Genomic DNA, 72,089 nt, shown 5'->3' with positions numbered 1-72,089 from the left:
ATCTGGGGCTGTTTCTAGTCTTCAGATAAATGCTGCAGAACCTCATCAGAAGACCTTGGAGGAAGAGTTAGCTGAAAGTCCTCCAGTACACAAAAATACAATATCTCCAAAAACTGACCATTCATCTCCTGGATGGCGGTTTTTAGGCAACAAATGGCACTGGAAGCAGGACTGGTCTAAATTTGACGCAAAACAACGGACTCGCAGGTTGCAGGAAAAAGCTGCTGAAAAATCCAAACGCAGCAGAAAACGACGAAAACAACAACAAATCCACACCAGCAGTACCAAAAACATCATCCAAGGAAATGAATACAGCCGCGCCAAGGGATCGGACAAGCAACTACTGGTCACAGCGAAAGTACAATTTGCTGGTCCGCCATTGACCACCGACCACCCAATTGCAGCCCTCTCGGTCCCAAAATTCATCAACTTCAGGAAGGGTGAAACCATCAACCAATACCGGACAGAAAAGCAGGTACAACACAACAACAAGACTGAAACGCCGTCATCATTGCAATCAAATACAAATACATCAAATCAAACATCTGGATGGTCACTCGACCCTATGCGCCCACCCATCGTAAGCTTGACGCAGCAATCAGCTGATGGGGACGGGCGTTTCCTGAAAGCACGACTACGGGACACAAAAATAATGTACATCGTTCGCCTTTATTTGGCATATATGCATGACAAGGAGCCATCGTTTTGCCATGAAGGAATGACCACTACTAGCATCAAAATTAATTTGGCATCCGAAGGACTACCGACTTCAGCGGAGGAACTTCGGAAAATCTTTTTCGAGGTGCATGAAGAACATGGTGTACCAAAACAGGCGGCATCTGACGATTTGGAATCCTATCGGCGTCATCTTAACAACCAGAGGATCCAACACCTGCAGCGTATAAGGGAAAGCGCCGACAAATTTCACAACCCGAATTTTCGGAAGCAATGACTCCTTTCGACGAGAAAGAGGTAAATAATAATACCAATGAAAATATTTTATCAACCGACGTACTTCCAAAAATCTCTTCACATAAACAGAATGCGACTGAAATTTTGATTTACTGTCAAAATTTCAATCGCATGAAAAGCCCAGCTAAAATGAAGGAAATCTATCAAAATTTATTATGCTCATCCTTCTCGGTCATTCTGGCAACTGAAACAAGCTGGGACGAAAGCGTGAAAAGTGAAGAAATCTTTGGAAATGCTTTTAATGTATTCAGAGACGACAGAAATTTTCATGCAACTCAGAAGAAGTCAGGCGGTGGAGTCCTTATAGCTCTTTCGGCCAATTTTAACTCAGAAATTATCTTTACACCAAAATTTACAGAATTTGAGCATATTTGGGTGAAATCACACATTGTTCGCAATGACGCACGTGTTCGCCTCAGTGTATTTTCCACCAGACCATGCTCATAAAAGCACTTATGAAGCCTTCTTCCAAAGTGCTGAACAAATTCTATCTGAGCTTCCTCCTGAGGTTAAAGTTCACATCTATGGAGACTTTAATCAACGCCATGCTGACTTCATTCTGGACTCTGAAAATGAATGTATCTTACTCCCAGTCGTTGGGGATAATGAAACATTGCAGTTCATTTTTGACAAAACTGCTAATTTAGGACTGAACCAAATTAACCACATCAAAAATCAACAAAATTGCTATTTGGACTTTTTACTAACGAATATTTATGAAGATTTCTGTGTGACCAAATCATTAAACCCATTGTGGAAAAACGAAGCGTTTCACACAGCAATTGAATATTCTTTATTTGTACACGAATACCAAAGACCCAACGACTGCGAATACGAGGAAGTCTTTGAATACAAATTAGCAGACTACGAAAAAATCAAACATAAATTAAACAGCGTCAATTGGCAAATAATTCTAAGGAATGAAGGAAATGTCGAAACTGCTGTAGACATCTTCTACCAAATTTTATCAGGAATAATTTTGGAAGAAATACCTTTGAAGAAAAAAAGACGCTACAGAAGCACAAAAAATCCAGTCTGGTATAACAGACAAATAAAAAACTTAAAAAATCGAAAACAGAAAGCACATAAACATTACAAAAAACACAATAATAGTGAAAATTTGGCTATCTATTTGGACTTATGCGATCAACTAGATTTAGCCATCAGTAATGCATTTGAAGAATTTAATTCAAAAACTGAACTTGAAATAAAGTCCTGCCCAAAGAACTTCTTTAATTACGTAAAAACCAAATTAAAATCTGACAATTTTCCATCGATAATGCATCTTGACGAACGTGTCGGGGATAGCTCGGAAAAAAATTGTAAGCTTTTTGCAATTTTTTTTCAAGAAATCTATACGACATTTCCCGATGAAGATCGCGACCGCGATTATTTTGCATTTCATCCAGAATTTTCAAGGGACATTGGCGTCAATCAACTTCAAGTGCAGGATATTTTGCAGGCTTTAAAGAATTTAGACGCCTCAAAAGGTCCTGGACCTGACGGAATTCCTCCAGTATTTTTAAAAAGTCTAGCAATGGAACTCACTGCTCCATTGTTTTGGCTTTTTAATATGTCACTGGAATCCGGAACCTTCCCAAAAATATGGAAAAGCTCATTTTTAGTACCTATTTTTAAATCTGGCCGAAAATCTGACGTACGTAATTATCGTGGAATAGCCATTATCTCTTGCATTCCAAAGCTTTTCGAGGCAATTGTAAATGAAAAATTATTTCTTCAAACCAAAAATAGAATTACTGACATGCAACACGGCTTCTTTAAAGGACGTTCGACCTCGACAAATTTACTTGAATTTATAGACTATTCATTAAATGCAATGGATAATGGAAACCACGTAGAAGCTCTCTATACAGACTTTAGCAAGGCATTTGACCGAATTGACATACCAATGCTTCTTTTCAAATTGAAAAAAATTGGAATTGAGCCAGGACTCCTGAAATGGCTTGAATCATATTTAACTAACCGCCAACAAATAATTAAATTCAACGGAAAGAAATCGACCCCAATTCAAGTCACCTCAGGAGTCCCGCAAGGCTCTCATCTGGGACCTCTTCTTTTTATTCTGTACGTAAACGACAATTCCTTCATTCTCAAAAAAATAAAATTGCTAATCTATGCCGACGACATGAAGCTCTTTTTGGAAATAAAAAATGATGAAGACATCAATATATTCCAGAGTGAAATACACATATTCTACACATGGTGTAAAAAAAGCCTATTAGAACTGAATGTAAAAAAATGCAACTTAATATCATTTAGCAGAAAAAGAACACCATCAAACATTTCAATTGCATTAGGAAATCAGAATGTAGAAAAATGTGAAAGAGTCAGGGATTTAGGGATTATCTTAGACTCCAAACTAACTTTCATAGACCATTACAATACAATTATTCACAGGGCAAATAACATGCTAGGCTTTATCAAGCGCTTTTGCTATAACTTACAGGACCCATACACAATTAAAACACTATATATTGCCTATGTGAGGTCAATACTGGAATATTGCAGCATTGTATGGTCTCCATTTTCAATCACGCACGAAGAAAGATTAGAATCAGTACAAAAGCAATTTCTATTATATGCCCTTCGTAAATTAGGTTGGACATCATTTCCTCTTCCATCATTTGAAGCACGCTGCATGCTTATAAACATACAAACATTAAAAGAGCGTCGTGAATATGCAATGGTTTCGTTTGGAAACGATATCGTTTCGCAGCGCATTAACTCAGCAGAACTTTTATCAAAATTAAATTTTTATGTACCTACTCGACAACTCAGAAATCGAAATTTATTTGCCGTAACCCATCATCGCACAAATTATGCAAAATTTGGGCCATTAAATCGCATGATGGCGTCTTACAATCAATACTGCGAAACCATTGACTTTTCAATGTCTCGGCATAAACTAAAACAATATTTTAACTCCATACGGAATCATAACTCGTAGGAAGTAAAAATATAATAGCTGACAATATATTTTTTAATATTCTTAAGAAAAACAAATTTGTATATGTATTTGTACTAGTCTACATCGGTTGATGAAATAAATAAATAAATAAATACTTTTGGTGGTAACCGTTCACCAAGACGTACCCATCAATAGTACCTGTGGCATCAAAGCAAAAATGTTAACCGGAATCCATCTGGTAACATTCCGGAATTGCTCACTCTACATAAAAAATGAGCTGTTTGAAAACTACGAAATTCATTTCGAACACCCAACCATTCTACCTCTCCAACTATCAAAAATAAGGACATTGCATATTGAAAAACACGTTAACCTTTCGGCTTTACACAAGCTCCATTTGGAAAGCAGACATCAGCTAGAAACAGTGGACTTCAATCACAAGCTCGGACTTGCATCGCTTGGCATCAACATCACCTTCATGTCAGCAATATTGGTTTTCGGTTTCATCAAGTACTGGAAATTCGCGAAGGCAGGAAATTGCTCGGGACGAGCAATACTTACGGGGGGACTAGTTAAGCACGGAACCACCCCAGCACCAGCTGTCGAGTCACCAGCACCGAGACAGCCCAGTCAGCAACATCGAAGCGATGCACCATCAGGAACGTGGAGGCATCGGATGTCGACATCAACGAGACCCATGCGACCGGACGAACGTCGTTGCTAGGTGCACGCTCAGGAGTTTTAGGGACAAGGCAAAGGTAGTAGGTTCCGATGCATATGACAATAAATCATTATTAGTTTAACCACGAACGTGGACGGTAGTCAATTAGTTTCTTTTTAAAAACGTATCGAAATCCCATGAGGATTTAAGTTATATATATAAAGAGCGCGAAGCCTTTAGGGCCGGAAGAAAAAGTATGTCAACATGGGAACTGAAGAATCCAAATCATAGGTTGAACACAACGGTGATCAGCATGTGGACATTATAAACTTACAAAACGTGCATACCGGAAAGTTCGAAGAGAATAAATGTATCCTTTGGATCAGTCTCGGAATAGTGGCAGTGAATCTAATCATCACTCTTTTAAATGAACTCAATAAAATCTTGAACAAATAGTGAAGGCGTTAGAAGATAAGGAAATAATAAAAATATTATCCGTGGAACAAAATCGTTACATAGTGAAAGTGAACATTTCAGTAAATTGTGCTGTGCCTACATCATTACCTAAAACGGACTACCCTTGTTTTCCAACAGTTCCTAAAACTGCAACTCAAAAACATGTACTGAAATCTGAAACCACTCGAGGTGACAGACCCGAACCATACTCAGGTCAATTTACATTTCACAACCCAACATGTGGCGTGAGAACACAAATGCGAACGAACGACAAGGTAACAGTCGGCATTATGCATTGTACTTTACTGAACCCATCTGGTTCCTATTAACTTGCAAGTGTGTAAGTAAGGATCGATATGTATTCGATCGATATCAAGAACCATGTAACTTAGCTAGTAATTTTTGATGCAATAAAACAGACATTCAAGATCGAACCATTGAGTTATTCACACTACCATTGGACGAGTATCGTTTGTTTACCGAACTAATCTACAAAAGCGCATTAGAAGCTCAGAAACGACGTGTTCCAAGTGCATCCTTCAAAAGAAGACCCGCCACCCCTGGATGGGATGACGAGTGCACGAAGTTGTATCTTGAGAAATCCGATGCCTTTAAAGATTATCGTAGGTAGACATGAAAGATCTGAGCTTTTTGAAAAGTATCTAAAGCTTGGAAAAAAGCTTAAGTAGAGGGACTTCCACGATCCACAAGCGCAAGTAGCAGACGAAACATATGTCTTTGCTTCGGTATACTTTCCTTCGAACAATGCTCATGAGGACACGTATGATAAGTTTTTTTTGCAAAAGCAGAATAAATTTTGTCTAGTTTACCCCCTGAAGTAAAAGTTCATATATAAGTTAACAACGGAGTCACCCCAGCGTCAACACTTAAGAAGTCACCGGCACCGGCAGCACCAACGGGCACCTGCACCGAGACAGCAAAGTCAGCATTATCACCACGCGGCAACAGCCACATGGACGGATCGAGTATCGGCACCACGACGGACTACGTGACTGGAAGACCATCGTCGTTGCTAGGAGCTAGGTCAGCTGTTTTAGGGAACAGGCAAAGGTAGCTAGGTGTTCGACATTATTTAATAAAGACATTATTGTTAGAACCATCGACGTGTGTAGTTCGTAGTTTAGTTTTTAAAAACCCCGAAATTCCGTAGTACGGTTTTAAGTTATATGGGCACTTTAACCAACGCAATGTTGACTTTATTTCTGATATGGACAATGAAAGCATCTTACCTTCAGTCGTTGGGGAAAATGAAACACTCCATTTCATTTTTGACAACATTGCAAATTTAGGGCTCAATCAAATTAACCATGTGAAAAATCAACAAAATTGTTATTTAGACCCTTTTATTAACAAATACTTATGAAGATTTCTGTGTGACTGAATCGTTAAGTCCCATGTGGAGAAATGAAATGTTTCACACAGCAATAGAATATTCTTTATTCGTTCACATAAATGAAAGAACCAACGCACAAATTTTATAAAAAATATAATAGTGAAGAAACTTTGGCATACTATTTAGACATTTGCGATCAGTTAAATTTGGCCCAAATCCTTGGCTTGCCTTTCTTGAAAGCCCAACCGATCATAAATGGGATCAACGGAGCTATTACTACACGGCGAAAAATTACAACTCGAATCGCATCTAGGAGTGGCGATTTCACAATGACAGTGGATATGATGGTAGGCCCGCGCCTGGTGGAGGACCAACCCAGTATCACACTACGCGCAGGGGAAATAAGGGTACCATCGGGCATTGAATTGGCTGACCCGTCCTTCTATCAAAAGCAACCAGTCGAAATATTGCTTGGATCGCGAATATTCTTCCAAATTATAGGACCCAGATCCATCAATCTGGCCAGCGGACCAATCTTCCAAGAGTCCGCGTTTGGGTGGCTTGTCGGCGGACTAGCATCGTTGCAAGCGCTACGACGAGCTACCACGGCTGTTATCGCAGCTGAGCCTGAAGCATTACGAGAGTCAGATTGCGCACCGGCCCCAGATCATAGCGACAAGGATCAAGGACTAGATAATCTGTTCAAGAGCTTTTGGGCGCTTGAGGAGGTGACTTCTGCGGAAGCGAAGCCCTGTCACAGCGCGAATGCATGCGAGGAGCATTTCCAGAAATACAAGACGATAGGAGCGGATGGGAAATATGTAGTCCGCATTCCTTTTAAAAATGAGCCACAGTTATTAGGCCATTCTTTTGAGCAGGCAAAACGGCGATTACTATCCTTGGAAAAACGCCTTGCTCACCATCCGGAAGTATACAAGCAGTACAGAGAATTTCTGGCTGAATACCTCGCGATGAATCACATGGAGATAGTCCACCCCAAGGACAAGTCAAAGATTAGGTACTACATACCACACTCTTGTGTAATCAAACCGGATTCCACTTCAACAAAATTGCGAGTAGTATTTGACGCCAGCGCTAAAACGTCAAGTAACATATCGCTCAACGACATTCCAACACAGTGGTCCTGTAATACAGCGGGAATTATTCGACCTGCTGTTGGATTTCAGATGCCACGATAAGGTGGCTACAGCCGACGTCGCGAAGATGTATCGACAAGCAAATCTCCACGAAGAGGATTCGTGGTTCCAATGCATCCTCTGGAGGAACGATCCCTCCGAGGAAATACAAGTGTACCGATTGAAAACGGTAACCTACGGCGAAGCGGCATCGTCCTTCCTGGCTTGCCGAGCGCTTCATGAGGTCGGAGAGGAAATTCGACCCGAACAACCTGAAGTTGCTGAGACTATTCAACAATGCTTCTACGTGGACAACTTCATGATGGGGGGAGATTCCGCCGAAAAACTTTTGGAGAAGCGGAAAGCAGTGGAATCAGCCCTGATGAAGAGGGGTTTTCCTCTACGCAAGTGGGCGTCCAACGACGTCAACATTCTGGCCGGAGTATCAGACGAGGACTTGGAGAAAGAAATCCGAATCGGGGACCATGACATCATAAAAACATTAGGTGTAGCGTGGTCGCCTAAGGCCGATACGTTCCGATGCATCGCGGATGACCAGGTAAATTCACATGAAAAAATGACTAAACGGCAGCTCGCCTCAGAGATATTGAGGCTGTACGATCCACTGGGCATCATGCAGCCAATAATCATCACAGCCAAAATCCTTCTTCAAGGACTTTGGAAAATTAAGCTAAAATGGGATGACGAAATCCCCACTGATTCACAACATGAATGGCAACAATTGAAGAAAACACTGCCAAAACTCGCTAGCTCGGCAATTCCCCGCCAGGCGATCCCAAGCAATCCTGTGCACTTGGAACTGAATGAATTCTCAGATGCATCAAACCTGGCTCAATCTGTTCATCAACCGACAGAGACAATACAAGTAATGAGGTGGAGGACTTAATATCAAGTTACCCGCACCATAACTCGTTCCAGAAAACGCGAAGGCATTTCGCCATCATCAATCGGGCTATGAACAACTTCATGGCTAAATCGGTGGCCATCAAGAGCCGCGGGGTTGACCGAGAGCCACGTTTCGGGTCCTTAACCGTCAATGAACTGGAGGCTGGTGAGCAACTAATCGTCAAGCATTTACAGCGAATCAGCTATCCAAAGGAATTCGCTCACTTAGAAGAGCAAGGAACCCCTACAAAGCAGGGTCCTCTTCAACATCTCAGTCCAATCATCGAAGATGGACTCATCCGCATCGTGGGTAGGCTTAGTCTGGCCGACCTGCCCCAGAATCAACGACGTCCAGTTGTAATACCCCGAGAACATTTCTTTGGAAAGGTTATACTGGACCACATTCATCGAAGAAATCTCCACGCCGGTATGGAGACAATCGTCGCGGACTTCCAGCAACACTATTGGATGCGGAACCTCCGAAAAATGGCTAAAACGGTCGTCAATCAATGTATCTTGTGCGCACGAGCAAGGCCGCGCAAGCTCCAACAGCAAATGGGTCAGTTGCCAAGGCCCAGGGTGAATCGATCCCCAGCATTCACTCACACCGGAGTAGACCTATGCGGTCCGTTCCAGATTTTACCGAGCCCAGTAACGAAACGAAACCAGTAAGCTTGAATACTAATGTAACCGGAGATTTTTTTCTTAGAAGACGATTTGCCAATCGATTCCCATGCATTTATCCATTCTGGCTTGTACAGAGCTAAAAATGGTTATGTTGAAGTATATTTGACAAATTATTCACCAGACCCTCACAGAATTCATTTAACCCCGGACATTCTAAAACCAGAAATCAACAACTTTGAGTGCGGCCTTCCAGATAATCATTCTTCAATTTTAAAACCCGAACTACTCCAACAACTTAGGCTTGATCATCTCAATGCAGAGGAAAAGCAGAAACTTATTCGCATCATAGAACGTCATAGCAACGTATTTTTTTATTAAAGGGCAGAAGCTTTCGTTTCCGAATGCGATAAAACATACCATTCGAACGAAAGATGACATACCGATTCACACAAAGTCGTATCGTTACCCCTTTTGTCATCGCGAAGAGGTCAAACGGCAAATTTCTGAACTTCTAGACCAAGGGATTATTCGGCATTCGATCAGTCCCTGGACGTCACCTGTATGGATCGTCCCAAAAAAATTGGACACCTCAGGTAAAAGGAAGTGGCGGCTAGTCATCGACTACCGCAAGTTAAACGAGAAAACCATTGATGACAGGTATCCAATACCGAATATTACAGACATCCTAGATAAGTTAGGACGCTGTATGTATTTCACTACATTGGATCTCGCATCTGGTTTTTACCAGGTAGAAGTAGACGAGAAAGACATTCCTAAAACTGCATTCAGTGTCGAAAATGGGCACTATGAGTTTTTAAGAATGCCTTTCGACAAATTTTATCTGGTAGTGACATACTTCAATATCCAGATTTTTCCAAACCTTTTATTTTAACTACGGACGCTTCAAATTTTGCTATTGGAGCAGTCCTGTCACAAGGCTCAATTGGAAGCGACAAACCAATTGCGTTTGCTTCCAGAACTTTGAATAAGTCGGAGGAAAAATACTCCGCAATAGAAAAAGAATTGTTAGCGGTCGTATGGGCTTGCAAATATTTTAGGCCTTATCTGTATGGCCGTAAATTTATTTTGTACACAGACCATAAACCGTTGACTTACGGTCTGAATTTAAAAGACACCAATAATAGACTTGTCCATTGGCGTCTTTCGCTCAGCGAATTTGAATACGAGATCAAGTATCGGCCCGGCAAACAGAACACAGTTGCCGACAGTTTATCTCGAATTCGTAATGAAATAAATATTAATGAAGAAGTCTCATCTGATAACATGAGTGCACACTCAGCAGACACAGATGACTCTGAATTCATTAAATGCACGGAATTACCTCTGAATTATTATAGCAACCAGATAATTCTGAAAATAGGACCTGACGAACAAGACACATACGAGCAAATTTTTCCCAGAGTATTTCGTAGGACTATAATCAAACTAGTATTTGGCGTTCCCACGATCATACGAATATTCAAAGAATACATGGATTTGAATAGGACAAACTGCATCTTTTGCCCCGAGAGTTTGATGAATACTATACAAATAGTATACAAAAACTACTTTAGCAGATGCAAAGCCTTCAAAGTCCTTTTTGAAATTGATCGACCTAAAAACACCTGAAGAGCAAAACCTCGTGATTGAACAAACTCATGAGACAGCTCACAGAGGAGTTTGGGAAAATAAACAGAAAATTTTAAAGCGGTATTATTTTCCAAAAATGAAATTTAAAATAACTCAGTTTATTAAAGTATGCGAAGTCTGTAACGTAAACAAATACGACAGACATCCGTATAAAATTCTTCTTGGTCATACCCCTAGCACCAAGAAACCTTTTGAAATTATTCACATGGATGTCTTTTTATCAGAATCACTTAGATTTTTATCAGTGATCGACAAATTTTCGAGATTTGGTATGTTAATCCCAATCAAATCGAGGACAATAACCGATATGAGAAAGGGATTACTCAAATTATTTTCAATGCATGGTACTCCAGGTTTGATCGTAAGCGACAATGAGCCAGCTTTACGATCTGCTGAAATTAGAGGCCTAGCAAACAATCTGAACATCCAAATGCATTTTACACCCCCCAAACCATAGCGAAAGCAACGGATTGGTGGAAAGATTTCATTCGACAATAGCCGAAATCTTTAGATGCATTAAACATCAATATCCAGATCTATCTCATAAAGAAATTTTTCTAATAGCAACTACCCTATACAACAATACAATTCATTCAGGAACCGGTTTTAAGCCGAGAGAAATATTTTATGGATTAAAAGACGGTCAAGAACGACCACTTGGTGCTGAACTAATTTTAAGAGAAAGAAATAAATTTTATGACGAAATTATTTTAGCAAACGAAAAAACTCAGAATAAAAACTTAACCTACCATAATAAAAGTAAAGAACGAGAACCAAATATTGAAGAAAATAAAATAATATATAAGAAATTACAAGGAATTAATCAATAAACGAAGAAGTTGAAGGAAAAATAGTTATTGATGACTCTGGACGAGAGATTCATAAAGATAATGTTAAAAGATTTTACTAATAAGATTTTCATTTCAGGAAGAACAAAATGACAGACGGAAAATGGATTCCACTTGTTTTCATTACCTCTACACTCCTTATCCCATCCTATCCACAAACCATACAGATCCACGATATCACCAACAACGCAGGAGCGTTGTTTCTCAAAAGGGGGGAAGGGAGAATAATTGCAGGCTTTGACAGATTATTACACGTGATAGATTTTTCACAACTGGAAATTTCGATATAAGCATCATTAATCAAACAAAAAACTCATCAAGTAGCTTGTCAGGAATAATCGAAATGAAACTTAGGGAAATTAAATTCATTTATAGTACAATCAATTTGAAACCAAGGCATAGGAGATCTATCGACATATTAGGAAGCACCATCAAATACATTCCAGGAAATCTTGATGCAGAAGATTGAAAATTATTAACACAAATTTGGATGAACTGAGAAGCACCGGAAATTCTATCATAAAACAAAACAATAGACAAATTAGAATCAACTCGAAATTTGAGAATAGATTAAATTTAATCAACAAGGAAATAAGAAACCATCAAAACATGTTAAACTCATTTTTAAAGAGCGAAAATTATTTATTGTCGGAAAATCAAAAAATATCATTAGCTTTCCAACTAGATACATTTCTTGAAAAACTAAAAGAAATAGAATACGCAATCATGTTAGCAAATTTAAATATCATCAGCAAATTTTTACTAACACCTAAAGAAATAGAAACCATAGTTCAGGAGCTTCTAGGTCAAGGACTTAAAATTCAGCACTTAGACGATGCCAGCGATTATTTATCCACCACCACTCTTCACAAGGGCTCATCAACCATCATATGCGTGAACATCCCTCGCCTTCAACCGACGTCATACGAGAAAATTATCATCGAACCATTAGCATTTCACAACCACTCAGTCAAGATAACACACAACGCAGTTTTCATCAATCCAGAGCAAATATTCGCCATAACATCCCAATGTCGAGAAGCCAGCCAAGTTACGATCTGTGAGAGGAACCAGTTAGTAGACATCAGTAGCAATCCGTGCGAAACTCAGCTCCTGCGAGGACAACATGGACAATGTCCTGCATCAGAAAAGCCACCTTCAGCAAATACAAAAACCATAGCCCCAGGAACACTATTGGTGCAAACCGTTCACCAAGACGTAATCATCAATAGCACCTGCGGCATCAAACCCAGAACGCTGAGAGGAATTCACCTAGTTACGTTCCACAACTGTTCGCTGTACGTAAAAAACGAACTTTTCGAGAACTACGAACTAAGGTTTGAACAACCGTCAATCTTACCGTTGCAACCCATGAAAATTGAAACGTTGCATATCGAAAGGCACGTTAACCTTTCGGAATTGCACGAGCTACATTTGAAAAATAGACAACACTTGGAGACAATGGACTTCAAATACCAAATCGGATCCATAGCATTCAGCACCATCATCATTCTCGCGATTGTACTGTTGGCCATCGGCATCATCAAATATTCGAATTCTACAAAAACAGTAAATTGCAGGGACCAGTTAAACACGCAACCACTTCACCGACCATAGAAGCTAACACCAGGACAGCGAAGTCAGCATTATCCCAGGCCAGCGACGGACACATGGAGACACCGGACACCACACACTTAGATTTTTTCGCCGAGATGGGCACCACCGAGCAGCTCGGCATTTTATTTTGCTGGATCTCAGTGACAAACTTGCCGAGATTCAGCTAACAAACGGGAATTTTGCCGAGATCTCAGCTAACAAACATATTTTTTGCTGAATTTCCAGCAAAATAAAATACCGAGCTGCTCGGTGGTGCCCATCTCGGCAAAAAAATCTAAGTGTGCAGAGGAGACCCATCGTCGTTACCAAGTGCTAGGCTAGCGTTTTTAGGGACAAAGTCAGGGCTCGTCGATGTAACAAATAATTCAATAAAGCTATTCTAGTTTGAGTCGCCAACGCGATCGGTTCTAGTTTAGTTTATTTTTAAAAATCCGAATTCTAATGTTAAAAATTTAATTTGTCAATTAAAATATTGTGGTATACCGTTCCCTATTGCAGTAAAATACAAATTAACAAATATGATACTCCATTCCCTGACATAACTAAACAACCAAAACAGTAAATATTCATTCACCCCCGGACAGCAAAGGCAACGCCCGGGTAAAAAGAATGCAATTATGCAATTCTAAACGAGCCATATGTGTAGCCACTCGATACTGGACTTTCAGCGCGCTCTCGTCTCTCTCCACCCTACCGGTGTGGTCCGAGGTCGTTCGCGCAGCAGGAAAGGTTTCGGATGACAACGCCAAGCGCTTAAGTAAAGTACATGTAAACTTATCGATTATGCTAGGATGAGCAATTTTGGACAAATTATATGTCACTCCAGTCGTCTCACTCTAAACCATAGATATCTTACTCTACCACACATAAACCAATGTAACCAAATTTGTATAAAAGGATAAGCATGTTCAATAAACAGTGCTTCTGATTTTTGAGCTCGATCCGAATGGGACTACCCATCTCGGCATTTCGACATTCTCAATAAATCAAGTGTATTCTCTGCGACCCGGCTGGAAATCTCCAGCCAGGCATTTCGCACGTAAGAGAAAGTCCATGTTCGTTCCATGCTAAGCTGTGCGCGCGTTGGTACTCGTTGATTAAAACCGTCAAAAGAACGGTAAATGGCGACCGTGACAAGAAGAACAATTAACATACGAATAAAAGGATTAAGCGAGTGACGATAGTGAAAATCATTAATCATGGAAGAACAGTGGCGTGAACAATTACGCAGAATAAAAGAACGAGTGCAGGTGAAAAGGCAAAATAAACATTCAGTGAAAAGTGTAGAGTGCACACAATACTGTGTGTTTATGAATTTTAAATTACATGAAATTTATCATGAATTAAGTGTGAAATACGCTTAAAGGTGGAAAAATGGCCACGGTGAACAACTTAAAATTGACGTTGAAAACTTTAAAAACCGCGAAAAATAACAATAAAACAGCTACAGTTAACAATTTGAAGCCAGCGAAGAGGCTCATAAATGTGCTTAAAGAAATCAATGCCATAAAAGTTATCAAAGAAGACAATGAAGTTATCACCATCATGATAAGCAGAGAAACGGTGGAAATTAGTGAAATACCTGGCATCGTGTCAGCTAAGAAGTGCAATAACAGTTCTCGCATACGTAGGTGTTATTTTCTTAATCGCTGCTCTGTTATACGCAGCTCATCGTATAATAACTAAATACGAACGGATGAGAACAGCGGAGCTGATAAGAAAGAACACAGTACTAAATTCAGTAGTGAGCACGACCGTTTAAGCTGCAACCAGTGAAGTTTGAAATGGTAAAAGTCATCAAGAGTTTCTACAGAGGAGAAATAATACGATTGATCCATCAAGCATCAACAGCAATTCCGAGAGACAACGAAGACGACGAAAGCAACCAAACTGCCTGCCTGGTGAAAAAGGTAATGCCTTACGAAATTACTAAATAGTTTTTATTTGAAACATTAGAAAAAACAACTCATAAAAAGTTGTTCCGTGCGAAACAAGCTATAGTAGCTTCCAAAACACAACGCAAACGATCGTCATTCAAACCACCCATCGTGGCAACAACGCACTCCAGGTAGAATTTTAAGGACACCTGACAGACCGTGACAGTCGGGATGGTAAAAATTGCAAGTGCAAATTGGAAAAAAAAGAGCTTAGTGCTCAGAGTGAATAAGCAACCAAATAGTGCGAAAAACCACAAGTCCTCTCCGAAAAAGGGACTTATTAGGAGTGACAATTAATCATGGGTTGGTTTACCAACGAAGAGGCAGTGGTTGCCACAGTAACTAGTGACCAAAGTGGAAACAAAAACGATGACACAGTGCTAGGGAAAATTATCGCCAATCACCTCAAACAAACGGTTAGCAATGCTACCGCGAGAGAAGTGCGATTAAACAACATCGCACAACAACCATAAAAGTTATGCGTACGCCAGAGTGATTGTTAGAACAAATTAAAAAGTTAAATTATTACAATTACAATTACAGAACAATAAAGTGCAAGAACAGAGTCAAAGAAAAAAAAACAAAGTTAACGCAATTTAAAACACAACAGTAGCAGCGACCCCAGCGGCAGCAGAAACGCAGTCGTGAAACGGTGCAAAAGCAACATCAACAAATTCGACGTCCCGAGGAAGATGCGGTAACACGATAAAATTTAATGACGTACAAAAAATTTTTTTTTACTAATTCAAACAATTAAATATACAACTCAATTGAATATTTAAATTCTAGTTGATTTAGATTGTTCCGCCCAATTCAATTGTTGGTATAGATTTATGCACGACCTTCAAGAGAGTGTGCGAGTAAGTTGTTATGGTTTGTTTGCCACACTCCGAGTGAGAGGCAATACATTATTATGCTTTCCTTGCGACCTTTCTCAGGGTGCGCCAACGTTTAGGTTTTGTCTTATTATTATTATTATTATTATTACTTGGACATTGCTGTTCACTTCTGGTCGAGAACTATTTTTAAGTAAAAGAACTTTGAATAAACAAGACAGTCAGTGATGAACACTCAAGCGGTGTGTACTATCTCGATGACCAATCCACTTCTGTTACACGATCGTTATAGCAATAAGAAGAACACTACAACGTTTCTGTTACTAGAATTTTTTCTAGACTTTTACGTTTTAGACGCAAAATATCAGGCTTCAAAAACTTTTGTCAAAGACTGAAGCGTTTTTTTTTGGTCGTATGAGCGTATTCGGGGGTGAACATGTGGCTGGCAACTCTGATACCCGTCTCCGAAATTCGATGCAAAATAAGAATAAGTTCTATCAACTACTCATGTAATAGCTTACATTCAGCAAACATGTGCAAGTAATGTTACTAAGGCTTGTTCGCGATAAAAGCTGGACACCCCTAAACACGCGGCCGCAATGAAAATCCGGATCTCCGGAAGCTTGACCTTCCTGCAAGCACACTGTTCACAGCATGGACAGTTGGTAGCATGCTCCGGGTGGGAGGCTGAGGTGGCTGTAAGACTCTCGGTAAGACCAAACGAGTTTTGGTTGACGGCTGGATTTCGGGAGTACTCGGTGGGGGGTTGTCTCGATCTTGCGAGGCAGGTTGTTGGTTGGGAGCGGTATAGGTGGAGTGCCGGAATTAAGCTTCTTCTTCTGCTGCTAATGGGTTGCAAACCGGGGAGTGGCTAGGGGATTTGCGAGGCGTTGTCGCTGATGTTTAGGTAGATTAGTGCGATCGGAATCTATCGGTCAGAGAATGGGACGGCGGTCATACACCAGAGACAGAGGGAATGGCTAACTTGACCCCGGGAGTGGATGCTAGTCTTGTCCTCGATGAGTTAAACGTTGGAATTAAATTTAGAGAACTGAGAAGCGTAGGTTTGGGGTTCAAGTATGGAGTCGCATATCGATTTTCATTCGCTAGATGTCATCCCGATTGCAAAAAGACCTATGTTGATGGGTATTTGACAGTCTTTTTTTTAACTTTTTTCTTGAACCGGAAGCCACCATCTTGGATTTAAAAATGGCGTCGCATATCTATTTCTAAACTCTAGACGTCACCCCGATTCCAAAAATACTCATATTGATGGGCAGTGATGGCATAATTATATGCAAATTTGATATTTTTCCGCTCTCATTATCACGCGTGGAACAAAACATCATGCTTGATATCAATTTCCTGAAGCGCCCATTACATATGTCAATATATTGACAAACATCGTAATGTCAATTTTCCTTACAATATAATCAATCTATAAATATTGACAACATTAATGACAATTCACTAAAGTGTTGGTTACACAGGTCAATATATTGACAATAAATTGACATACTGACAATATTATTGAAAAGGTGATATTGATGACGATGGTTTTATGACGAGTATTGTTGAAAACTGATTTTCATCCCACTTTCTCAATATTCTTCCCCTATCCAAGAGGAGGGACAACGTACGTCATTTATGGCGGTAAGCTCCAACTCGGATTAACTTTTAATACCGTCCCTGTTTGTATGATCTGAAAAATGTTTGCTCAGAATTATGTTGATTAACTCTGATGTCGACATCAAACCAGCCGGACATTCTTGATCGGGATTTAATCCGAGGATAATACCGGTTGGAGCTTACCACCATTAGAGCGACTGACCCACAATGCACCTTCACGCATGCAGTGTTGCCATTTTGTTTAAATCTTCGTGTGTGATATAAAATGGATATCAAACTAAACAAAAAAAGTATCCTTTTACAGTCACCAATCACTACCCAGGCAGACGATGTTCATTTGCTACAAAATCACAAGCATAATCACTTATCACCACAAATAAAATAAATACTGTCTGCGTTTCACATGCCTACACGTAACGCAAATTAAATGATATATGCAAGTTTTTCCTTTAGGAATGTTTACCAAAACATCAGCATATAGTTTATACATGGGAAACTCCATACCATGAACGTGGGTTATTGAACACGAGTGGTAATTCCGCGCAGTCGACCATCGATTGGATTCAATTCCATTAATTTGTTATCATGTTGTCCTGTGTATTTTCTGTGTCCTGTCAAAAAGTTACAACATTTGATATTGGCGTTGACAGAACCGTCGAGAAATCGACAAATATTGACAGTTTCTTATTGGCACTTTCAGTGGAATGAAAGGATAGCCAACCTGGGTATTACGAGCTCTGTCGGTTTAATTTTTCAAGCGAGCAAAAAAAATTATGAAAATCTTTCGAAGATTCAAATTGTTTTGCCGAAACAGCTCACGAAATCGTATATACATGCTGTCAAATGAACTCTTGGCTCCTCCTTATCTGCTCCACAAATATCGAATACATGGTGTTGGGAGTGCACCTGCCCACAAAGCTCACATGACTCTTATAAAGTTTGATTAAATTCTTATTTCAGCAATTCGTAACCCAGTTTTGGCATTATTATTAATATAAAATAATTATTCGAGCATCACGTTAGATGATTTACAATATCCGCCTACTAAGGTCGATGTTTCGACAGTTTCATAATTATATTTCTTAATTTGATTTCAGTAGGTGGCAATACCTTTACTTGTGGTTCAAGCAGTAACCAGGCATGGAAAATCATTTGTATTCATTTCGTGCATTCATTTACATTCATTTGCCTCTAACTTTTTTTTAACAGCATTTCGCAAATTGATGTATATAGATTTTATAGGTTTTGTTATTAGCTACAACTTTTGTTCACAAGTAAAATTCGTATCTCTTATGCACGATGAACCACAGCGAACAGAAGCCACTACTGTTTTTCAGTGAATGTATTTTACATTCACTGAAAAACAGTAACAAGTTCTGCCCACTCTAGTTCGTGATGCATAAGAGATATAGATTTTAATTATAAGCAAAAGTTGTAGCTTATAATAAAACCTACAAGCTGCATACATCATTTTGCGGAATGCTGTTGATGAAAAAAGTTAGAGGCAAATGAATGTAAATGAATGTATGAAATGAATGCAAATGATTTTCCATGCCTGGCAGTAACTACCCACATGACTTATGAGCTCTTTTTAATGTTTGGTTCCCGTTTGACAGTTCGACTCGGCTCCCAGATGACAAGCATTTTGAGTTATTTCGCATTACTCAGGTACCAACTAGAAATACTCAGAGGGAGAGATAGGCGAAGAAAACAAAATTCAATTCGGAAGCAGAGATTTGTTCCTAAATTATCTTGCAACCCTTGCTAGAAGCTAGCATTTCAAATGAGTTTTATTTTTGATTCGAGTTACGTGCAAAATAATAATTGATTGCATCGCAATATTTCGCACATTTCTTGGTGCCATTCATTAAACAACGAAGATCAATTAATCAATAGAGTTAGAATATTGTTTTTGGTTCCAAAAACTAGTTAAATTTGAGAAGCACACAAAACATAAAGGGGATTGAATTTCTGTTCGTTTGCAATACTAGAAAGAATAAGAAATCCTCGGAAAAATTCTAATCGGAATGTTCGATTGGCTCAGATTCTGACAGTTCATTTGGCTCAAAACATTCTCTCCGCCCATCTCTCCCTCTGAGTATTTCTAGTGCCAACCAATCCAACAATTTTGAAATTTATTGCGAAATTGTACGGACCTATTTAAAATCATTCAATGATAATGTGTCGATTTTATTGATTTCTTACGAGTAATGGTAATTTGAAATTTTACCGACTTTTTCAGTAGTTCAAAAAACGGGTAAAATTTTACCGACTTAGGTTATCTGAATTCAGTGTGTAGTTAGTATAATGAGAGAGAGAAGGATTAGTGTAGTTAGTATTTTCCATAGGTTCAGCAACGACGTTTCTCTTTTGACCCGCTGATCCACGTTTCTTGTGTGGGGAAATTGAGACAAGTAATATTGACTTTAATACATTGAGGTTAAAAGGCTTCAAACGTATTGCCATTGATGTTGTCAATATTCGTAAATTGATGATATTGATAGAAATGACTGTTTTTTTTGTCAATATATTCTGAGTATTGACAAAGTGAAATGAAAATCAGCTTTTCGTCAATACTTGTCATCAATCATCATCATCAATATCACCTTTTCAATAATATTGTCAGTATGTCAATTTATTGTCAATATATTGACATGTGTAATGGGCGCTTCACGTCAAATCATCCTCTCACTGAAGTTCACTCTCCCTCTCTCTCTCTCGAGGAGTTTTTGTTTACTTCTTCCATATTCCTGCCACCACTCACTCGAGGTGACGGCTGGCTAAACTCGCAGGACAAGAGTGTTTTAAAACTTCCAGTGAGATTTGATTTTTTTAATATTTTCCCCAACATTGTTGATGGGTATTTTGACAGTATTCCACCCTCTTGGATTTCAAAATGGTGACAGATAACACTTTCTGGCCTATAGACATCACCCCAATTCCAAAAGCACCTATTTGAGATGGGTATTTGGCAGTATTTTACACTTTTCTAAAATTGGAAGCCACCTCTTGGATTTCAAAATGGCGTCGCATATCGATTTTCATTCGCTCGATGTCATTCCGATTGCAAAAAATACCTAAATTGATGGGTATTTGATAGAATTTCCAACATTTTCTGAAACCGGAAGCCGCTATCTTGGATTCCGTTATGGAGTCGGTCATCGAATCCGGCCTCTTGACGTCATCCCGATTTCAAAAATACCTATATTGCCTATCCACATCAACACGCCCAAAACATCCATTGACGTTGCCCTTGCAGTCGGGGTAAACGTGAGCAATTCTTATGACCTACATCACCCAGAGATGTCTGAACTTAACAAACTGGTTCATGAAATAGTCCAGAGAGGTCTTGACGACCCATCGGTTAGAGCATTCGAGGCACGGAGAGGCCTTATGAGCATATTCAACGATACTGGAGCCATTTGTGTCACAGATCATGCTCCAATGGTCCGACTGGGATTGATGGCCATGACATTCGCACCGGAGAAGTGGGTCGCATACAACACCAGTTGCGTCCAGAATGTGTGTGCGAATGGGTTCGTCAAGCTTGCGGATGTGTCACTCAAAATTACGGAGGCACCGGCGAGCAAAGATCAGCGGCACAAGTGTCATTTGGTGGTGAACCATCAACCTGTACCGTCAGTTATTAAATGCAACCGCTGATTCTCGTGTACAGTTGCCATTGAGAGACTCCCCGGCCAAAGTGACATCCATCGTTAGTCCAGGCATAGTCAAGTTCATTCCTGTAAACACAAGCTGGGCGGCCAATCCTTCGGTAATGCCTTTCGTAATTGCGCATACCTCAACCATATGGTGGAACCATGCGGTGAGATATGTTATGAAAGTGTCTTTACATGACCAGAAAGCCAGTACCATCTATGTTCCTGGCAACACAAATTACATATGTCTCGTCTTGGTGGACGCAGAGGACCCAAGCTTTCCGCCAACTAGGGACTCTTTGCTTGGACCAGGTGACGGAAACAATACATACAGGGTCGCCTGGAACGGTACCAACACATTCGCAAAATATGTAAATCAGTACTTGGGAAGGGCGGCTGATGGTATTAAGCACTGTCCCGTTGATTTCGTTGAGCCATGGAGACGGATGTGTTCTCAATCTGTCCAGTTGTATGAGCCCATGTCAATACAAATGATGTTGGCCGTATTGTGTGTCCGTCCAGATTCTACGGTTACAGTGTCTGGACTGATCCGGACAAGGCAAAGTCTAAACATACCATGGATGATGAGCTGAAGTCTCGGAGCGAGAATGGAGCCTGAGAGTTGACAACACAACATTGCCATCAGAAAGCAAGGTAATCCGATGCCGTTGGATCTACAAGAAGAAACTGAATGAAATCATACGGTATAAAGCAAGGTTAGTTGCACAGGGTTTTACTCAGCGGTATGGTCTTGACTACGACGAAGTTTTTGCTCCGGTCGCAAAGCAGGTGACGTTTCGTACACTTCTGACCGTCGCTGGACGTGACGGAATGCAGGTTAGGCACGATGAAGTAAAGACTGCATATTTGAATAGTGATCTGGAGGAGACTATTTACATGCGAGTACAACCCGGACTGCGCGTTGGAAGTAACACAGTTTGTCGGTTGCGTAAGAGTCTATATGGGTTGAGGCAATCAGCCAGAGTTTGGAACCATAACCTGAATGATGTTCTGAAGCGACTTGGATTCAAACAGGCGGACGCTGACCCGTGTCTGTACGTACAGAAGAGGAACGGCAGCACAGTGTACATCCTGGTGTACGAGGATGATATGTTGATCGTTACATCCAATAACGAAGAACACGATGGAGTTGTGAAAGCCTTGGAGAACAAGTTCCAGATCACAAAACTTGGTGACGTGACGTATTTTTTAGGTATAAGAGTGACAAAGCATGTCAACGCCTACTGCTTGGACCAAAGTTGGTTGCGCAGTTTGGACTTGCGGAAGCTAGGGGATCACGGATTTCAATGGACGTCGGATATTTACAGCAAAAGGAGGAGAATGAGAGGCTTCCGAACAATGAGAAGATTCAGAGCCTCGTCGGAGGTTTGTTGTATCTATCGGTTAATACTCGGCCGGATATTGGAAGGCTGGTGAGCAAACCAACGAAGGCGGATTGGACGGAAGCAAAAAGGGTGTTGCGATCAGTGGCGTCACGTAACCTCACTTTTTACCTGTTCAACAACTTTGAAAACGTTATTTTGGGTCATGTTTACATTCAAATCAGTTTCAAAGGGCATAGGGTCTTCTAGTTTCACTGATTTGTATCCATTGGAACCAATATTGTTTTGTTTGTTTACGTTTTGAGAGTTGTTGAACAGGTAGATTGAGGTTAGGGTGACGCCACTGGTTGCGATACCTGAAAGCGACAAGTGATTTGAAGCTGAGACTGGGTTCCAGTGATGAAAAACTTCTGGCTGGTGGTTCGATTTCATGGTGTTTGGCTGGTGGTTCGATTTCATGGTGTGCTAGAAAGCAAGCATGTGTGGCACTTTCATCGACCGAAGCGGAGAGTATATCTCGTTGGCTGAAAGCTGTCAGGAGTTGCTATGGCGTGAAAAGCTAATGAAGGACTTCGGGGAGCCTGTGCAGAAATCGGTGCAGATCTTCGAAGACAACCAAAGCTTCATAAAAATGTTGGACCAGAACGCAGGACTGAAACGTTCGAAGCACGTGGATACCAAATTTCATTTTGTGCGCGATTTGGCGGAGAAACAGAACATAAGTGTGACTTATTGCCCTTCAGCGGATATTGGTCTTCGATCTCTGCGCGATGAGGAGGAGTGATGACAACAAAAACCTCACTTGTGTTTGTTGTCTTGACCAGTAAAGACGTGTTTTTATTTACTCTGCTATTTCACGGCTAACATTCTGTTGACGTTGAAGGGGGATCTGCTCAAAGAGAAAACAGAATGACTTCCAATTGAAAGTGACTTTGTTGAGCCCTGGTCTGCACTGACTCTCATGGCTGGAGTCAACTCAAAAGTTCGTCAACTTTTTATGCAGCCCAATTAAATGATGATAAGTGGTTTTTAAACGATTAACAATGCACAAATAAAAAAAAATAACCTGGATTGAACTGTCAGCAAATTTGTTTTATTCCCAAACTTATGTGTCCAGCCTTAGGCAAAAGCCAGATCGTAAGCAGCAGCACCGACCGACCCAGCGCATCATCGGCATTGCCTAGAATGCCGACTCAGCAGCAACAACGATCGGGACTACGAGAACCGCGATCGTCAGCAGTCAGGACAAGTTCAACATTTTGTAGCAAGCCCAGATAATGTAAACAGGGCGTCAGCATCTACCAGCATGAGAGTTGAGGAATAACTAAAATTCGAGCTAGTTGGTTGAGCTAGTGAACTAGCTTAAGTGTAAACACCCCATAAACGAGTCAAGTAGTTAATTACGGAGATCCGAACTTCTTACAGCTATACATTTTAATTTTTTTTCATTCTCATTTGATAGGTTACAAGTAGCTGATAGGTAGAAAGAAACTGTGTTCTTCACGAACAAGACAGTAGAAAGAAGAGAACAACCGTTACAGCAGCTACAATTGCAGACACTAAACTTTGTTTTTGGTTTTAAAATAAAAACTACCCGGCTACTCACCGGACCAGGTCAAAACTCACAATAATCCTGGCTCTGTAACTGTACAATACCTTAATCTATAGACAGTAATTCTCTGCAGAACGCGCGAGTGCGGTTCCTCCGCCTCGCAATTAAAAACGAAAAAAAAAAAAAACAAATCTAAGAATCCCCGGCAACGACGGAATCGACGATGGTAATCGAAAGGCCATCCTCCGATGCGGCAATCTTGGCATCGATCGGCATCCCGTGCACGCTATCCGGTTTGCCGTCTTTCATCTTCCCCTTCAGCTTGGGTAGATCTGAGGGAAAAGAACGAATAATGATAAAAAATAAAAAAAATCCTCGCTCAATAATTGCCCATTGCTACTCACTTGCCACAAACACCTCATTGTTGTAGACGACGCGACTGATCCCAGGCGGGAACCGCCGCACATTGGCGGCCGGAACGCTCGCGATGATGCCCACGTCGAGCAGCATGAAGCTACCGTCGGAAATGTCGTACAGCGCCCGGGACCAATCCTCTTGGTACAGCACCAGGCAAACCTCACCCTCGTCGGTCGGTTTGTACACGTTGGAATCCGCCCCGCCCGCCAGATTGCACTGCTCCAGCACCGCTGCGTACTTTTCCACCTCTTCGAAAGCCACCACCGAGATGATGCGCGTCTCCAGCACGTCGCTGGCGTCAATTATGAGCAGCTTTTTGGGGCCTCCCATCGGCAGCGGCTTCGTTTCCATCGATTCCTTTGGTTGCAAATGGGGTGGGGGAGGGGTAAACAAGATTTAAGTTATCCTCTTCGGTAGTCCAAATCGACCGTTTGTAAAAGTTTCCGGGTTAGTGCTTAAAACTAAATTGAACTTCAATACCGAAACATCCTTTTTTATTAGAAACATGCACAACCGTTTTCTACGTCATCTCAACGTCTCCTCTCACATCTTCAATCATCCTACTAATCACCGACCAAAAATCTTCATCCGACATGTTATCCGTCAGACCAATACTTCTACTACTTACATCGAACAGCACCGGCTGATAGTTGCTCGGATCGGCAACCTTTACCTCCACCTTGTCCACCTTACGCACTTGCTCCTGCTGTTGTTGCAGCTTCTTCTCCTGCTCCTGCTGCTGCTTCTTCTCCTGTTCCTGCTTCTTCTCCCGCTCCTTCTCCAGCCGTTCTCGCTCTTTCTGTTCCTCGCGTTCCTTCCTCAGCCGAAGCTCGCGCTCCTTCAGCTCTATCAGTTCCATGTTCAACGTAAGCGATTGTTTCGGTCGCTTCAAGACTACCGACATCGAACCTCGAGCCGGTTCAGCCTTGACCAGCTCGAAGTCCTCCACGTGTTCCAAAGTCTCCAACAATTTGATCATTTCTCCGGTGAACGAATCGACTCCTTCCATCACCACCGGATAGGTCAAATACTTGGCCCACTTCAGATCCCCGTCGGCGATCTCCCTCGACTGCTTCCACGGTACCGTATCGGAATTGCCAAAGTCCACAAAGAACACCTCTAGCTTTTCGCCATCGACAGAGAGCACCTTAGCCCGATAGAATCCCCCGAGGAAAGGAGCAAAGATGACATCGTCCACAGATGGGACCTCCGTTAGTGGCTTTGCATCGGCCGTTGCCTTGAACATTCGATTGGTCAACAGGTAGTAATCACTGTGTTGACCGCCTTCCTTGCCATTGTTGTGGTAGATGTAAGCCACTCCCGATGGCAGCGAAGCGGTAATCTTGACCATGGATCCTTCCCGAGGGAACACCCCCGGTAGAAGGACACCCTTTGCCACCGGCGTCGCAGCGGCGGCGGCTCCTCCCACGACCGATTTGGCAATCTTCATGCGCTGCAGTTTGTTGGCTACGCGGCTGACCTTGTTATCCGGCGCCGGCGCTTCAACGGGCGAACTATTGGGAGTTAGCTGATCGGCTTTCGGTTGCTGTTGCCTAGGACTATCCTTGTTCAGATTTTTCCCTTGGTTGTTGTTGTTGTTGTTGTTCTTTCTAGCATTGGTCTGACCGCGATGGTTGTTTTGGTTCTGTTGCTGCGATTGGAGATCCGACGAGAATGGAGCGTTCGAGAACATGGAGGATTGCTTGGAAGCGGTCGCTTCCAGGATGATGCGCTTGTTAGAATAGGAAATGGGAACCAGACGACTGTTTTCCGGGGGAGAGGAAAGAAAAGCGATTAGCAGATCAAGTGATTGATTTTCCTAGAGGTGCTACTTACGGTAGGCAGATATCTTTGTGGATCGGCCAATCGGTCCGCTGGCATTCGGCGTCGCAATAGAAGGCACCACAGCGGCACTCGAAGCTGGGCAGCTTGGTACAAGACCAGCAACCGAGACTGAACTTGGGTTGGTAGGGGTCCTGGGGGAATGAGAAATGTAAACGTAAGCGCTCGATTGATTGGTTGGTTGGAAGTTTGAGGTTTAGCGGCAAGATCTAACGTTCATTTTTCGGTAGATATCTATGACTTACAACAAAATGTAATTCACCTTAACATCAACGACTGAATTATTTTAAGTAAATTATCATGACTGCCAAAAACAGTAGAGATGGGCAAAACGGATCACTTAGGTGAACGTCTCAGAGTCGGTTCATTGCTACAAGCGATCCGGATCTTTTCAACGGTTCATCGGATCACTTAGTCCTAGTCTGATTTCATTAGCAACTCATTCTCATCAAATATCCATTGTCTGCACTGCCGCTCTTCGCATGTCCGTCCCGTATGTCGTGTTTACATTATCCTGGTTCAGCACTGTCAACTAGCTCATCCAGCACGGATTTCAGTTGTACCTGCAATCTCATGCTGGTAGATGCTGACGCCCTGTTTAAATGATGCTGACTTCTTTTGACGTAGACTACGTCTTACGGAAAGGTACAAGGGGTAAATCGAAAACCTATTATTGCGGCCGTCACGAAAAGGTGTTAGGTTTTGAACGCTTATAACTTTATCATTTATAGATGAAATTAAAATCCAAATACACCAAGCGATAGGATATACCTCTACGAACCCCTATACCCCTCGTATTCTACGACGACAAGCAGAATGGGTACGAGCGAAGTGAGAAGTGAGAGGTTTTGTATGAGACAGTCCGTCGCGTGGTTATGTTCGCTTATAATAAAATTCTCGTAAATCCTACTATAGCGTGTTTTAATAATAACGAGAACATGGTGTCAGAACTGGTCGAAGACGAATAATACGTTTTTCGGAGTCAATTCCTCGGAATCGCGAATAAACGGGTGTAAAAATAAATAAATGTTTCGATACGAATTGTTCGTACATTGGAAGCCATTTTGTATCCCGTGTGTGTGAAAAAAAGATCCTCATCGATATGGATCCTACACAGTTCAAACAGTTTCTGGATCATTAGGCTCAGCTATTCACGAAGCTGGTGCAGGAGATGGCTACTCAGCAGCCGTCGTCTTCAAGAATCCCTGTACCACAGCCATCGCCGTTAGTCATAGAAGGGGACATGGAGATGAATATGAATTCTCACATGAGTCAGTAGATGATTATGTAGCGCGTCTCAAGGCAATCGCAAAAATGGCAAAGCTTAGTGCGCTTGAGAACGAGTTAGTTTCCTTCAAGGTCGTAACCGCTAACCGATGGCCACAATTAAGGACGAAAATGTTATCGATGGCAGACATCACTCTTGCGAAGGCCGTAGATATGTGTCGAGCCGAAGAGCCGGCCAAGCGATCGCTGGATTTCTTGAACCTAACATCGAAACCAGCAGATGTCAGTAAGTTTAGTAGAGGCAAGGCTGTCCTTCGGTGCAAATTCTGCGGAGATCGCCATGAATTCTCCAAAAGAAGCTGTCCCGCCTTAGGGAAACGCTGTCACAAGTGCAACGGCAAGAACCACTTTGGAAAAGTGTGCAAGGCTAACAGCAAACCGAAGCACCGAAGATCTCGACGTGTTAAGGGAGGTGAAGGACGGATCCAGCTATTCCAACGGTGAAACTTCATCTGAGAGCGACGTTTCATCGGAAAGGAATATGAGATCGGGAAGATTTTTGACAATTCTGATCAGGGCGGAAGTGTCCTGGCTGAATTAGACCTGAAGTTTGCGAACGTTTGTAAGTCCATCACTTGCGAAGTCGACACAGGTGCTAATACGAGTCTGATTGGATTCTCAACCCTGGTAAACCTCTGCGGAAAAGAAAATCCTCCACTGCTACCTTCCAAGCTACGTCTTCAATGTTTCGGGGGTAGTCCAATCAAAGTGTTGGGTCAGATCAAGATTCCATGTCGACGCAAAGGTAGGAGATATCGATTGGTCTGCAGGTAGTTAATGTCGATCACCATCACCGTCCGCTGCTTTCTGCAAAAGCTTCTCGAGTGCTTGGTTTTGTAAAGTTTTGCAAGGCAGTTGTGTTCAGCAAGTCGAATTCAACGGATACACCGGAGAAGCTACTCAACATTTACCGTATCAAAGCACAGGAGATTGTTGATAATCATCAGGATCTGTTCATCGGGTACGGGCAGTTCGCCGATACTGTTTCTTTGGAGATCGACGAAAGTGTTGCTCCATCAATCCAGCCTCCCAGGCGAATTCCAATCGCGTGAGAGAAAGGTTGAAGCCCGAGTAACACACTTTCATCACTATAAGTTACAGCAATTTGTTTATGACTAAAATAAGTCGTATATAAGTGTTTACAATTGATTTGTGACAAGCGTGCTACTAGGGAGAAAGAACTCGAGCAGTTGGAAAAAGATGGACAGATCATCAAGGAAGCAACACACACGGAATGGGTAAGCAATTTGGTCATTGTGCAGCGTCCCGGATCGGATGGAATTCGAGTATGCTTGGATCCGGTCCCACTAAACAAGGCGCTCAAAAGACCAAACCTGCAGTTCGTCACACTTGACGAAATCCTGCCGGAGCTCGGGAAGGCTAAGGTATTTTCAACCGTCGACGTTAAGAAGGGCTTCTGGCACGTGGTGTTGGATGAAGCCAGTAGCAAGCTGACCACATTCTGGACACCCTTTGGAAGCTTTCGTTGGACACGCTTGCCATTTGGGATCGCATCGGCACCGGAAATTTTTCAGTTGAAGCTGCAGGAAGCCATCGAAGGTCTTGAAGGCGTGGAATGCATTGCAGACGACGTGTTGGTATACGGAATCGGCGAAACATTTGAAGAACCATTGATGAACCACAATAAGTGCCTGGAAGCTCTCCTTATCAGATTGGAGCGGAATAATGTAAAGCTGAATCTATCAAAACTCAAGCTATGCCAAACATCCGTGAAGTTTTACGCACCCCTATTCTAAATATTTTTTTGTATGAGAATTTCGTTTGAAACGAAATACAGAATAGGGGTGACGGTCATGTGCTAACGGATCACGGATTGAAGCCAGACGGAAGCAAAATTACTGCTATTCGAGAGTTCCCCACGCCAACTAACAGGAAGGAAGTGCACCGTTTCATTGGAATGGTAAACTATTTGAGCCGTTTTATCAGAAACCTCAGTGTCAACCTTACCAATCTACGAAGACTGATCTCCGAAGAACTTCCATGGCAGTGGACGAAAACTGAAGAAGACGAGTTCAACAAGGTGAAATCATTGTTTGCAGATATCGGGACGCTGCGTTACTACGATCCTAATCTCCCGCTGACAATAGAGTGCGATGCCAGTTGCTATGGTTTGGGGGCTGCGGTTTTTCAGCAGGACGGAGTAATTGGTTTCGCATCAAGGACCCTGACGGCAGCAGAAAAAAATTACGCACAGATCGAAAAAGAGCTGCTGGCGATCTTGTTCGCGTGTGTACGGTTTGACCAACTCATCGTTGGAAATCCGAAGGCTGTTGTTAAGACCGACCACAGACCTTTGATCAACATTTTCCAGAAGCCGCTACTAAACCTGCAGCGCTACAGTTTATCCATAGTTTACGTAACCGGTAAAGACAATGTAGTCGCCGATGCTCTCTCTCGAGCCCCGGTGATCATCAGCGAACCAGAGGACGAATACAGAAAACTCAGTATCTTTAAGGTGCTCAAGGAAGTCGAAGATTTGAAGCCGACCAGCTACCTGAGCATCTCTGATCAACGTCTGAGTGATATAATACAGGAAACGATGAAGGATCCATCGATGCAGCAAATTGTCGACTACATCCGTCATGGTTGGCCGACGGTGCTCGATAAAGTTCCCGACAATGTTAGAATTTATTACAACTACCGAAATGAATTGAGCACGGTTGATGGATTGATTCTGCGAAATGACCGGATTGTTGTACCATACACGTTGCGACGCAAGTTGATCAAATGCTGTCATGTTAACCATGGTGGTGTGGAGGCAACATTGAAGTTGGCCAGGGCAAATCTCTTCTGGCCTGGTATGAGTACCCAAATAAAAGACGTCGTGAAGGAATGTATGGTTTGCGCAAAGTACGCTGCTTCTCAGCCAAACCCTCCAATGATGAGCCACAGCATTCTGGTATTTCCTTTCCAACTGGTGAGTATGGATGTATTTCTCGCGGAGCTTCGAGGTCGCAAGCAGAAGTTTCTCGTCTCGGTCGACTACTACTCCGACTACTTCGAGGTCGATCTTTTGGAAGATTTGACTCCGGAATCCGTTATTCGAGTGTGCAAAAAGAATTTTGCCCGTCACGGTGTGCCACAGACGATATTGACGGATAATGGCACCAACTTTATCAACCGCAAGATGGTCCAGTTTGCGAAAGATTGGGATTTTGAGCACATCACGTCATCACCACATCACCAGCAAGCAAATGGAAAGTCAGAAGCGGCGGTGAAAATAGCCAAGCGGATGATGAAGAAATGTGAGGACACAGGAGAAGATTTCTGGTTCGCCCTTCTTCACTGGCGCAATGTACCGAACAAGATTGGCTGCAGTCCAGCAGCTCGTCTTTTCTCGCGCTCTACACGATGCAGAGTTCCCTCTTCGGTGGCGAATTTACTTCCAAAAGTGGTGAAGAATGTACCTGAAGCTATTGAAAAACAGCGTAAACGGTCCAAGTTTCACTATGATGTAAAATCTCGCAAGCTACCTGATTTGCAGGTGGGTTCTCCCGTTTGCTCAGCTGAATCCGGAGGAAACGAAAATATGGACGCCAGGAGTAATATCAGGCCAGCTGAGTGACCGTTCGTACTTAGTCAACGTTTCTGGCGCGGAGTACCGGCGAAGCTTGGTTCGTTTGAAGCCACGATACGGAAGCACGGAGGACAATACCAGATTAACGATACGATCGGTTCAGCATTTTTTCAATAATTCCTATATTGCTGCTACTACAAATTCGAATGCTGTTTCTGCCACTCCGAAGGAAATTGAAGGTCACCCAGCGAGCTGTCATATAGGTGAAAACACACCGCCTCCTGCGATTCAGTCGTCTTCATCGTCAGTGACAGTTCCGGAGGTAACGTCTGATCGATCGTCTGATGCAGCAGCGCGAGTTCCTGTGTCTGAGCCACGCGTCGAGAAACCAGCCAACCAACCGGTTGTTCCCAGTGTTCCTAGTTCAACACTTACCCGATCCAGACGTGAAACGCGCATGCCGCGCAAGTTTAATGATTATGATTTAAGTTTCAAATAAATAATGTATTTCCTTTTAAAGTGGGGAGGATGTTGCAATATTGGTACACCCCTCGTATTCTACGACGACATGCAGAATGGGTACGAGCGAAGTGAGAGGTTTTGTGTGAGACAGTCCGTCGCGTGGTTAAGTTCGCTTATAATAAAATTCTCCTAAATCCTACTATAACGAGAACACTGTTTTCATGAAATAAACGTTTTCCCTAACCCAGTTATCATAATCGAGTACCATTTTTTGCGCATCGTTCTGCTTGAACCTTTGAAGCTATAAAAAACTGGCTGCTGTCGCGCCACCGCTTAAGCAAGCTGGTGCCAGCAACCACACGGAAAGGTTGCTTCAGAGTAATCCGGCACTCCCCGAAGAAGCAGATATAGATCCAGTTGAGAAACGGGAAAAAGTACCCCCACTTTTCACCTCGACGAAGGAACTCACGTTGTTCAGGAATGAGCTGGCTAAAAATAAAATCCATCCGCTGTTCAAGCTGTGCAGCACGGGGATCAAAATCTTGTGCTCGAGGCTAGCGGACTACAACGCTGTTGGAACTTTTCTTCAGCTGAACCGGTTTGAGTTCTACAATCAAGACGTCCCTGGAAGAAAACCACTGAAAATGGTGATCCGTGGTCTTCCAAATCTCCCTGTTGCGGAGATTAAAACGGAATTGGAGCACCTTCATCTGCAACCAATCAACATTTTTCCCATTGCGAGACGTGATGAAACCAGTGCATTCCGGGACCAGTTGTACCTGGTGCACTTGATAAGGACTCCACCAGTGTGGCTGCTCTGCGGCAGATTCGCGCGCTGTTCAACATCGTGATTCAGTGGGAGCAGTATCGCCCTCGGCACCGTGACGTGATACAGTGCACTAATTGTCGGTGCACGGTACGAAAGTTTAACCCAAGTGCGTGAACTGTGATTCCAACCATCTGGGCAGCGATAGGAGATGTCCCAAGCGAGAGACCTTCATCCAGATCCGTCAACAGGCTTCCACGAGGAACCAACCTGGTCGACACTGCAATAATCGTGCTCCTATTGTCAACATGGACACGTTTCCTGTACTTCCGGCTCGTCGTATGGTTCCGAACCTAGCACCGCTTCCATTAAACCAGCGCCCCCCACCCCTCGTTGCGAATCCAACATCTGATCCAGCGGGTCCCGGGCACCGTTCATTTCAGCATCGCCTCACGAGCCATGGTTCTACTGCCCCGGGATTATCGTACGCCCGTGCTGTGTCAGGTGAGTCAGAAGAAAATTATCCACTCACAAGCGACGAACTAGTGATCCTCGTGACTGAGGTGATCATAATCTTACGCACCACCAGGACACTACCTGAACAGCTTCGTGCAGCTATGACCGTCGTGCAAAAGTATGGACCGTAAATAGCCAACTGGAACGCTTGCTCGCTCAAGAGCAAAACCATTGAGTTCGTTGATTTCCTCAATGAACATAGCATAGACATCGCCGTCGTCACCGAAACACACCTGAAGCCGGAGATAAATGTTCACCTCCCCGATTTTCGGCTCGTAAGACTAGACCGGACAAACTCCTAAGGAGAAATATTGGCTGTCGACTACCGAATTTCCAGCTGAAGATGATCGAAGCGGTGGGTGTGGTGTGGAAGTCTCCACTCCTGTCGGCCCTATTACCATCACCAAACAAGTCACCATCAGGGACGGGTCGGCAGCAGACCTGCGGAGAGACATCTTCAGACTAACTCGACGCCGTGAGATGTACATCATCGCTGGCGACCTGAACGCCAAACACCAGGCTTGGGGCAACAGTCGACGCAACCAAAACGACACAATCCTGAACGCCGACCTGCAAGAGGCTCACTACACCATATTAACATCGGACTCTGCCACCCGCTTGAGCCGGTCTGGCGTACACTCCACCATCGACATCTCGCAACCTGTGACCCGCCAGGAGCTGAGTTCGGACCACTATCCGGTGGTGGCCGATGTGGGCTCATCCGTCAACCGATTCCAAGCTTCCCGACGCAACTACCACCGCGTCAGCTGGGATCAGTTCCAACACTGTGTCGACTACGGTGTCCTTCCGGAGACGCCCGAAGACGTTGACCGGTGTCTGCATTCCATCGAGGAGGCGATTTCCCGGGCCAGGGAACAACACGTGCCAGTATCCAGACAGGTGAGCAATACTCTGAACCTTGACAGGTCTACCTTATATGACTCCTTAACACCATCCGAAGGCAGTACCAACGCTCTGGACCGACTGTAATAGCCTAACAAAAATCATCCAAGCCAGGATGGTGGACCTCAGAAATCAGGACTTTGCTAACAGGATCCGCTCTCTCCCAGATTGTGCAAAACCCTTTTGGAAATTAACCAAAATTCTTAAAAATAAGCCAACACCCATTCCACCACTGACCCCACTGGATAGTCCCGACGACCCGCTATTGCTATCTGATAACTCCTGAAGAGAAGCCTGCCGCGGTAGGTCAACACTTTGTCAGTTCTCATAATCTCGGACAAAACATCGTCAAATCAACCTCCATCGGATTCCCAATATTTTTTTCCGATGAATCCGAGATTAAGGCTGACGAACTGTTGGCCTATATCGAATCATCTAAAAACATGAAGGCCCCCGATTTCGACAACATCCTGAATCTGGAGCTCAAACACTTGAGTTCCAGATTCTACAACCACCTGGCACTGATTTTAATCTGTGCTTCCGACTTGGCTACTTCCCCTCGTGCTGGAAGTCAGCTAAAGTCACACTCATCTGGAAACCCGGGAAGGATCCGTCCTCTCCTTCAAGTTATCGACCAATCAGCCTTCTCTCAGGGTGATCAAAACTGTTCGAAAGAGCAGTGTACCACCGTCTCCTAACATCTGCCGAAGAAAATAACTTGTTACTCGAGGAACAGTTTAGTTTTCGGAAAGGTCGTTCGACCGTCCACCAGCTGACTCGAGTAACAAACATTCTCAGATGGAACAAGTCTGTTTCGAAAACATCTGCCATCTGGCGTTGTTGGACGTTGAAAAGGCGTTCGACAATGTCTCTGGCATGATGGCCTGGTGTTCAAATTGCAGCACTACGGTCTTCCAATCTTCTATCTATCGAACAGGACGTTCCGAGTCTCTCTGAATGGCATCACATCGGATGCTTTCAACATCGGTGCTGGGGTTCCACAAGAAACGGGATAGGAAGAACGGAAAGCTGTGGATAGATCAGGAGCACTACATCGACAGCATTTTGCGACGGTTCAATCTGGCGAACTGTAATCCAGTCTCCACACCAGCGGAGGCTAGTGTCAAACTGGATAGGTCTATGGCACCGACGCACAGTGGTCCAGATCTGTAAAAACCCGGTCAAAAGTGATTATCTCACGAACGATGCATTTTAGACATGTGGTGTCTTCAGAAAAGTTTCTGGATATGAAAAGCCCCTTCTTATGACATTGACAGATCAATGATTAATCCCCCTAGAAGTGAGATCGAAAATTTATTTTTGTCAAAGTTTCATATTTTGGATCGGTGTCTTCGGCAAAGTTTTAGAAAATATCATAACAAGAAACTTTGCTGAAGGCACTAGGTGTCCATTTCTTTACCCTATTGAAATATGGAACGTTTTTTTTTTATAGAAACCCCCTTAATTTAAGTTTTTGCTCTATAACAATGTTCATTCAACTGCTACAGGCTTTAAATGTTCTACAAAATTTTTCAAAACATCAAAACACACAAAATTTCTGAACATTATAGGATACTAAATTGCATAATAGGTCAGTTATTATTGATTTTTCCGAAAAAATAATAATTTTTGGCCACTTAATTATGGTTTACTACCATTCTCCACGAAATCTGCATAACGTTTTTGGTGCAACGTACATAGCATGCGTTGCTTTTTTGTGTACCCTTCGGTCTTTCAAAATCACATGGTTGTGAGTCCGCACGTGTTTTTCGAGAGATTAAAATTCCAGTATCCATATCGTGTGCTTGAAGCCGAAATTTAGCAGGTTTGTTTATCCCTTCTTATCATTTGAATAGTGAATTAATTACGTTTTTCATAGAATGAAGCCATTTTCTTCAACGCGACGGAAGCTGCTAGAAATTATCCGTGAGAAATCAGCTTTTAGTAGAGATGAGCAGAAAAACCACGTCACTTCTTATGTGTTGAATTGCGTTTGTTCATTGAATGCAACAAATCCAACGGATCTCATCATTCAACATGTTCGAAGCATAATTTCATCATTTTGTGGTATGTTTTGATTATTAATACTAACTACCAATAGCTTAAGACCCATTCAATACAGGGTGTTTGGTTCCGGGTTTTACATATTTTTAGGGTAGATAGGGCTCCTAAAGTTATGAAAAAATATCCATGAAACATAGGGTCGGAAATGACTGCTAAGTGAGTTATTCAACATTTTATGTTTTTTAGTATTGCCAACTTTAATTAGCTATATTTTTTTAATCTTAATGTGATTTTCTGATTTCAACATACCAAATGAAAGATTAAAGTCTTAGCTATCAATGCTCTTTGAAAAAGAACTCGATTTAAGTTAATTATTATACATTAAAATTGAAAAGTATGTTGAAAGTACCAAAAAAACTGGTGAAATTTCATACATTTTAGTGTTTTTAAGTTGAAAATTTTCATTTCTGTTTAATAAGTTGTTCTACAAAACATTTTCCATGCAGTTCCCTAGATTTGTGCCTTTGGTAGTAACCTTGTAGGCTTTATGGTTTCTTCGTAATTATTGATTTAAAACAGCCATAAAAACTTGTGACGTTTTCATAAAATGCGCTATAAAGGGTGATACGGTCAAAATTTGGTCAATATCAACTTGACGTATTTCTTTCAATTTTGCATTTAAAAAACCTGAACACCCCTCATTTTGAAGGTGTGTGTGTGTGTAGAATGTTGCTCCTATTTTGATTTTGGAATTCACTCTTCAGTTGTCAAAATGCCGTCCAAGCAAGAAGAGCAGCGTATCAAAATTTTGCTCGCGCATCGCGAAAATCCGAGCTACTCGCACGCAAAGTTGGCAAAATCGCTAAAAGTTGCCAAATCAACCGTTACAAATGTAATTAAAGTGTTTGGGGAACGTTTGTCGACAGCCAGGAAGTCTGGATCGGGGGGAAATCGAAAACCGGAAGCCGCTGAGACGACAAAGAGAGTTGCCGGTAGTTTCAAGCGAAACCCTAACCTCTCTCTCCGAGATGCCGCAAATAAGCTGGGTGTATCGTCTACAACCGTGCATCGAGCCAAAAAACGAGCCGGACTATCGACTTACAAGAAGGTAGTGACTCCAAATCGCGATGATAAACAAAATACGACGGCCAAAGCGCGATCCCGGAGGCTGTACACGACGATGCTGACGAAGTTTGACTGCGTGGTAATGGACGACGAAACCTACGTCAAAGCCGACTACAAGCAGCTTCCGGGACAGGAGTTTTATACGGCAAAAGGAAGGGGAAAGGTAGCAGATGTTTTCAAGCACATGAAACTGTCAAAGTTCGCAAAGAAATATCTGGTTTGGCAAGCCATCTGTACCTGTGGCTTGAAAAGCAGCATTTTCATAGCTTCCGGGATTGTCAACCAAGAAATTTACGTGAAAGAGTGTTTGAATAAACGTCTGCTGCCTTTCCTGAAGAAACACGGTTGTTCCGTACTGTTTTGGCCGGATTTGGCATCTTGCCATTACGGTAAAAAGGCCATGGAGTGGTACGCCGCCAACAACGTGCAGGTGGTTCCCAAGGACAAGAACCCTCCCAACACGCCAGAGCTCCGCCCAATTGAGAAATACTGGGCTATTGTCAAGCGGAACCTAAAGAAGACCAAAAAAACTGCTAAGGGCGAGCAGCAGTTCAAGGCAAACTGGCTTTCTGCGGCGAAGAAGGTGGACAAGGTGGCTGTACAAAATCTGATGGCAGGGGTCAAGCGTAAGGCCCGACAATTCGGATTTGGAAAAGCGGAAGCCTAACTGAATATTTTTCCTGAATTTTATACTAATTGAACTTGAAAAAGAAATTTAATTTGATTTTTTAAATAAACGATTTCACCGATTTACACGCGTTTTCCCTTGACCAAATTTTGACCGTATCACCCTTTAGTCACCCTATTCGTTCGTACGTTCGGCTGTTGCAGTGGACTACGCACATGAAAATTTGGTAGAATGTTATTGTAAATGGTTAGCTACATTCTTAACTTTTGATTACCGCACATCTCCTGCGCCGAAAGAAAAGATAACTGCGGAGATGTTTCGCGGTATCGAACATTGCTCAGTCTCAGCAGAAAACACAACGAGAGACACCGAGTCGGCGAATTCTGAGAGCGGAAGGGAGAGAAATAGGTAATGGTAATAAGTCGATGTCCTTTTTATTTCATAGCACTCGCAGCTCAGCTGCGGTGCTGATTCGAATGAGGAGTATGCAACTCCGCTGCTTCTGTATACACACTTAGATTTTTCACAGGAGTTAGTATTTTTACTGGATTTTTGAATAACTGACTCGGTTAAAATTCAAATGACTGTTATTCGTAAAGATTGAATAAAATCGAAAATTTTTATTTTTCATCATTACACGGAGTTTACAGAAGTTAGTCTGTAAATTTTCGTAACACATTTTCTCAACTTTGAATTTTTCACAGATTTTTTAAATTTTACCGAAGAGTTCCGCAATTCAAAAACTCGGTAAAAATTACTGACTCGATAAGTGTGTACTGATGTATGGTTGGTGAAGAGACTAGCATCTGGAGGGTATTCTCGGGCTAGTGAATGCCACCCATCCCACTTATAATTTAGTAATACACTATTTATTCATTTATGTTTGATATGTTTACAAAGTTTGCAAACAGAAATGAGCATTGCAGTGTAGTTACCAATTTTCCAAGTCATAGACTTCAGATAGCTGTTCAAAGTCCCAGTTTTTTATAACGGAATCATGAACAAAAAACCAAAGACCACTATGACAAACGCGATCGGTCTGAAGGGATCTTTACATAGAAATTGTTATACGATCAAGAACCTTGGGCTCTTGTTCCACTTCGCTTTTTCCAGCAGGCCATTATCTGCTACCGGAAAACATAGAATAACAAAACTGTGATGACAATTTAGTGCCTCAAATCACAATAGTGCCCGAAATTTACTCCCTAGAAAACTCGAAGTGGCAGTGAAAGTGCCTATGATTTGTGGACGCTGAACCATACCTCCTTAAGAACTCAGTCACAGTAATTAATTGAAAACTTTCTATGCCAACCAATGTATGAATCTGTATTATTACAAGCACAGTGATACTCTATGCCCAGGGAAGTTGAGAAAATTTCCAACCTTAAGGTGATACGATTCAGCGTCCACAGGCACTTTCACTGCCACTTCGAGTTTTCTAGGGAGTAACTCTCGGGCACTATTGTGATTTGAGGCACTAAATTGTCATCACAGTTTTGTTATTCTATGTTTTCCGGTAGCAGATAATGGCCTGCTGGAAAAAGCGAAGTGGAACAAGAGCCCAAGGTTCTTGATCGTATAACAATTTCTATGTAAAGATCCCTTCAGACCTATCGCGTTTGTCATAGTGGTCTTTGGTTTTTTGTTCATGATTCCGTTATAAAAAACTGGGACTTTGAACAGCTATCTGAAGTCTATGACTTGGAAAATTGGTAACTACACTGCAATGCTCATTTCTGTTTGCAAACTTTGTAAACATATCAAACATAAATGAATAAATAGTGTATTACTAAATTATAAGTGGGATGGGTGGCATTCACTAGCCCGAGAATACCCTCCAGATGCTAGTCTCTTCACCAACCATACATCAGTACACACTTATCGAGTCAGTAATTTTTACCGAGTTTTTGAATTGCAGAACTCTTCGGTAAAATTTAAAAAATCTGTGAAAAATTCAAAGTTGAGAAAATGTGTTACGAAAATTTACAGACTAACTTCTGTAAACTCCGTGTAATGATGAAAAATAATTTTTTTCGATTTTATTCAATCTTTACGAATAACAGTCATTTGAATTTTAACCGAGTCAGTTATTCAAAAATCCAGTAAAAATACTAACTCCTGTAAAAAATCTAAGTGTGTATACAGAAGCAGCGGAGTTGCATACTCCTCCTTCGAATCAGCACCGCAGCTGAGCTGCGAGTGCTATGAAATAAAAAGGACATCGACTTATTACCATTACCTATTTCTCTCCCTTCCGCTCTCAGAATTCGCCGATTCGGTGTCTCTCGTTGTGTTTTCTGCTGAGACTGAGCAATGTTCGATACCGCGAAACATCTCCGCAGTTATCTTTTCTTTCGGCGCAGGAGATGTGCGGTAATCAAAAGTTAAGAATGTAGCTAACCATTTACAATAACATTCTACCAAATTTTCATGTGCGTAGTCCACTGCAACAGCCGAACGTACGAACGAATAGGGTGACTATAGCGCATTTTATGAAAACGTCACAAGTTTTTATGGCTGTTTTAAATCAATAATTACGAAGAAACCATAAAGCCTACAAGGTTACTACCAAAGGCACAAATCTAGGGAACTGCATGGAAAATGTTTTGTAGAACAACTTATTAAACAGAAATGAAAATTTTCAACTTAAAAACACTAAAATGTATGAAATTTCACCAGTTTTTTTGGTACTTTCAACATACTTTTCAATTTTAATGTATAATAATTAACTTAAATCGAGTTCTTTTTCAAAGAGCATTGATAGCTAAGACTTTAATCTTTCATTTGGTATGTTGAAATCAGAAAATCACATTAAGATTAAAAAAATATAGCTAATTAAAGTTGGCAATACTAAAAAACATAAAATGTTGAATAACTCACTTAGCAGTCATTTCCGACCCTATGTTTCATGGATATTTTTTCATAACTTTAGGAGCCCTATCTACCCTAAAAATATGTAAAACCCGGAACCAAACACCCTGTATATCTGAAATAGACAAGCTTTATGAGCGATGGGACAAATGTCACAGAAAATTGTCTGCTTTTGAAGCTAAGTATAGTAAGTGGCTTGATGAGGATGTTTTGTTTTATATCGAGGATACTTCTGTGGAAATGAAGGAAAAGGAGGCGAATAAAGGTCGGCCATCTGTGGCTTTCGAGAATTCGTCAGCTCGCAGTAAGCGGCGGAAAACAGAGACACTCAGAGAGCAGCATAGTGGTGCAGAGTTGCTGCATGCAGCTGCCATGCAGTTCAGAACCGTTGGGAATGAGTCTGCAGCAAAGCTGCTTCAATTTGTTGCTGAAAATCCTCAAAAAGCCAGTGATTTTCTTGATGCGTACAAGAATACAGAGATGCATTCATTGCCTGTCAAACTGACTCCTGAGGAAGGTGTTTCATTGATCATTGAAGCTGATCTAAGTAAAAATCAATATAATTTGCTTAGGTCTGTTGGAAAAGCGCACCATGCTGACATTTTCCCTGCATATAATGTGGTACTAGAGGCCAAGAAAAAAGCGTACCCCCCAGCAGAAGCTATCACAGTATCTGAAACAAGTGCAGAAGTTAAGCTCCAGGATTTGGTAGACTTGGACGCTAAAAGGATCGCGGAACACTTGGAAAGTGAAGGATTGTTGGAAAATTCAATTGAGATGAGATAGGAGTTGCTGCATAAGTGGGGCTGTGATGGCAGTAGTGGGCACTCACAGTATAAACAGTCGATTTCCTCCGAGTCTTCAGATGATAGCTCTGTACTGTTGACAGCTATAGTGCCACTACAGTTGAGAACTATCAATGAATCCGGTCCTCCAATCACCATTTGAACAAATCCTGCGCCCTCGTCAACAAGGTTTTGCAAGCCTATCTGCATACAATTCATAAAAGAAAATAAAATAACCTTGAAGCGTGAAGAACAGTATGTATCTGACCAAATTGCGTCACTGCAGCCATCCATGGTACAACTGAAAAATGGAAATGAGTTGAAAATATATCATCGTCTTAGTATGACCATGATTGACGGAAAAGCTCGAACCATCCTGACGGATACGTCATCGATGGCTACCTGCTATGCCTGTGGAGCAACTCCATCCGCAATGGCTGTGGATCAAGTGTTATTGCGACCAGTAAACGGTTCAACATTTAAATACGGAATTGCAGTTCTTCATGCACGGATTCGCTTTCTGGAGCTAGAGTTGCATGTTTCCTACAAAATGAAGCTTAAAAAATGGAGCGTAAACCAGCAATTGTATAAAGAAAGGAAAGAGATGATCCAGAAACGATTAAAGGAAGAACTGGGATTGCTCGTCGATGTTGTCAAGCCAGGAAGCGGAACTACCAATGATGGCAATACGGCTCGCAATTTTTTTTGATAATATTTCCATTGTGGCAGATATCACTGGGTTCGACAGAGAAGTTATGGAGCGATTCTCGGTGATTTTAACTACTCTAGCTTGTGGTCGCGAAATTGATACCGAGAAGTTCAGAATATTCGCACTGGAGACAGCCCGTTTGTTTGAGAAAAAGTATCCTTGGTACTACATGCCATCATCAGTGCACTTTATACTAATTCATGGTGCTGATGTAATAGAGTCGATGGAGCTTCCGATGGGTCTTTACTCGGAAGAAGCGTTAGAAGCTCGGAATAAAAATGTAAGGTCATTTCGAGAGCATCGGACGCGAAAGACCTCTCGCCAAGCCACAATGACGGATCTGTTGCAAAGATTAATTTTAACGGGTAAGAAAATTCTTTTAAAAACAGGAAAAATAAGAAATAACATATCTCTTGGTTTATTACAGGCGATATACTTTTGTCAATGACCAGACCAATGAAATCCAAGTTATCCCAAACATTACCTGATGCTGTGCAAAATTTGTTGAAATTATAATGCATGAATGAAGACTGTTTGAAATTAGCCAAGTTTTTATATAATATTAATATGTGTTACTTAATATGTACGTTTACCAAACCATGATTGTGCCAAGCTAACAATAAAGTATTAGCAATACTGAAAAAGAAGTTAGGCTTTGAAAAAATAAAGAAAGCTTAATTTTGTTTTGCGGCAGCAAATCGCCATCAAACTGCAAAAACATATATTTTTCAATAAAAATAAAGAATTACTTCTATTTGAGAATACAGTACGGTGGAATATTTTGAAAATATGTGGCCCTACTTTGAAGCAGTAGAGGTTCAAAGAATATTATATGTACGAAAAACTCAATATTAAGGTGTTTTCCATAGAAAACATCGCATATTACGCATTATGTTACCTCTAACTCATGTTTCTGCATGAAATGTCGAATGTTTTGATAAAAACACACCTAAACGATTATTTTGCAACTGATTTCATCGTGGGATTTCGTGGAGAATGGTAGTAAATCATAATTAAGTGGCCAAAAATTATTATTTTTTCGGAAAAATCAATAATAACTGACCTATTATGCAATTTAGTATCCTATAATGTTCAGAAATTTTGTGTGTTTTGATGTTTTGAAAAATTTTGTACAACATTTCAAACCAGTAGCAGTTAAATGAAAATTGTTACAGAGCAAAAACTTAAATTAAGGGGGTTTCTATAAAAAACGTTCCATATTTCAATAGGGTAAAGAAATGGACACCTAGTGTCTTCAGCAAAGTTTCTTGTTATGATATTTTCTAAAACTTTGCCGAAGTCACCGATCCAAAATATGAAACATTGACAAAAATAAATTTTCGATCTCACTTCTAGGGGGATTAATCATTGATCTGTCAATGTCATAAGAAGGGGCTTTTCATATCCAGAAACTTTCCTGAAGACACCACATGTCTAAAATGCATCGTTCGTGAGATAATCACTTTTGACCGGGTTTTTACAGATCTGAACCACTGTGCGACGGCGCCGGCGCAAGAAGAGATCAGCGAAATGAAGCAGGTTCCTTACCAGGAGGCAGTTGGCTGTCTCACTTATCTGGCGCAGGCGACGCGGCCAGACATCAGTTTTGCTTGGTTGACCGCCAATTCAACAGCAATCCCGGACGTAGCTGTCAAACGCATCATCCGGTACCTGCGAGGTACTAGTTCATTTCGGCTGACATACTCAAAGGAACACTGCGAGGATTTGGTTGGCTACACAGATGCCGATTGGGGAGACATCAGGTATCATTTCGTCAAAGATGTGCTAGAAAGACGAGTCGTCGAGCTGGGATATGTTAGCACGAAGCAGCAGCCAGCGGACGGATTCACCAAACCGTTGATGACTCAGAAGCTGGAAGAATTCCAGATATTATTAGGATTCGTAGCTTAGGAAGGAGTGGTAGAAGAGATCGAAGTAACCTACGATGTCTTATGCTATGTACATATTGCCTTAGGAACTTACGTAGCAACAGTAGTTGTTGAATCGAAATAAATTTGCACTTTAGCCACTCGAACCGAGTGGACTTATTTCTTTTACTCTGCGAAAAGAATTTTCCACGAAAAACAATCAAATGAAGAAATAGACATTTAGTGTCTTCATCAAAGTTCCTAGTTTTGATATTTTCTAAAACTTTACCGAAGACACCAATATATTGATTTTTTGCAAAAATTAACTTTGGATCTCACTTCAAAGGTGATTAATCATTGATCTGTCAACGTTAAAAAAGAGGCTTATCACATCCAAAAACTTTTCCGAAGACAACAGTCTCAATTTCAAAATCCATGAAATAATTACTTTTGACCGTCTTTTCACAGTTCTGGACCGCTGTGCGCCTCAACATGGTATGACATTCGATCTGTCCAAATCATTTTGATAGCGGTTTGTATCCTTGGATTCTCACTACTACACTCTCACACAATGCACCAATTCAACCGGTCGTGATAACCTCTATTTACAAACTTTTTTCGCACGCACACATTTTTCGCAGCCCAGCAGGACCCTATTTTTGCTGTTGAAAATACAAACCATCTTAAAACTTACCGTTTGCCCCACCAGCGTCTTCTGCGGCGAACCGGACTCCATAGACGAATAAGACACATCATTAAAGTCATCATTCCTACCGTGTCGGAAGTCATTTCCACCGCCACCACCACCATGCCCGTTCATATTGTTGTGGTTGTGGTAATTGGCATTGTTTCCACCTCTTTGCTGCCTTTGCTGATTGGCACCACCCTTGTTGTGCTGATTTTTCTGTAAATTTACCAAACATTCAAAACACAAACTGTTAGTCAAAATCGGTCAAATGCAGGGTCGCGGTTTTCAAAACTACGGATTCTAATCTACCCTGGGACGCTGGGGAAAATGTGAAAGCTTCCGTCCTTGAAGTGAATCGATGGTGTCCAAGAGCTGAACCAGCTCCGAATTCAGTGCCGGCGGTTTCCGACCGAAGTTCATAGCGGAAACAACGTTAGTATTAATCGTGGGAGTAGGATTTTTATTAAATTGCACTGTCTGCTGAATCGCTCCACGAGCATCCCATACGTCCAGCGAATGCGTTTGATTGCGAAGCAGAGCAGCACCACTACTAACAAGGCACGCCGCCTTATTATGCTGTCTGCTGCTTTTGCTGTGGAAACTGAAACTCTCAGGCACCTATAGAGTTGGAAATTCCGTTGAGTTGTAATTTGAGCATCTGTTTTGAGAAGGATGAAACGAGTGCGAACCCCCCTGGAAAGGGAGTGAAAAGAACAGTACTCACCATATTTCGCTGCTGTTGGTCGTCGGTATTGTTGCTGTTGTTGCTACCGCCGCCGCCGCCGGACTTGTCGTTGGTATAGCGTTCAGATTTTATTGCTGGATCGACAGCTCGGAAGATCGGTAGACGTTTGAGCGTTACGATAGCCACCTCAGCACAACTGTAGTTGAGGACGGAGAGTGAAAGAATGGAATAGAATTTATAAATAATGCTGACCTCTGCTGACGAAGCTCGATAAAAACAAACGGCACAAGTGTTTCTCGCACGACATAAAAATTATGATCACATCCAAGAGGAATGGAAAGGAAACATTTCTGGACTAACATTTGAAAAGCGCGGAAGACTCCAAATGTAAACAACCCATATTTTGCCACATATAGAGAGAACAGTGTTCACGAACATCATTTCAATTCATCAAATATGTATCCTTTTTCATGGCGTATTTTCAATTTTCAACTCTGATGCATCGGGGTTGTTATAAAGCCCTCTAGTTGGGGCTTTAGGTTGTTACGCCTTGCATCAAATCGACGAATTATAATTATTTAATATGCAAAACGTACTGATTCTTTACTATCCAGTCACGCCCGAAAAAGACAAAATCTCCACTCTCACAAAGTCAAACAAAAAATACCGAGGATGTATTTCCATGGCGTTTCACCAATGTGGGGTAACAACATGTAAGAAATTAGAGTGTATAATGTTTTCTTTTAGTGATGCACGATCTTAGATTACTCTATTAACTATATATACCAAGCCAATAAAATCGGGAAACCGTGAAATGGGATTAATTTTTTGGTCATCGAAATTCGGAAGCGGTTTTCTCGATACGGTGATTTTGAAATCCCGTCCTTTTCAAATGTAAGTCTAGATTTTACATGCGCGGGTAGTCGGTAGAGGTGGGTACAGTCGGTGTATAAGGCCACAGGCAAAGTGAAAACTGGCGACCGAGCGGACAAAAGATTTTATTATTAAATGTTATTCCTTTTGCTGATCAGCTCGGTCGCCCAGCTTACACTCTTCCAGGGGCCTAAAGCAGGCACTACATGAGCAAAAATATCGTCAATACTCAAAAATATTGACAATCATATTGATGCAAATATTGACGCCGAAGGTATTGATAAGCATCTTGACGCAAAATCAAAATAGTTTGATTTCAGGTTTCAAAATTTCCCCTCATTTTCCTCTTGCGTTTTACTACAGCAGCAGATGGGCCTGTTCCTCAGCACCTTTTGTCAAGGTAGTTGTGATTTAACTCAAAATATTCCATCGGCAACTACAACACTGTTAGTGAGGACTAGTGAGGAGCGACCCTGTATTGATGACCCTCCGAAAATATTGTTGAAAATATTGATCGAAATATTGAAGAAACCTCTGTCGTGTAGGGTACACTCAGGCCAGTGACAAGACCTATACTAACAGCAGTGTTTGACAGTAGGTAGCATGTCCCGGGCTCAAATCGTTTATTTTGCTGTGCTGGGCCCGCTGTCACGGTATAACATGTTGCCTACGCGCCTGCCACTGGGCTGGGTACACTTAATACTATTGAACTGTCAAACCGGCTACCTATCGTGCAAAGTAAACAACCATTACGATGCTATGAAAGCAGAAGTACAGCAACACGGTACAGTGCATTACAACTGGGTCTGAGTGTCCCAGCTCAAGATTTGCCAGACACGGACAAATCGACAGTAAGCATGCATAAGGGCGAATACGCGATGATCGATTCTCTTCATTGATTTTCTCTTTGCATTGCTACAGCTAAGCGAAAAATTTTTCTAGAATTTGTTCAATAGAGATTTTCACGTCCGGTTGTATTGGTGCGATATGTGAGAGCGTGTTAGTGAATATCCGAGGAAAATACATAACAAATCGATGTCAAACCGGTCCAAAGCGAATTTTCGGTGATGCCCTCTGAAAATCTATTGAGGCAAATTACTTCTCAACCAGGACGCAACGTAGAAAGCATTTTGGGAGTCCCCAGTTCCTCTAAATCAGTCGCGCCTATTGCAGCCAGTGTTCATCCAAGTCGTCCTGGCCCTGAGTTTAGATGTGGATTGAGGGTCTCCCAGCTTGCTATATTAGGCAAGTACACACTTACTAGCGAACTTTCACTGCCTGATGATGATCATAATTCCAGTGCCTTCAACTCACCTCAAACATCTGCCAGTCGGCAACATGGAGCCACCACAGTCAACTGCACTCCGGGACGCATTCTTGCCGTCCGCCCTGAGGAAGCCCCTATTCCACTCATCGCAGTCGAGCCCCTCCTGCCAGCAACCAGCAGTCGTCCTGGCCCTACGTTTGAGATGGGAGAAGGGATCTTCCACATTCCTGTTATTGGCAACGGCCCTACTCGAACATCCTTCCTCCGTCAAGTGACATTTACCAGCTCCCAAATGCAACTACACGCTGAACCTTCCGTTGTTCCCGAACAGCGGAGGTCGGACATAACGATTTACTATCAGAACGTTAGTGGTATGAACGGCCTCGTGGAAGATTATCATCTGGCCGTCATGGATCACTGCTACGACATTTTAGTTTTGACCGAAACATGGCTCAATTATCGAACCATTTCAAACTATGTCTTTGGTGCTGGCTACGAAATATTTCGCTGCGATCGAAACACGAATAATAGTAGGAAAACTACTGGGGGAGGCGTCCTTATCGCAGTTAATTCCAAGCTGAAAGCAGAAGTTATCGAGGACGATTCCTGGAACAGGGTTGAACAAATGTGGGTGGCTATTCAACTTGGTGATCGTCAATTGCTTCTCTGTGCAGTGTACATTCCTCCAGATCGAACCCGTGACTTGGAGCTTATTGACGCACATTGTCGATCCGTCTTGGCCGTTTCAGACAAAGCAGGCCCTTCCGACGAAGTTATTGTTCTTGGCGATTTTAACCTACCGGACATTGCATGGACTCCAACCCATAGTGGTTTCTTTTGTCCTGATCACGAGCGTTCATCTTTCCACGTAGGAACCATCCAGCTCCTGGACAGTTATAGTACCGTAATTCTGTCACAAATCAATGGCCTGTTGAATGAAAACAACCGCACCCTGGATCTCTGCTTTGTGAGTGCTCGTGATACAGCTCCTTTCCTCTCCACGGCACCCGAACCTTTAGTCAAGGTAGTGCATCATCACCCTGCTTTAGTTATCGTGACCGAAAATAATATTGTCCATGATTTCACCAGCACTCCAAACGCTGTGTCATATGACTTCCGTAGAGCTGACCATTGCAGTATCGTCCATGTGCTGTCTAATCTTGATTGGGAGCATATTCTAGATCCTGTAGACGTCAACATTGCTGCACAAACCTTTTCTCACGTCTTGGCATATGATGTCATTGACAGACACGTTTCCAAAAAGATCATCCATATCGACTCTCGCGTCCCGTGGATGACGAAAGATCTTCGCTCGTTGAAAAGAACTAAGAAGGCTGCTCTCAGAAGATTTACTAAACTCCGCACACTGCCACTGAAATGCTACTATGTCAGACTCAACCACGAGTATAAGCGGTTAAGTCGTCTCTGTTTCCAACGCTATCAAAGGAGAATTCAACGGCGGCTAAAATCACACCCGAAATCCTTCTGGAACTTCGTAAATGAGCAACGCAGGGAAGTCGGCTTACCCTCTTCCATGATTTTTAATGGTGAAACTGCTGGAAATCAACAAGACATTTGCAACCTGTTCTCAGCCAAATTTGCTAGTGTGTTTGAAACCGAGCAACTCTCCGCTAATATCATTACTTCCACGGCCAGTAATGTTCCTTTGATCAACCAAACGCTCAGCATGGTCGAAGCCACTACAGATACGATTTCTAGAGCAGCATCTAAACTTAAGACTTCAACTAAGGCTGGACCCGATGGTGTTCCGTCGATTATTCTTAAAAAGAACATCACTTGTCTTTTAGATCCACTGCGCCGCATATTCCAGCTCTCTCTTTCCAGCGGCATCTTTCCGTCTTGCTGGAAGACTGCGGATATGTTTCCTGTTCATAAAAAGGGAAGCAAACGCGACGTAAACAACTACCGGAGAATCACGTCGCTGAGTGCTGTATCAAAACTTTTTGAATTGGTTGTCATAGAGTCCCTAAATGCGCATTGCAGGCAATATCTAAGTACAGATCAACACGGATTCGTAACTGGGCGTTCCACAACTACGAACCTGCTGTGCCTAACGTCTTACATCACAGACAGTTTGATTGCTCGGACCCAAACGGACGTTATCTACACAGATCTTACGGCAGCCTTCGATAAGCTGAACCACGAAATTGCGATCGCTAAGCTTGATAGGCTAGGGATCGGTGGAAATCTTTTGAGATGGTTTCGTTCATACCTCACGGAGCGCCAATTGACAGTAACTTTGGGTACTTGTCGCTCAGCAAGCTTCTGCGCAAAGTCCGGTATACCTCAGGGCAGCCATCTGGGACCATTGGTATTTCTCCTCTACTTCGACGACGTTCACCATGTTATCACAGAGCCACGATTATCGTTTGCAGACGATCTGAAAGTTTTTCTGCGCATCCGCTCACTCGCCGACTGCCGTTCTCTCCAAAATCAGATTGACATCTTTGCTAACTGGTGGTCAACCCAGCTAAGTGTACAGTTATTACTTTCTCACGCAAGAAACAACCGATTATTTTCAACTACAAACTACTAGGCACGACTATCGAACGGGTGCACTGCGTGAAAGAGTTAGGCGTTTTTCTAGACTCAAAGCTGACATACTCACACCATATATCGTATGTCGTCGACAAAGCGTCCAGAACGCTTGGCTTTGTCTTCAAGATTACTAAGAACTTCACGGACATTTACTGCTTGAAATCGCTGTATTGCTCTCTCGTACGATCTACGTTGGAATACTGCTCTGCTGTCTGGAGCCCAAACTACAATAATGGGGCCGAGCGAATTGAATCTGTTCAACGACGTTTTCTTCGCTTCGCGCTCCGTAAGCTGCCTTGGAGATACCCACTTCGTCTTCCAAGCTACGAGAATCGCTGCCAATTGATCAATATCGAGCCCTTACGTATCCGAAGAGATGTTTTCAGAGCCTTAACTGTCGCCGATACTCTGCAAGGAAGAATCGAAGCAATTCTACAACAAGTGAACATTGATGTTCAACCTCGATCACTACGCAACAGTCTTATGCTGAGACTTCCACTTCTTCGAACTAATTATAGCATAGGGAGCGCTATTTACGGCTTGCAGCTAGTGTTCAACCGAGTAGCGTCGATGTTCGATTTCCACTTGACACGGAATATGCTTCGCCGAAGATTCTCTGCCTTTTTTGCTGACCGAAGGCGCTTGATACCCAACAGCTAAGTGTAAAATTTAAGACTTATAAATTTTTAGTAACTTGACAATGCTTTCCAAGTTATTTTCGTTTGTAACTGTAGTAACTGTAGTATATGTATGTCGTCTGTATAATCTGTACTTTTTTACAACACATCATTGGGACTATTTCTAGTCTGTTGATGCAACCATAGTGTGCGTGCGTTAAACGTCACTAATCTCTATGCAGAGTAGTAACAGGTTGTATTGGCTATCAAAAGCAACAGCAAACGCACCGAGAAACGTTAAATCTAGCGAGTTATTAACAAAAGAGAAAATCGACGAAGAGAATCGATCATCGCGTATACGCCCTTATACATGCTCACTGTCGAAATCACGATTACTGCCTGGCGAAGTGTTCGCAGTCTCTTCGGCAGAAGAGTTCCCAAAGTTTACCGTTCCTCCCGTGTTACTAGCATACAACAAGGATTTACCACCATCAAGAAATGTGTTTACCTGTATTCCTCCGGCCTTCAAAGAGGAAAAGAGGAGACGGAGCGTAGGCTTGAAGAATTACTGGCGTCCGGGATTATCGAGAAGGTTACCAACGATATGGACAAATCCTTCTGCTCTTCACTACTTGTGGTTCCTAAGCTTGAACTTGAGCTTGATTAACCGCCCACGGTTGCTAAAGGGTGATACGGTCAAAATTTGGTCAATATCAACTTGACGTATTTCTTTCAATTTTGCATTTAAAAAACCTGAACACCCCTCATTTTGAAGGTGTGTGTGTGTAGAATGTTGCTCCTATTTTGATTTTGGAATTCACTCTTCAGTTGTCAAAATGCCGTCAAAGCAAGAAGAGCAGCGTATCAAAATTTTGCTCGCGCATCGCTAAAATCCGAGCTACTCGCACGCAAAGTTGGCAAAATCGCTAAAAGTTGCCAAATCAACCGTTACAAATGTAATTAAAGTGTTTGGGAAACGTTTGTCGACAGCCAGGAAGTCTGGATCGGGGGGAAATCGAAAACCGGAAGCCGCTGAGACGACAAAGAGAGTTGCCGGTAGTTTCAAGCGAAACCCTAACCTCTCTCTCCGAGATGCCGCAAATAAGCTGGGTGTATCGTCTTCAACCGTGCATCGAGCCAAAAAACGAGCCGGACTATCGACTTACAAGAAGGTAGTGACTCCAAATCGCGATGATAAACAAAATACGACGGCCAAAGCGCGATCCCGGAGGCTGTACACGACGATGCTGACGAAGTTTGACTGCGTGGTAATGGACGACGAAACCTACGTCAAAGCCGACTACAAGCAGCTTCCGGGACAGGAGTTTTATACGGCAAAAGGAAGGGGAAAGGTAGCAGATGTTTTCAAGCACATGAAACTGTCAAAGTTCGCAAAAAAATATCTGGTTTGGCAAGCCATCCGTACCTGTGGCTTGAAAAGCAGCATTTTCATAGCTTCCGGGACTGTCAACCAAGAAATTTACGTGAAAGAGTGTTTGAATAAACGTCTGCTGCCTTTCCTGAAGAAACACGGTTGTTCCGTACTGTTTTGGCCGGATTTGGCATCTTGCCATTACGGTAAAAAGGCCATGGAGTGGTACGCCGCCAACAACGTGCAGGTGGTTCCCAAGGACAAGAACCCTCCCAACACACCAGAGCTCCGCCCAATTGAGAAATACTAGGCTATTGCCAAGCGGAACCTAAAGAAGACCAAAAAAACTGCTAAGGGCGAGCAGCAGTTCAAGGCAAACTGGCTTTCTGCGGCGAAGAAGGTGGACAAGGTGGCTGTACAAAATCTGATGGCAGGGGTCAAGCGTAAGGCCCGGCAATTCGGATTTGGAAAAGCGGAAGCCTAACTGAATATTTTTCCTGAATTTTATACTAATTGAACTTGAAAAAGAAATTTAATTTGATTTTTTAAATAAACGATTTCACCGATTTACACGCGTTTTCCCTTGACCAAATTTTGACCGTATCACCCTTTACTATGTTACTGCCAGATCAGCTGTAATTACACAGAGAACCAATAGACGATGCTTGGGACTAGCAATCATCCTCAATGTGTAAAAACTGGTGATCTTAAATTAGGCAATACCAGCGCCGGCCGCGCCCGAACACAGGTCAAGAAAGGAATGGGAAGGATTGTGTTGACATGACACTCGCTCTGATGGAAGCCGAGAACACCTCTGCACTTCCACGAGGAATCACTGGGATGTTGGATAAGAGGGTTGGGTTTGCAGCAGGGTTCGTTTTGGTAAACGATAAGCTGAATTGATATCCTAACGATCCTATAACGCGAAGGAGCTTGGGACTAAACCCACGGTCTTCTGCTCAGTAAGCAAAAACGTTTGCCACTAGGCAGACGAGCACCTTTTTAATCACCGAGTTGCTGTTATTACCATGTAGTCATATTAACAAATAAAACGATTGGCGAATCTTGAATGTGGATGGGCCTGAGATTAGACTCATGATGTTCTGCTCAGTAAGCAAAAACGGTTGCTCTAAGGACACCGAGCCCCTCATATCACATACCGTTGCTCAAATTTGTGTATCCATTCAAACCCGGAACCAACGACAACAACGAGTTTCGCAAAATACACGATACACAAGCGATTTTACCATAAATCTCTTTGATATGTAAGGACCTGGGACCGCGTTTTTCTGCTCAGTAAGCAGGCCACTGTAACCGACGATCTTTCAAATCCAAAAACTAAAAACTACGAAAAAGTACTTAGGCCTTCATTAAGTTCCACTTTCACGCGACGTTCAATGACAGGGTCCTATCCAGGATTACATCTGAAAAATCCAAATCTGGCCAACGCCCACCTAAACCTGTTCTAATCCACCTGAAATGACTAACGAATGGAAGACTTTGACTACCCAGCCATGCAATAGTCTCATTCCGTGCCTTATGGCAACTTGATGATTCTATTGCGCTCATCTTTTGGCACCACCCAGGGGAGACTTGGTCCTGTACCCAATGCTTAACTTATCTCCATTCCACTCAGCTACTCGCAATTTCTTGTGATATAGTGGGCGGAATATTATTATATGAGACAATTCAATGCAGACGTCTTTCCAAATTTGGCAGATCGACAGGTAATCGGTGAGTTACCACGATAGTTGCTATTCAACAACTCGACAACATCCCATCGTCTACGCCTGCTATGATAATTTCCCATTGCAGACGCCAACGAAATGACGTCATCGAGCTATCGATTAACTACCCTGGTTATCGCCTGGTACCTTATAGCACGATGCTAGGAGGCGAACCGGAAGAATCGATGAGCTACCTCTCCCCCACTCTTCACTACTTGTGGTTCCTAAAGGTAAAAACGACGTACGGCTAGTCGTTGACTTCACCTTTTACAATGCCTACCCTTGAAGCTATTTTATCTGACATACATGGAGCTTGTTGGTTTTCGACGATAGATCTATCGAGCGCTTTCTTCCATGCGGTGCTGCACCAGGATTCGAGGCACCTACCTGAGCAACTTTTTCGATGGGAACGCCACCTATAGATTTAAACGTCTCCCATTCGGTTTATGTAACTCGCCAGATATCTTCCTGGACAGACGGTAGTGCTAGCGGATTGCAGTGGAGTGGTCAATTATCTCGATGATATTTTGGTCTCCGGAAGATCTAAGGCTGAACACGACAAGAACTTGGAAGCGGTACTGCGGAAGTTGCAGGAGCATAACGTTTTAATTAATTTGGCTAAAAGTGTTTTTGGAAAACAGTCCGTTAACTTTATAGGTTTTCGGCTGTCTCCCGACGGCTGGAGTGTCGAAGATGATAAACTAAAAGCCATAGAGAAATTTCCGCAGACCCGAAACGTTTTCAGAAGTGAAAAGTTTCCTGGGCCTGATGAACTTTACAGAGCGCTTTATTGTCAATAGAGCTGATCATACAGAGAGACTTAGATTACTAACACGGTCGAACGTATTCTACTGGACACAAGAAGAAGAGCAAGAATTCCTGTATCTAAAAAACGAAGCGTTAGGGACAGGACGGAGCTATATGTTGACGCGAAACCGATTGGCATAGGAGCAGTCCTTGCATGGAAATCGCTCACTATTGCTGAACCCACGATACCCATAAACTCAAAGAGAAGCCCTTGCGATAGTGTGGGTTGTCGAACGGTTCTGTTATTACTTGACGAGTAAACAGTTCATAATAAGGACGGACTCTGAAGCTAACGAGTTCATTTTCGGTGGTTTACATAGAACTAGCAGGAGAGCCATGACTCGTGCAGAGGCCTGGGCATTGCGGCTCCTACCGTATCGGTTCCAGATAGAAAGGATTCCTGGACACCTCAACGTTGCCGATACTTTGTCTCGTTTGATCGACAGGTCACAAATCGACGAGCCAATCGATGAAGACAACGATAAGCACATGTTATACTCGTTGGATGCAGGAAGTATGAGTATGACGTGCGTGGAAATCCAGTTGGAATCTGAAAACGACAAAGAGCTCGGTGAAGTTAGGTTGTTAGATTACGTCGTTATGATACTCAGGAAAATAATCTTAGAACACTAGAACCGGTAATATTTAAGCAAGACCTGATCATACTTCCAAACAGTCTTCGGAGACGAGCGCTGGAAACGGCCTACCAGGGTCATATCGACTGTGGAGCAACTAATCGGATCCTCCGCGAGGCCGAACATGGCAAAAGAAGCCGAAGAATTCGTTACCAAGTGCGAAACATGTTTAATAATTTCCCGAAGAAATCCACCTGTGCCCTTGATCAGCCGTCAGCTCCCGGAAGGTCCTTGGTAAACCCTACAAATAGATTTTCTATTCATCCAAGGTTGCGGTTCTGGGCATCTGCTGATGTGTGTGGACATATATTCAAAATATCTTCACGTAGTAGAGGTGAAGCAAACGGACGCCAGACCTAAGAATGCCGCTCTTTGTAGAATTTTTACGGTGTGGGGTCTTCCGTTGATCCTTCAAAGTGACAACGGGTCTCCGTTTCAAGGAAATGAATTTGTGGACTATTGGTCTGATCAAGGGCACAGGTGGATTTCTTCGGGAAATTATTAAACATGTTTCGCACTTGGTAACGAATTCTTCGGCTTCTTTTGCCATGTTCGGCCACCAAAAATACTCGCGGAGGATCCGTTTAGTAACGATCCACAGCCGATATGACCCTGGTGGGCCGTTTATAGCGCTCGTCTCCGAAGATTGTTTGGAAGTATGATCGTAGTGTAGTAACAATCGAGAGGCAGAACCAGAGTGTCATTAAGGCAATAACAGCGGCGAAGGAAGAGAAAAGAAGCTGGAGCGAGGCGTTTGCAGAATACATGCACATAACACCCGTAAACATCACTCACGGTTAGGTGTCACACCCTTCGAACTGCTAGTTGGTTGGCGGTACCGGGGAACATTTCCCAGTCTATAGAGCTTTTTGACGTTTAATCGGCGCACACTAATGCACCATTTAAATTCAAGAATTGCGAGCAAGAGGGAAACAGATTAGTGGAAAAACAAACCATCCATTCCTCTCTGTGTGCTAGATAGAGAAAGACGATTAAACGTCAAAAAGGTCTATGGGAACACAAACAGACAGTGAATAGAAATGTGGTTCAGGAGTATGACGCTTTCACTAAACTCACTAGCAAGAAGTTTGCCGATCAACATAGAGGGGCAAAGGATAGTGACATTACGGTCGGAGATAAGGTTGTCATAGCAATTACTCAACGAACAAAGATCGACCCAACATTCTCAAGGGAACGGTAAACTGTGCTTGCACGAGAGGGGGTAAAGGTGGTGATTAGAGCAGAGAATGGAGCACAACTATCACGTAACGTTCAAGACGTGAAGAGGGTAACGGATACTTATAACCCAAACGTGGGTACTACCCAAGAAAATAGTACACGGGAAGGGCGAGGTTTATCGCCACCGGTTGGGATCGACGCTAACTCGATTAATGGAAGCACGACTACAGAGAGACCAAGAAGGATGATTCGGAAACCAGCTAAACTTAAAGAGAACGAATGAGAACGACCCAAATTTGAGTTTAGTTCACTCATAATCGCCAAAAGTGCAGGAACTCAGCGAAGAGTAAATTTGTCTCATGGTTTCCTGTGGAAAACTTAAAAAATCTGCTGGAAAATGAGTAAATTGACGAAAATTTTATTCAGTCTCGGAGTAGTACCAATAGACTGAGTGAATCCAATCTTTACTTTTCTAAAATGAGGCAAATTTACTCATCGCTGAGTTCCTGCACTTTATGTGATTTATGAGTTGACTAAACTCAAATTTGTGTCGTTCTCATTCGCCGTGTGTGGAGGTGCGAAGTCCAGGGTGGCCAGACCTACCGATTTATCGGTAGTCCTACCGATTTTTGGGATGCCTACCGATTCACAGACGAAAGGCTAAAAACTACCGATTTTTCACTTTTCCTACCGAGAATCACAGATTTTTAGTAATCTTGAAAAAAGTTCAATACCTATGTTTTGTTTTCCGTGTAGTAAGAATTAGAAATATTGATTTCAATGCGTTTAACGCAGAAGAACTGAAGGACAGTGTATTGTTCTGAAGTAGAGTCCGCCCCCCCCCGCTCACAAAGGTTTCAAGTATCGGGAAAGCCTTCTTAAGACAGCCTACCGATAAAAGTTTTTAGAAGCTACCGATAATGAAAAAAATAATCTGGCCACCCTGGCGAAGTCAAAAAGCTGCTGTCAAGCAAAACAACAACGACAAATCGGGGGCTTCCGGCCTGCAACTCCAGGCGAGTATGATTACGATTCTGATCTTTCGGTACCTAAATTTCTTTCGGTTTCCAGCTCTCGGGATCGCTCCGGATTTATTATCAAAACGTACGTGGGCTGAGGACTAAAATCGACTAGTTTTTCTTGCCTTTTGCGGAGGCTGAATATTATTTGATCGTACTGACGGGAACTTGAAGCCAGTTTTCGGATCACTTTGTTCCGTCTTCAGAACTGACCGATCTCCGCTGAACAGCCAAAAATCTGATTGCTGTCTCTACGAGACTAATAGCGAATTCGTTTATTATTCAGTTCCAACCTGGATCGGGTATCAAGATTGGGCCTGCTTGTTTTCTGACAAACGTTTCGAACTGGTTCCAACCCCGATAATAAACGAATTCGCTATAACCAGCTACCTAAGTACCCCACCCATTTCCAGTCTGCTGGAACAGCTGTGGATTGTAATGGAATTTCCACAAAACATTCCCAGGATAGGCGCTGTCTACCTGCCTCCCGACCGAAAAAAAAACGACTGCACGATCATCCGCAGTATTGGTTTACGTTTACTCTACCCAGTTATAAGTTTTTTTTTAATGAGTGAAAGCAGAGCTCTTCCAATTAACGTGTGGTTTATTTGAAGGACAGTTTGATAATGGAACAGAAAAATGAAAAGTCAAATAAGCAGGACTACTGAGATGGAATTAAACGATTGCTTCTGGCTTCCAGGTTCCTTCGATATCATCCCCTCTCAATCGCGTAGCCCTAGACTCATCCGTAGTTCTTGAAAGCGTCCAGAGTCCAATGGCTTGGTGAATATGTCGGCTAATTGTTCGCGAGTACCAATAGATTCCACTTGGATGCGTCCTTCGGCAATATGATCCCTGATGAAATGGTGTTTAACATCTATGTGTTTGCTTCGTTTCGTCTCCAAGTTATTCGCCATTCCAATACAGCCTCTGTTGTCCTCGAATATGGTGACAGGTGTTTTCGGATCCTTGGCCTTCATATCTTCAAGCACTCCAGATAACCATCTGCAGTAGCGGCGCTCAGAGCTACATACTCGGATTCACTTGACGAAATAGCAACTGTAGTTTGCTTCTTGCTGCACCATGATACCGTTGATCCAAACACCTTAAAGACATATCCCGTGACTGATTTTCGATCTTCATTGTCGGCCGCCCAGTCAGCATCAGCAAATCCAACGAGCGGACGGTCGTCATTGCGTTTTTCACTGGTAGCGCCCCAGATACCCTACTGGAAAACAGATGTCCGGCCGAACGCACAGCATAATATACATTAAACTGCCTAGTAGCTCCCTGTAGGGTTCTTCAGTTGGCATCCCCTCTCGTTGCAATTGCAGTCCCTTCTCCAGTGGTGACTTAGCTGGATTGCATTCAGCCAGTCCAAAACGCTCCAAGACTCTTGCCACGTGCGCCTCTTGCGAAAATTGAAGAACTCCTGTTTGCCGATCGTACGCTATCTTCATTCCCATAAAGTGGCGTGCTTCTCCACAGTCAGTCATGCTGAACACAGTCGAAAGCTTCTCCTTCATACGTGCGATGGATTCCAATTTCCTCCCTGCGATTTGCAAATCGTCCACATAGAGTACAACGTACAGCTCGTCTCCTTCTTCGCATCGTGTGTATAGGCAGTAGTCATGGCGGGACCGCTTAAAACCCATCTTGACTAGTTCACTGTTGAATTTTTCATTCCAGCATCGTGGAGATTGCTTCAATCCATATAATGATTTCAGCAACTTGCAGGTCATATTTGCTGGAGCCTGGACGCCTTCAGGATCTCCATGCAAGAAGGCAGTTTTAACGTCCATCTGATGGAAATGGAACTGGTTGTGGACGCCTACAGCTAGCACAGTCCGGATGGTTGGTAACTTCGCCACCGGTGCATATGTATCCTCGAAGTCAACTCCATAACGCTGCAGGTAGCCCTTCGCTACTAGTCGGGCTTCACACGGAATATCCACTTGGATTTGAGAGGTTTCACGCCACGTGGACAGGGCGTCATCTTCCACACACCGTTCGCCTCCATGGATCGCAATTAGTCATCAACAGCCTTCAGCCATTTCATACGATCGCAGCGGGCTTCGATGTCACTGTAGCATTGAGGAGCATCTGTGGAATACGAGCCAGCAGAAGTTGCTCTGTAACCGGTGAAGAAATTTAACAACTTACCGGGGAGCTTGCGCTCCCGTTCGCTGCGCCTCAACATCGCTTGTCCTTCGGACTCGAGTTGTTCTAGTTGCGAAGGGAGCGCTCCGGTATCATCCGCCTCCAAAACGTCTGCATCATCAGCAATCGGAGTATTCTCACGTGACATCGGCCTCTCTTCAGGTGACGGTTCCATTGAATCACGAACAACTTCCCCCTCTTGCTCGTACGGTACTACAACGAGTGGTGTATCTGCTTGATTTTCAGGATTAGCTTTGTAGGGAAAGCAGGTTTCATGAAACTTCACGTCACGAGCAATCATAATTCTTCTTGACTTCTTGTCCCACAGTCGGTAGCCGTTTGGTGCATATCCGACCATGACGGTTTCAGGACTCTTGGCATCCAATTGCTTTCGATGTTGGCTGGGAATCCAAGCCGAACGCCTTGCATCCGAAAATTCGAAGTTTTTCTAGACTTGGCTTCTGACCGTACCAGCATTCAGTTGGTATCATACTTCTCGGCAGGGCTACAGGAGGACTTCTGTTCACCAGGTACACGGCAGTAATGACAGCTTCTGAACACATCTTTTTCGGGACTCGAGAATCGATTAACATCGCTTGTCCTTCGGACTCGAGTTGTTCTAGTTGCGAAGGGAGCGCTCCGGTATCATCCGCCTCCAAAACGTCTGCATCATCAGCAATCGGAGTATTCTATGATAGAGAACATCCTTCATGTTCAACGACGTGTTCTTGTTACTGCTTCCGACGATGGTTCCAACCGTTTTTGATACCAGTGTTTCTCCGTCCTTCGCTACTTGAATCACAATAGGTTGCTTCATCTTGCGAATTTCCGAGAATACGGCCAAATCATTCACTAGGTGGTCACTTGAACCCGAATCGAGCTTCCACTTGGTGCCTTTTCAATCTTGCGACTTGCAATGAAACTTACTGCATTCCGTTGATCTGCCGACAGTCCTTTTTCAAATGGCCACGTTTTCCACAATTGTGACACTTGCCTTGGAGCTTCGTAGACTTGCGTTTCTTCTCTCCAGAAAATGCCGCAGCCTTGATCTCACCTGAGTCTTCGTGACGTTCGGTTCTTTTCAGCTCTTCCGCCATTGCTTCACGATCTCCAAACTCAACTCTTCCTCAGGAATGTTTTCCAAGGCCGTCACCAAGGGGTCATACGCATCCGGTAGAGTCTGAAACAGCGAAATGACCAAATCAGCTTCCTCGACCTTCGCCCCAGCGGTTTTCAGCTGCCGGATCAAGTCTTCGAACACCAGCAAGTGCGCTCTCATCGAATCACCATCTCTCAACTTCAGACGATTCAACTGCTTTCTCACCAGGTTTTGAGTGCTAATTGACCGCTTCGCAAAGGTGTTCTCGAGCGCCTTCCACATGTCCTTGGCCGTCTTCTTCTCGCAGACGATCGCCAGACATTCATTCGCCAGGAAGCTGACAATATATGACTTGGCCTTCCGGTCTGCCTCTTCAAATTTCACCTTTTATGACTCTTCCAATTAACGTGTGGTTTATTTGAAAAACAATTTGATAATGGAACAGAAAAATGAAAAGTCAAATAAGCAGGACTACTGAGATGGAATTGAACGATTGCTTCTGGCTTCCAGGTTCCTTCGATATCAGTTTTAAAACAACATCCGGCCACTGGCATTTGAATCTCTGCTCTCGATTCAATTTTCCAGCTGATGATGTACGACGACTGAAAAACGTACGGTAGAGCACGGTAGAGACGACGACTGGAAAACGAGTGGGGGAGGCATTACTGGAGTACCGGAAACCCACTGGAAACTGTGGTTGCCCCGTAGTGTTGGATGATTCTTGGATGCAAATTACATTAACATCGAAGCAAGAAGCTGCTGTTGGCACGGTGCTTCGTGTAACGGCGATTGACTCAAGAACTTTAGCATTGCCGGGAAGGATGATACACAGCTTCTATGCACGAATGGAATCAAAACAAAGGCAAAGAAAAAACAAACGCAAAGAAAAAACAAAAACAAAAATCTTTTTCTTGGCTGGTGATACTCTAAGGAAGCCTTAGCGTGAAACTTCAAATGCACAAATGTCAGCTTCCACAAAACATACCAATTTGAAATTACTACTCTCTGTTTGTAGTAGCACAGCAAACAAGGAGTAGCAATTTCAAATTTGTATTTTTGTGGAAGCTGACATTTGTGCCTTTAATGTTTCACGCTAAGGCTTCCTTAGAGTATCACCTTATTGAGCTGCTCCCTGAAAGCTTGAACAAATTCAAGTGATGCCAGATTAATTTTTCAAATTAATGACATTTATCAGGGCTACCAGATTGCATGATTTTACATTGTCCGCTCTATATACAGTGTCTATACTTTTCACATGTTGTTCTTGAATTGTTTTTTATTGTTATCCTCACTTTCGGTCCACCAATACTCTTACATATAGAATGGACTATAAGCTGGTTTACGTTGGTACCCCAGGATATTCTTTCCTTTATAATATTCAATAAAATGTTGTCGTAACGGTAGGGGTGTATGGGCCCAAATTAGAGGCATTTAGGCCGACATTACATACATTTCCCCTAGTTTTTGTTTGAGATGTGGTTTTAGGGTACAATTTACTAGGTACTTATTGTGATCGTAGCAACCCAGTAATTCGCGTCGCTATATGCACTTGTTATTAGTTGCTAAGTTTCTGAATAAAATTTTCATTCCACTGTTCAACGTCAACCGATAAAGACGTGTTTCAATTACTCTCTACAATTGTTTATGGGCCCAGGATACCTAACCGGAAGACTCTAAAATTTCAAGACCAGAAGAAGTATGTCCAAAGGCGGAAGTTTAGGATCCGGACAGCAAGGTCAAGGAGATGGAGGCGCCAACGGAAACGGCAGGACTGAAGCTGGAAGCGTTCGAGTCACCAGAAGTTCCGTGGCACTGCCAGCCATTGACAAGCTAAGAGGCCGGGAGAACTACACGACGTGGGCATTTGCGATGCGGATGATCCTAATCCGTGAAGGAAGCTGGTCTGCCATCGACGGAGACGGAGAAGGTGTTCCTGAGGATTTGAAGTTGCAGGCTCTGGCTACGATTTGCTTAAGCCTCGAGAGCTACAATTACAGTCTGGTGCAGGATGCGGTTACAGCAAAGGAAGCCTGGACGAAGCTGCAATCTGCATTCCAGGACAGTGGACTAACCAGGAAGATTGGACTGCTCAGAAAATTTACGTCGGTAGGCTGATCAACTGTGCTAGCGTTGAGGCGTACGTGGACGAATTAATGAGCACAAGCCACAAGCTTGCATCCGTGGGCTTTAAGGTGGACGATTCCTGGCTCGCGGCGATGTTGCTGATGGGTCTTCCTGATCAGTACGAGTCCATGATAATGGGACTCGAAGCCTCTGGAGCGGCTTTGACAGCGGATGCAGTGAAATCCAAAATTCTACAGGACGTTAAGCTGGATCGTGGTCCGGTCAGCAGCGGCGCGGAAGGTGCCCTGTACAGTAAAGCGAACCGGAAGAAGCCAAGCGAATCCAAGGACGGTAGCAAAGGCGAAAAGTTATGTTACACCTGCAAGAAGCCGGGTCATTTTGCTGCCAAGTGTCCGGAGAAGCAGCAGCAAGCGAAGGCGAGCAAACACAAGGGTCTCTGTTCCATTTTTGCCATGGGAGACGTCAGCACCAGTGAATGGTATTTCGATTCGGGTGCCACTTGCCACATGACACGGCCGGATCAGAAATTTCTCGATGAAGTCAAGATGGACCACAACGTCGGAACGGCGAACAATGCCACTATGAAGGTCGTAGCGAAGGGTTCAGTCGTGTTGGACAGCAACGATGGTCGAATCGATGTCAGCGGTGTTCTGAAGATTCCCGACCTAGCCACCAACTTGTTATCCGTAAGTACGATCTGCAAAAAGGGCAAAACTGTTATTTTCACCAAAGACAGATGCGAAGTTCGGGACGAAGACGGTGATCTGGTTGGCCAATCAATTGGCCAGAGAAGTCGTTTTTGGCAAGCGGCATGGAGCTCTGGCATCGACGTCTGGGGCATCTTCACGAAGGTGGTTTGAAGAAGCTCAAGCGAATCGCCAACGGAATAGATTTCCAAGATGGGTCGTTAGAAGGATGTGTTGCCTGTCTGGAGGGCAAGCATACGAGGCGTTCATTCCCAAGCAGCGAGTCAAGCGCTGAAGAACTGTTGGAGTTGGTACACTCCGACCTCTGCGGACCAGTGGAGATTTCGTCGTTGGGTGGAAGCCGTTATTTCATGACGTTCCTGGACGATGCAAGCAAGCGGGTGGTGGTTTACTTCTTGAAGCAGAAAAATCAAGCACTCGAAGCGTTCAAGTCGTTCAAGGCCAAAGCGGAAAGACAGACGGGCAAGAAGCTAAAAATCTTGCGTTCAGACAACGGAAAGGAGTACGTGAATGCAGATTTCCGGAAGGTGTTGGAGTCCGATGGGATTCGACATCAAACCACGTGCCCGTATACGCCTGAGCAGAACGGGGCGGCAGAGCGCATGAACCGCACGCTGGTTGAAAAGGCGCGGTGCATGCTCAACGATGCGAAGCTGGGAAAAGAGTTTTAGGCAGAAGCTATTTCGACCGCGGCTCACGTGGTGAATCGATGTCCTACTCGTTCCCTGGAAGAGAAAACGCCGGAAGAGGCGTGGACCGGAAAGAAGCCGAATTTGAAGCACCTCAAGATTTTTGGCTCGAGCGTGATGACTCTGGTACCGAAAGCGAAAAGGAAGAAGTTTGATCCCAAATCCGAGAAAGGCATTTTCGTCGGCTATTGTGAAGACACGAAAGGTTACCGGGTGTATGATCCAGAGAATGACCGTTTCCACGTTAGCCGAGATGTCATGGTACTGGAAGAAGGCGTCGCTATCTGTATGGCAGAACAACGAGTGCAGCCGGTGGAGTTCATGGAGCTTTGTTCGGATGAAATCCATGATCGTCCTGAGTCCGGTGCAGCTGATACTCCTGATAAGATGGTCAACACGCTGTGCTTCCTCTAGGCGAACAACCGAATGGCATCGTCGTACCTGGTGCAGCCGGGCCTGCTGTTGTTATCGATCAACCGGGTGGTAATCCTGGTGAAACCGAAACAACGGAGGAAGACATCGTCGTTGTCGACAGTTCGTCCAGTGAGGCAGACGAATTCGAGGATGCCTGTGCCGATTTTGCGCTCCCACCGCAACTGATTAGACCAGCTGAGTTGCAGCAAGGGTTAAGGCGCAGCGGTCGGGAGCGCCATAATCCAGGCAAGTATAATGACTTTATTAGTTACGGTTCCTTTTCTGGTGGTGTTCATTACCCTCAGTTATCCTTCAACACGACGAGCGACGATGATACGATGCATGATCCGACGAGCTACGATGAGGTTCTGCGGCGGCCGGACCGAGATCATTGGATTGCGGCTATGCGTGAGGAAATTGCATCCCTCAGCGAGAATAGCACGTGGGTGCTCACCGATCTGCCTGAAGGGCGGAAAGCGATTCGGAACAAGTGGGTGTACCGAACGAAGCGAGGTCTCGACGGAACCATCCAGAGGTACAAGGCCCGCCTCGTGGTGAAGGGCTGTTCTCAACGACCTGGTCTGGACTACGACGAGGTGTACTCCCCGGTCGTGCGGTACGCGACCGTCCGGTATCTGATGGCACTGGCGGTGCGGTACAACTTGGATATTGACCAAATGGACGCGGTCACTGCATTCCTGCAGAGCGAGCTGAAGGACGAGGAGATCTACATGCTCCAGCCAGAAGGGTTCGATGCGTCGAATGGAAAGGTGTGCAGACTGAAGAAGGCCCTCTACGGTCTCAAGCAGTCCTGCCGCGTATGGAACGCGCAGTTGGATGTGGTGCTGCAGGAGTTCGGACTGAAACGGTCGAGCGTGGATCCCTGTTTGTACTGGTGCATCCGTGGAGGAAAGATGATGTTTGTGACTATCTACGTCGACGATCTCTTGATTTTCACAAACGATCGGAAGCAAAAGAAGAAGCTGAAGGCCCATCTGCACAAGCGGTTCCAAATGAAAGACCTCGGGGAGGCGCAACAATGTCTTGGCATCAGAATCACGAGGAAGCGTGAAGAAGGCAAGCTGTGGTTGGATCAACAAGCCTACATCGAATACATCGTCAATCGCTTCGGTATGGCCGATGCCCACCCAGTTGCAACACCAGCAGATCCAAGCATCAAGTTGGACAAGTCGATGGCACCGAAGACGAAATCTGAAATGGAAGAAATGAAGTCAGTGCCATACAAGGAAGCAGTCGGGTGTTTGTCGTTTGCAGCTCAAGTCACCCGACCGGATATTGCTTTTGCCGTCAACGTTGTGAGCCAGTACAGTGCCAACCCTGGCCGTCCTCACTGGGAAGCGGTGAAGAGGATAATCCGGTACCTGAAAGGTACAATAACCAAGAAGCTAGAGTACTCGACAAGCGGTCCAGCGGACATAGTTGGGTACAGCGATGCCGATTGGGGAGGAGATGCGGACGACCAGAAATCCACAACCGGTTATGTGTTCATGATGCAGGGAGGTGCGATCTCGTGGAACGTCAAAAGCAGCCTACCGTAGCCCTTTCGTCCTGTGAAGCGGAATACATGGCCATGTCTCGCACGATCCAGGAAGCTATGTGGTGGAGTAATCTGCAATCGCAGTTTTGCGAGGCCAAACCGATTTCCGTGTGCTGCGATTATCAATCGGCAATCAGCATCGCCAACAACGGTTCGTATAACCCCCGGACCAAGCACGTCAGTATACGGTACCATTTCGTGCATGATAGCCTGCAGCATGGTGTCGTCCAACTGAGCTACACGTCGACAACGGAACAGCCAGCCGATGGGTTCACGAAGCCGATGACCGTTCAGAAGCAGCAGAAGTTTCGGAAGCTAACTGGCGTCGCGGATTAGGGAGGAGTATTGTGATCGTAGCAACGCAGTAATTCGCGTCGCTATATGCACTTGTTATTAGTTGCTAAGTTTCTGAATAAAATTTTCATTCCACTGTTCAACGTCAACCGATAAAGACGTGTTTCAATTACTCTCTACAATTGTACTTCCCACAAACATACGTGCTGATCATAAACGTGAAATAATTCGGTCTAAGAATAATCAAAAATGAGTGGTAGTTTCCCAGAAGTGTGAACTTGGAGTTGCTTATCAATAAATTCCCTTAAAATGTTCATGTAGACTGTAGTTTTCAAATATTTTATGCCTGGAAAAATGATGGTAGTATTTTACACTGGAGAACGTTACCTTTTACTACAAAACGATCTACTCAACCTCCTGCAAAAGCACAGGTTCGGCACGAATATCACCATGGAATACTTCTGAAATTCCACGCGAAACGACCCTTTACTACCTATCTTATGTCAAGGTAGCGGTAGCGGTTTTCCCAAAATTCTGAGGGGAAACACATTCGGGAAAACCCATGGAGCGCAGGCAATCAATATAATTGATGTGCGCCTATAATTTAAGACTCGTTATTGCTCTCTGGCTGTTTTGCTAAATTTACGATATCCAATAGCTATAAAATATGAGGACTAATTTGTTGTTTGGGTACCTACAGCAGTAAAACGGATAACTTTTATCTGGATCCTAATTTCAACCCTCCTTCGAGTTAAGTTTTCTCTGATTACAATCTATTTAATTGACCACTTTGTCAAGCAGTTTTGGCGTGACATTCTACCAGCGATTTTACAAAACTGGACCAACTAATTTCTATTTTTCTATGAAACGCACAAATATTGGCTACTTATCTCGAGGTCCTAGAAGAAAAAATCTCAAAATAATGTTTTATTTCAAAGTTCGAGTGGTAGTAAACGTCATTTTAAGTGCTCGAATAAAATGATTAATTATTAAATTAAGATAAATTTTTAGAACGTTTACTTTTTCAACCCGAAACAGTGAAAATATATGCCTTCAGAATTTTAACCACTCAACATCAACACACCCACAGTGCGAAGGTATCGAATTGTTCTTCCATTCCGAACGTCAGACATAAACAAAACCACAAACAAAAACAAAACGAAGTACGCAACAAGCGATTAAAAAAAAAACAAGAAAACACGAGAACCATGTGTTTCAACATTGACTTGACATCGAATAGAATAAGTCCGACATCAACGTTCATGTCGTAGTTCAAGTAAATTAAATCACCTAAACCGGGCTTCTCTTTATTAAGGGAGCACCCAGTAAGCACGTCACACTCTAATGGGCCAATGCATTAGATATAGGAAAATATAAGTTAATTTTCCCTAAATTTCATGACGCCCTCAATGCATGCTCCCCTGTCGCTTTCTGCGGACATATGCAAAAATACAAAACCCTAAACAGGAAATGAAAACGGACTCTCCCGACCACTTACCTTGGATCCTCGTACTGGACGAAAACCAGCTGCCGGTTGTTCGGCGGTCGATGCACATTTTTCACCTCGCCACACTGCGACGCTATCTGGTAGACCAGCTCGTCGTCCACCAGGGCATCCCGGAGGACGAACATAACCCGTCCCGGTTGGACACGATCGACAGAAACACCTCCAGCAGCAGCGGACATTTTGCCTGCGGATTCGTTGCGGGGCATCGGAGTTTACACTATTTATGTCTTTCGGCAGATACGAAAATAATGCTCCAATAAGACACACGGTTGTAGAATTACTATTCTTCCCAAGAAAACGACTCAGATGACAAAAAATAAAAAAGAATTCAGTAGTCAAAGACACACGCACAAAAGACAATCCACAAGTTTGCTGCGGTAGAGAAACGAACCACGCGAACCGGCTGATGAAACAAGACTGAGTTGGTGTTGGTGAATATGGGACTTGAGTTGAGAAGCGACATCTGGAAAATGAAACTGGTGAAAGATATGTCAGAAATGGAAAACGAAACGGTGAGGATGATGATGATGGTTTATTTCGAATCATCAGGTGGTCCGGTTGAAGACATAACCTACACTCAAATAAAAATGAAATCAAAAATGATTAAAAAGTATGCAAATTCCCGCTTCACCTTAATGGGTAACAGATACTCTTTTTTTTATATCTTTATTAAGGAGACTTTCAGCCGTTGGCTGGCTCGTCTCCGACAACAGATACTCATTAATGGGTAAAATTTTTTAATCATTAATGAGTTAAGCCACTTTTCTTCAAAATGGGTCTTTTTTTTACTCATTAATGAGTACTTTCAAGTTAGCGTGTAGGGTCCGGCAGTAGTCAGGCATGATTAATTTCGAAATAATCACTTGAAATATCAATTTATCTTTTCAGTATTATATTTTATTATAGCAGAAATTACTAAAATTCAATCAAAAAAGATTTAAATTCAACACTGATAAAATTTCAAAGATTGTTTTATGTGTCCCACACATGAATTTTTGCAATGTGATCAACAAATGATATCTATGTGTCGGACACATACTTAATATGTGTACACATAAAAGCCATACTATTCATTTAACTCATAAATTTCCTGTGTGCTTCTGGGTGGATTCTGTTTATGTGTGGTCACATGAAAATCATGTGGAATTTTACATAGAAATTAGCCAATAAAAATGTGTGGAATTCTGTTAGTGAATCAAATATGATAAAATTCAATTTAATCAACCATGATTAAACCATAGAGGTAGCTCTAAGACAAGAAGGGCCCGGAATAACGTGATCAACTTTTTGGCTCAGCTCTGGTACTCTCTTCGGTCCCAAGCTAATCGATTCACCCCTCGAAACATGGGAAAATCCACTAACCCCTCATTTTATCTGCCAAACTTTCATAGCGAATCAAAACAAACATAGTGTAGTACTAGACTTTCTACTAGAATGGGGTAAGTTAATCGTTTGCTTGGGACCAATAGGCTAGTCAAGTAGTGAGCCAATTTAAAATCGTTAGTTTCGTATTGATTGTTGATTAAACTGGGTTTAATATCAGATGATTATTTTTTAGCAAGAGATATATATTTTTTAATCATTCGATATGATTAATCTCTGTGAGGGAGAAGCAGATAGCACACACGGAATTCATTGTATAGGGGAAATGGCTCTAATGTTGGCCTATGGATCTAAGATCGGGCCCATCGCTAAAAATCTGTTATTTATCAATTTTATCTAGATGAACGCGTCATTGGGACGGTACTAATGGATATTTTTGGTTGCTATAGAAAATTTACCCTACTTGTTCTTCTTGTCATGAAAATTTGTGCCATTGAAATTAAATCAAAACAGGCGTAGCTAAATAGCGTGTTTTACTTTGAGCACGTAGTGATTGTTTGGGATTGTTCAGTGTGCAGTGAGAAACTGTACTTTTCTGTTTGGTGTTTTATTATGTCACTAGATGTTTTCAAAAAAACTTGGTTAATGGTGTCTTTGATTTGTATTGATTTGTGTGTATTTTGAAAGAATTAAAAAGAAACTATTTGTCATCGAATCTCTTACTCGTTAATAACTCCAAAAAACATGTTCAGCTGTTCTTATCGTCCAATACGCTTAATAACGAACACTTAATACTGAACTAAATGTGCCGCTTGCGAAGATCATTTGAAGATACGATATGACGGAACATTGATACTAATTGTATAAAACACAAGTAAATTCTTCCAGAAATATTGAAATTGTATTAATTGCTAGTGAACAAATGTAATGTAGCATTGAAATACTTTAAATCGTGTTAAATTTAAATGTTCCCTCATTTCACATCCGTTGAACCATTCTGAACGGCCATCCCGTTGTGGTTATATCAGATCATTCCGGTACCATGGAGTCAACAAAGTAAATGTGAAAGAAGAGCTGCAAAATGGGGCACATGTGATACGACAATGGAGTGATGCTCGTTAAGAAAATATCCGGAGACACTGTCCATTTTCTGCATTGGTGTTACGGTTTTATAAGACGCAACTAGAAACTCAAGATCATCATACAAAGATAATGGACGTCGAAATTTCGTAGAACACATCAGAAATAACATGGGAGACTTTCGGGAGAATAGGCAGTTGTCCTTCCTCGCTTTCTACTCTCTATATGCAATTTTCACACTGCCGTACTCTAACGGAACTATCAATTCTATACTTTCATCTCCTCATCTATCGTATAAAAATTACCACTTTAGTCTCTTATTTGAAATTAGCATCTTCAACTATGTAACTCCCTGGTTGTTAACAACTCTTGGAAAAAGGGCGGGCTTTTCTCCACACTTATTGGGGTATCCTTCTGTCAGACGGCTCGACCAATTGTATGATCATGTGGACATGATTCTCTACCATCCTGTGGACATGTTGAGGACAATCATTTATCAGGCCAATGACAAGGCCTATAGCAGCAGCACCGTTTGACAGTAGGCAGCATGTCCCTGGCTCAAATAATTTATTTTGCTGTGCTGGGCCCGCCATCACGGTACAACATGTTGGCTACGCACCTGCCACTTAGAAATACTCAGAGGGAGAGATGGGCGAAAACAAAATGATGGGAGAAAACAAAATACAATTCGGCAGCAGGGATTTGTACCTAAATTATCTTGCAACCCTTGCTAGAAGCTAGCATTTCACATGACTTTTACTTTTGATTCGATTTACGTGCAAAATAATAATTGAGTGCATTGCAATATTTTGCACATTTATTGGTGCTATTAGTTAACCAACTAAAATCAAATAAACAAAAGAGCTAGAATATTGTTTTTGATTGAAAAAACTAGTTGAATTTGAGAAGTACACGAAGCATAAAGGTGATTGAATTTCTGTTCGATTGCAATACTCTGAAATTTAATGTAGTAAGAATAACAAATCCTCGGAAAAATTTCAATAAGAATGTTCGTTTGGCTCAGATTTTGACAGTTCATTTGGCTCAAAACATTCACGGATGGACAAAGATCCAAAGCTCGCTGAAGCGCTCAATATGAAAATCACCGATTTCGTCATGAAAGGATACGCTAGAAGACTCACCAATGAGGAGCTGAAGCAACCATTCCATCGGGTCTGGTATTTGCCTACTTTTCCGGTTGTCAACATCAATAAACCGGGAAAAATCCGAATTGTATGGGACGCTGCTGCCTCTGCGTATGGAGTATCGTTAAATTCGGCTCTATTAAAAGGTCCTGATCAGCTTTGCGCACTGCTCACTATCCTCATCCAGTTCCGGGGAGGCAAAATCGCGCTCACTGGAGATGTGCGTGAGATGTTTTTACAAGTCCTCATGCGCTCGGAAGACCAGCACTGCCAGCGGTTCTTCTGGTATGACGAGAAAGGTAACATCGTGTTCTACATCTTGCAGGACCTTCGGAGCCCGTTGTTCCCCTAGCGCGGAACGATTCAAAGCAGCATACCCAGTAGCAGTTGAAGTCATCCAGAAGCGGCATTACGTCGACGATATGCTGGTAAGCGTTGAGACGGAAGATGAGGCGCTTCAACTTGCGCAACAAGTAAAAAAGGTGCACTCGAAAGCTGGATTCGAGATCCGCAACTGGATAAGCAACTCGCTGTCGCTGGAGCTAGCCACCGAGAAAGTGCTCGGAATGTGGTGGTGTACTGATTCGGATACCTTTACCTACAAGGTCGGATGGACTCGCTATGGAGAAGCGCTATTGAAAGGTCAACGACATCCAACGAAGAGAGAAATGTTAAGCGTTCTTATGTCTATCTCAAACTGATCGCACATTTCCTCATGTACCTGAAGGTGCTACTTCAAGACGTCTAAGACCAGAGTCGCTCCGTTG

At 42.9% G+C, this 72,089-nt stretch overlaps 1 protein-coding gene across 2 annotated transcripts; it reads right to left on the bottom strand.

Annotated features, from left to right (window-relative positions):
• Window positions 1-23,681: 23,681 nt before the first annotated feature.
• Window positions 23,682-68,173, bottom strand: LOC135696929 (uncharacterized). 2 transcript variants are annotated; one of them, XM_065216471.1, is made up of 7 exons: window positions 67,766-68,173; window positions 45,246-45,402; window positions 44,528-44,737; window positions 26,366-26,505; window positions 25,158-26,292; window positions 24,517-24,886; window positions 23,682-24,444 (listed from the first exon to the last, which is right to left on the bottom strand). In XM_065216471.1, the coding sequence occupies exons 1-7, from the start codon at window positions 67,978-67,980 to the stop codon at window positions 24,305-24,307; spliced, it is 2,367 nt and encodes a 788-aa protein (XP_065072543.1). In that variant the 5' UTR covers window positions 67,981-68,173; the 3' UTR covers window positions 23,682-24,304. The 2 variants fall into 2 exon arrangements, with proteins under 2 accessions (XP_065072543.1, XP_065072544.1); XM_065216472.1 differs by lacking the exons at window positions 45,246-45,402; window positions 67,766-68,173 and adding an exon at window positions 44,831-45,137.
• Window positions 68,174-72,089: the final 3,916 nt, after the last annotated feature.

Source organism: Ochlerotatus camptorhynchus, unplaced genomic scaffold (assembly GCF_037179485.1).
Source record: "Ochlerotatus camptorhynchus isolate MF236.1 unplaced genomic scaffold, CSIRO-AGI_Acam_v1.1 ptg000063l, whole genome shotgun sequence".
Lineage (NCBI taxonomy): Eukaryota > Metazoa > Arthropoda > Insecta > Diptera > Culicidae > Ochlerotatus > Ochlerotatus camptorhynchus.
Note: the sequence above shows the minus strand (reverse complement) of the source record. Positions and strands in the feature narration are given on the sequence as shown.

Bases quoted from the DNA above. Each gene is read 5' to 3' on its own strand.
- LOC135696929 (XM_065216471.1), bottom strand. From the start codon at position 67,980: ATGCCCCGCAACGAATCCGCAGGCAAAATGTCCGCTGCTGCTGGAGGT. The intron at 45,403-67,765 runs GTAAGTGGTCGG...CCTCAACTACAG, and splicing joins GTCCAGTACGAGGATCCAAG to TTGTGCTGAGGTGGCTATCG. The intron at 26,506-44,527 runs GTAAGTTTTAAG...TCATTCCCCCAG, and splicing joins AGACGCTGGTGGGGCAAACG to GACCCCTACCAACCCAAGTT.